This window comes from Nycticebus coucang, chromosome 9 (genome assembly GCF_027406575.1).
Source record: "Nycticebus coucang isolate mNycCou1 chromosome 9, mNycCou1.pri, whole genome shotgun sequence".
NCBI lineage: Eukaryota > Metazoa > Chordata > Mammalia > Primates > Lorisidae > Nycticebus > Nycticebus coucang.
In genome coordinates, this window is record NC_069788.1 from 27,063,667 (window position 1) to 27,124,614 (window position 60,948).

Sequence of the window (60,948 nt, forward strand, 5' to 3'; positions counted from 1 at the left end):
ATCAGGAACTCAATAGAGGTTTTTTGGTTTTTTTTTATATTTATTTATTTATTTTTTGTTTGTTTGTTTTTTTGTAGAGACAGAGTCTCACTTTATGGCCCTCGGTAGAGTGCCGTGGCCTCACACAGCTCACAGCAACCTCCAACTCCTGGGCTTAAGCGATCCTCTTGCCTCAGCCTCCCGAGTAGCTGGGACTACAGGCGCCCGCCACAACGCCCGGCTATTTTTTGGTTGCAGTTTGGCTGGGGCCGGGTTTGAACCCGCCACCCTCGGTATATGGGGCCGGCGCCTTACCGACTGAGCCACAGGCGCTGCCCAGAACTCAATAGAGTTTTACTTAAAATCCCTGGGGATATGGTTTTGAACATCAGTGTCTAATCATGGAGCAGGAACTTCTTAGTGGCCTTTGAGTCTGAGAGCACTAGCTGAGTATGGCTAAGTGGGAGAGGGAAGGAAGGGACTCAGTTTATCTTCTTATTTACTAGTCAAAAACTTCATTTATATGTTTAGGTCAACAGCCTTCTATATACATACATGATCCCTCAGTAGAGTTCAGTGATTAATAAATATTAGAATTGATATGCTAAGATGGTAGTGACCCTGGTACAGCCATCTAAATAGCTAAAGAACGGAGTCTTGCTAAAGTTTAGGCTATTAATCTAACTTGGGGGTTGAGTTTACTGTTAAGTATCTGTCCATAACATAAGCATGCCCCTTGGTTATATAAAAGTACCAACAAATGGAAGTGTGATACACATAAACATGCTTCACTTTCTATTCTACTAACAAACACGTTGCATCTGCAAAAGGATTCATTTTGTTTCACTCAGGATAGAGCATTTCATATTTACTTTCCTTCTTTCCTTCTTTCCTTCCTTCCCTCCCTCCGTTCCTTCCTTCTTTTGTAAATCCCCTTGAGTCTATCATAGTTAGAAATTACAGCAGTATTTCTCATGAGGAAAGAAATGTGATTTGCACAAGCAGTTTAAAATATCATCTCCATAATGCAATTTTTTTTTTTTTTGAGACAGAGCCTCAAGCTGTTGCCCTGGGTAGAGTGCTATGGCATCACAGCTCACAGCAACCTCCAACTCCTGGGCTTAAGTGATACTCTTGCCTCAGCCTCCCAAGTAGGTGGGACTACAGGTGCCCACCACAATGCCCAACTATTTTTTGGTTGTAGTTGTCATTGTTGTTTGGTAGGCCTGGCTAGATTTGAACCCACCAGCTCTGGTGTATGTGGCTGACGCCTTAGCCGCTTGAGCTACAGGCACCGAGCCTACATAATGCAATTTAATCAAAGAAGTAAGACAACCTTGAGAGAGTAAGGAGAGGGATATTGTTGAAGATTAAGCGAGGAAGTCTTAAAGGGTGCTGTAGGTTAAACAAAGGTTGAGAAAAACTATTTACTTATTTATTTATTTTTGAGACAGTCTTGCTTTGTCACCCTTGGTAAAGTGCCCTGGTGTCATACTTCACAGCAACCTCAAACTCTTGGGCTCAAGTGATCCACTTGCCTCAGCCTCCCGAGTAGCTGAGACTACAGGTGTCCGCCACAACTCCAGGCTAGTTTTTCTATTTTTTTGTAGAGATGAGGTATCGCTCTTGCTCAGGCTGGTCTTTAACTCCTGAGCTCAAGTGATCTGTGCCTCAGCCTCTCAGAGTGCTGAGATTATAGGTGCAAGGTGAGAAACACTATTTTAAAGTAGCAGTTCTCAAACAGGTAATTTTACACCCCACCTGGACATTTGTCTGGAGATATTTTTGGCCGTCACAACTGAGAGTAGGGAGGACTGCTACTGGCACCTAATGAGTAGCATTCTAAACATTCCAAACACTGCGCAAGGTAGCCCTCCACAGCAATTGTCAGGTCCAAAATGTCAATAGTGGGGCCAGGCACAGTGGCTCATGCCTGTAATCCCAGCACTTTGTGAGGCCGAGACAGGCGGATCTCTTGAGCTCAGAAGTTCCAGATCAGCTTGAGCTAGAGTGAGACCCCCATCTCTAAAAATAGCCCGGGCATTGTGGCAAGCACTTGTAGTCCCACCTACTTGGGAGGCTGAGGCAAGAGAATAACTTGAGCCCAACAGTCTGAGGTTGCTGTGAGCTATGACGCTATAGCACTCTACCAGGAGCAACAAAGAGAGACTGTCTAAAAAAACAAACAAACAAAAAAGTCAACAAGGATGAAAACCCAGTTTCAGGGCAGCACCTGTGGCTCAAAGGGGTAGGGCACCGACCCATATGCTGGAGGTCGTGAGTTCAAACCCAGCCCTGGCCAAAAAAACTTCAAAAAAAAAAAGAAACCCAGCTTCAGAGGAATTGAAAGTAAGCATATTAGTTGATGATACTTGAAGATAGACAATGCACACAGGATTTGCTGAGGAGACCAAAATTAATCTCTGTGGTAATTTGGATTTAAAAACAAATACTTCGAGATAGTCAGACGTGAGTTTCCCTCCTGTAACTTCAACCACTTATTAGCTGATTCATGAAGGTGTGTCTGTGGAAACAGCTCCAAGTCAGCTCTCCTCCTGCCCCAACACAGGTTTATGGAGTAAAAGACCTTAACCACTGGTTACAGGTGACAGTGATCCCTACTAAGGCCTTCACAGCCTGGATCTTGCAATGAGAATGCAATCCCAGGCAATGACCAGGTGCTTCTAATTCCTGATGGTCACACTTTATTTCAACAAGATTGCTAATGGCTTCTAAGTGTTGTTTTTTATTAATATGTTAGCCCTTGCAAAAACGTTAATGAAATACATTTTTCTGGCAAGTGAGTGTTGTTTTTTTAATCTCTTTAATGGTCACTGTTAATAAAAGTATTATTTTTTAGCCTCAGAAAACAGTTTCCTGGCCTAAGCTGCTGAAGTGGATAAAGAATCTTTGAGAGCAAAATTCATAAGCACTTCTGAGAGGAGTTGAATAGACCAAAACCTTGGGTGGCTTGACCTTATCATGGAACCTGATGATTTTGATTCTGAAGACAAAGACATGTTAAACTGGGATATTAATGATATGAAACTGCCACAGGTATGTACTCACTGTAAGAATCTGGCAGGGGCCGATGGGTTACACCTGTAATCCTAGCACTTCGGGAGCCAAACTGGAAAGATGGCTTGAGGCAGGAAGTTTAAGACCTGTCTGTGCAATATAGCAAGACTCTATTTCTACAAAAATAGAAAAATCAGACAGGCATGATGGCATGTACCTATAGTCCCAGCTACTTGGGAGGTTGAGGCAGGAAGACCACTTGAGATCCCAGAAGTTCAAGGTTACAATGAACTATGATCTTGCCACTGTATTTCAGCCTGGGTAACGGTGAGACCTAATTTTAAAAAAATACTTTCGGGCAGTGCCTGTGGCTCAGTCGGTAAGGCGCCGGCCCCATATACCGAGAGTGGTGGGTTCAAACCCGGCCCCGGCTGAACTGCAACCAAAAAAAATAACCGGGTGTTGGGGCAGGCGCCTGTAGTCCCAGCTACTCAGGAGGCTGAGGCAAGAGAATCGTTAAGCCCAGGAGTTGGAGGTTGCTGTGAGCTGTGTGAGGCCACGGCACTCTACCCAGGGCCATAAAGTGACACTCTGTCTCTACAAAAAAAAAATAAAATAAAAAAATAAAAAAATACTTTCAGCATTTGGCTATAAAGACTTGACTATTAATGTGTTAAGACCTACAAAGACCTTAGTAAGAGTCCCAGCTGGGTAAACTCCTTTTCTAGAGGTTTAGCTGGACATCTGACAAAGGAATTTTAAGAGATGATAAGACCTACAATTTGAGCTGTTCTTCACTTACCAGATTCCCCCAGCTATAGACTGAGTCAAAGAAAGTGCTATTTCCCTTTACTTTCAAAGATGGCTTGGCTCAGATAAAGTTCAGGATAATTTATCTGCTCGTAATTGACTCCTCATTATGCACAAGTTGCTTTATAACCATATTTGCTATCATAATGATTCTAACCCAAATCTGTGTCTAACTGGGATCCAAATGATAGTGACTTTGGTGGTATACTCTAGTACACTCTTCTAGAACTTTTATAAATTTCATACACATACTGGGTTGCTTTTCAAATATAAAGTAACTTTCTTTTCATGTTTTCTTTGCCTTCTTTGGCAATTGACTCGTTAATTCTTAATTTGATTGAAAGCATTAGTTGTTTAAAACTGATTTTTTGTGTGTGTGGATCATTCCTGATTCCCTTATCTTCCATTCTTGGCATTTAAGATGTTTTTACTAGAAGTTGTTTGAAAAATAACTAGGAAGGCTTAGGCTAGACACCAGCCAGTACCAAGTAATAAAAAAGTCAGTCTTCTTGATTCTGGGGAACAAGGAATTTGGATTATCCTATGCATGGGAGAAAGAATGGAGATCCACTGCCTTGATTTGTAAATATTTCAGATTTTTACTCAAAGGAAGAGTTTCTTTTTTTTTTTTTTTGGGCTGGGGCTGGGTTTGAACCCGCCACCTCTGGCATATGGGGCTGGCGCCCTACTCCTTTGAGCCACAGAGCCACAGGTGCCGCCCCGGAAAAGTTTCTTTTATTTCTCTTCATGCTTCTCCTTAAATTCACCTACATCCTCTGTCAGTAGGTCTTGGGAGAACTAGAAGCCAAAAAAATGGGCCTCGCTTCCCATGTAGTAATCCACAGCTGAATCATGCAAATATCCATTTTAGGAATTTGTGTTTCTAGTTGCTCTGAACTGGTATTGCAATTATTGTAAATGCCTTGAAGGAACTTTAACTGTTAATTAGTCTTGGATCAGGTACCTATATTTCTGCCTATTCCTAATTTCATTATTACAGCTCCTAGATAGAAACTAGACAGATACAAAATCAAGAGTTTAAAGACGGGTGGAGTGGCTCACACCTATAATCCTAGCACTCTGAGAGGCAGGAGGATCCCTTAAGGTCAAGAGTTTGAGACCAGCCTAAGCGAGAGTGAGACCCCATCTCTACTAAAAATAGAAAAATTAACCAGGTATTGTGATTGGGTGCCTGTAGTCTCAGCTACTCAGGAGGCTGAGGCAGGAGAATCACTTGAGTCCAGGAAACAGTTTGAGGTCGCTGTGAGCTAGGCTGATGCCAGGGCACTCTAGCCTGGAGCAACTGAGTGATATTCTGCCTCAAAAAAAAAAAAAAAAAAAAAAAAAGGAGTTGAAGTGAGCAGATACATGGAAGACTTTGCAATGTCACATTCTAGAACAGAGGTTTCCATAGAGTCTGAGAACTCCCTGAAATGGTGGGTGACACTGTATCTGTCTTAACATGCATTTTTCTGGGAGACAGGATCCATATCAGATCCATAAACAGGAGAGGAAGAACTACTTCCCTGTAGGAGAAACGAGGCTCATAAAAGTTCACGTTCCAACATGAATTTCCAAAAATGAAAGTATTTGCAGCTACCCAAGACATAAAACTGAGAAATTTACAAAAATATACCTTCGGTTTGGGAAACATATTATTTATAGTTCATAGATAAAGAACCAAGATTGTTTATAGAAATAGCTAAATGCCATTCCATTTATTAACTATACCAGGGAAAATGATTAAAAATGCAAATATCCCCGTTGATTCTGGAATCATATCAAAACCAGATGAGGTAAAAAATAAAAGGACTTGGAGTTCCAAACATATTAGATTTTATATTTCACGAGCACATCTGGAGACAGGGGTACACTATGAAAAGCTCAGGACTTGGAGACAAGAGGCCTGGATTTAAATTCTAGTTCTACTTCTTTATATTTACAGAGCCTTGGGGGCATCGTTTACCTTTTCTGAAACTTTTTTCCTCTTCTGAAAATGAGGGGAATGCACCAAATGATCTCCCATGTACCTCTTAGTTCTAATAGTCTAGGACTCCAGAAATGTCAGCCTCATGGCTGGCACGTACTAAACGATAAACGATGACCATGGAATTCCTTAACCAATATGGCTCCATTGCTCACGATCCGTGTGACTCTGGACAAATTGATTTTCGTAAGTCTCAGCTACCTCCTCTTGAGAAATAAAAACAGTAATTCCTCGCATACTCGGCCTCCGCCTCTAAGCTGTTTAGAGCAGAGCTCCCTCAGCGTGTTCCCAGAGTTCAATTTTAATAGATATTGTAAAGAAAGACAAGACTAGGTTCAACCAAGTTAAACGGATTTCTTCGCTGCAGAGTTGGGGACTTTCTCACCAGCCTGTGCTTTGGTGGCTCTCCTAAGAGGAAGTTGTGTTAGGCAGTGTTGTTCCAACTTATTTTTGACCTCTTTTTTCCTGGGGCCTCTTGGGGGACGGATATTCCTCAGATCACCTATTTGGGCATAAAGAAATACTGTTTAAAATGAAATGGCTTGTTATTATGGTAATTTTTCCCAACTTCATTCTCTGTCCCACCTACAGAAATAGTCTGTAGTTTATTTCTTATAATTTTATATTCTTACCAGAATTATTACTTCTGTAATATGTAGGCAAATTCCTTTTCCATTCAAACTCTCACATCCTTCAAGTTTCAAGATGGTTACCCAAATGCCAATTATATCTTCTGGTCTGAGAAACTCCACATCCCTTTAAATACCTCAGCCATACCAAGATTGATGGGTTAATTTTTTTACTTAATTCATTTTTTTTTTTTTGAGACAGAGTCTCAAGTTGTCACCTTGGGTAGAGTGCCGTAGCGTCACAGCTCACAGCAACCTCCAACTCTTGGGCTTAAGTGATTGTCTTGCCTCAGCCTCCCAAGCAGCTGGGACTACCGACACCTGCCACAACACCTGGCTATTTTTTGTTACAGTTGTCATTGTTGTTTTAGCTGGCTCAGGCTGGGTTCAAACCTGCCAGCCTCAGTATATGTGGCCGGCGCCGTACCCACTGAGCTACGGGCACCACCTTAATTTAAATTCATATTTTAGAAACAGGGTCTTGTTCTGTCACCTGAGCTGGAGTACAGTGGTGTGAGCAGCCTAGAACTCCTGGCCTCGTGAAATCCTCCTGCCTCAGCCTCCTGAGTAGCTGGTACTATAGGCATATGTCATCATGCCCAGCTCATTTTATTTTATTTTATTTTATTTTTATTTTTGTAGAGACAGAGTCTCACTTTATGGCCCTCGGGTAGAGTGCTGTGGCATCACACAGCTCACAGCAACCTCCAGCTCCTGGGCTTAAGCGATTCTCCTGCCTCAGCCTCCCGGGTAGCTGGGACTACAGGCGCCCGCCACAACGCCCAGCTATTTTTTGGTTGCAGTTCAGCCGGGGCCGGGTTTGAACCCGCCACCCTCGGTATATGGGGCCAGCGCCTTACCGACTGAGCCCCAGGCGCCGCCCGCCCAGCTCATTTTAAATGTTTTAGTAGAGATGGGGTCTTTCTGTATTGTCCAGGCTATTCTTGAATTCCTAGCCTCAAGTGATCCTCCTGCCTTGGCCTCCCAAAGTGCTAGGATTACAGATGTGAGCCCTGCACCTGGCCTTAGAGGTTAATTTTTTTTTTTTTTTCTTAGAGCCAGAGTCTCACTTTGTTGCCCTGGGTAGAGTGCCATGGCATCACAGCTCATAGCAACCTCTAACTCTTGGGCTTAGGCAATTCTCTTGCCTTAGCCTCCTGAGTAGCTGAGACTACAGGCGCCCGCCACAACGTCCGGCTATTTTTTTGTTGCAGTTTGGCCGGGGCCAGCTTTGAACCCGCCACCCTCGGTATATGGGGCCGGCGCCCTACCCACTGATCCACAGGCGCTGCCCTAGAGGTTAATTTTTGACAACAGTGAGCAGTGATGTCCTTGCTGCAACATCAGATTTTTTTTTTTTTTTTTTTTTGAGACAGAGCCTCAAGCTGTCACCCTGAGCAGAGTGCCATGGCATCACAGCTCACGGCAACCTCCAACTCCTGGGTTCAAGCGATTCTCCTTCCTCTGCCTCCCAAGTAGCTGGGACTACAGGCACCCCCCACAGCGCCGGGCTATTTTTGTTTGCAGTCGTCATTGTTGTTTGGCGGGCCCGGGCTGGATTCAAACCCGCCAGCTCAGGTGTATGTGGCTGGTGCCTTAGCCGCTTGAGCCACAGGTGCCGAGCCAACATCAGATATTTTTGAATAGCTGAAACATACCAGACACTGTAGCAGGCTCAAGGGATACCAGGGCCACTGAGCTGTGTGAATGTCCATGCAAATGCTCATGATCTGAGCAAGGGAGACAAGATCACTGCCCAAATGGAGAATCAATGCTATGTACAAAAATGCTAGAAGGGCTTGAAAGAGGGAGAGTATAACTCAGCCTGACTCTGGCCTGGGGAGCAAGGTAGTGACTCTGGCAAATGGCTTGGATGATCAAGGCCCTTGTAGGGCACCAGCATTGGGAGAGTCTTAGTTATGTATGCTTGAGGAAGTCGTGCACAGACATCCAGCAAGGATAGCTAGGGCACTATTGGCTGGCTGGCTGTTCGGAAACAGGCTATGCTAAGAAGAGTCGGTTATTTTATAGGTAGGAGGAAGCCATAGGGCTATTGAGTTGGAAAACATCATGATCAGATTCTAGGGCTTAGAAAGACCTTTCAATTTTCCACGCCCTCAGTAAATCTTTCTTCCCTGTGTTTGTTTTATGCACATTTCTTCCTTCTTTTAGTTGCCTATGTCTCTACAGATCTTCAAATTCCACTTGTTTCTGGACACTCCTCTACTTCCATTCCATTTCTCTCTAACACAATCCCTAGCGAGTCAGCCCAGAACTGCTGGCACTTGACTTATTCAAAATCATCACTGATAAAAGTCTGTTTGCTCCAGGCCAGCGTGATATGCCGGTTGTACTCTTCCTTCCTATTCCTCTTAAATTACATTTGCACTTGGAAAGTTCAAATATAATTACTTTAGGGTTGTTGGGTCCATGCAGCTAATGTCTAGTGCTTATTTAGTCTTACCTTCATTAAAAATGTGAATCGCATGGTCCCAGATAGTGTCACACTCCCATTTATACTGATGGTAATTCTTAACAAGAAAGCCTGGAATCTCTAAGAAATTTCTTTTCTTTGGTTGAAATTGGGAAATAAATTCAAGTTGTTTTTTTTTTTTTTTCTTCCTAAATAGCACTCTTTCACTAGAGAGCGATAGTACCCCTTTCACTGCATTTTAATACCGGCCAGTTTCTCTGAGTACAAGTTGTTCCAGTAGCAGGACAGCTGGCAAACACCCTGAATCATTTTGTTCTAAGCACTGAGCAGTCTTCAGATTAAGCCCACAGTCAAAGCCACACAAAGCCATTCACTTACACCATTGCAAGTTTAGGCACTTTTTTTTTTTTTGTAGAGAAAAAACATTGTCTAAAATAGAATAGTAGAGCTGATCTCAAGGGGGCCATAGGTCTGATTTGTTCATTCCTGGATTGTGATTTTAACAACATTTCCTTCGTCTCCGCAGAGGATGAGCCCAAAATTATGAACAAATGTGAATAATTGAGCTCTTCCTGTGAATTCATGTGGCCACATGTAATCAGAATGTGCCATTGGTAATAATCATGTGTCTTGGTGCTAGGGAGCTAAGAGGTCAACCAGATTCTAGAATTCTTGTCAATTATTATCTGACTGCATGATCCAGTCACATTGTCGTTGGTTTGATGGGGACTTCCATGACTTTGCCCTCTTTGCTTAGCATTCTTCTTGACCTTATTTGAACTTTCTGGGAATAGGTCTGTTTGTGTGGGATCTGAGGGTCCTGGGGTCTCCACTACTGGGGCCCGAATTATTCTGCTGCTCTGTGTTTCTGGTGTGGTGGGAATAGAACCATTAATCCCATCTATGGTAGCAGAGGCTCGCTACTGTGTGCTGCCCAGACAGTCCTTTGCTTGGCTATTGGAGTAAGAAAAGGAAGAGAAGGGAAATAGAAGAGGAAGGGAGGTGACAGAGTTTGAAAGCTGGGCTAGGCCAGGTGCAGTGGCTCATGCCTTTAATCCGAGCCCTCTGGAAGGCCAAGGCAGGTGGATTGCTTGAACTCACAAGTTTGAGACCAGCCTGAGCAAAGGCGAGACCTCGTCTCTACTAAAAATAGAAAAACTGAGGCAAGAAGATTGATTGAACTCAAGAGTTGGAGGTTGCTGTGAGCTATGACGCCACAGAACTCTACCCAGGGTGACAGCTGGAGACTTTGTCTCAAAAAAAAAAAAAAAATACAGAAAGCTGGACTAGCTTGGCTTGGCTTAGTGTGTTCAAAGCACAAATGGAACTTTGTCCTGAGTCTTGCTTCCTTGTTTAAGGCAGAAAATAGCAGGATTAGTCTGTGGAATAATTCTTGAGCAAACACAAAAACATCTTCTTGAATTGAATTTCTTTCTTTGATAATACTTGGCATTTGATTTCCTCTTGGCCCAGAAGACAGAAGTTCCTAAAAACTTGTATGTAAATCAAAATAAATGCTTGTGTATGTTTTTTCTGTTCTCCATAAATAACATCTAAATAACTAATTTTTTGTTACTTATATCCAGTTTGCTTAAAGGTGTATCTGTTACCCCTGCTCTAGTTGGAAACATTTATTTATAAGGAATTAATAAGCTATTTATATAATTAAAGAGAACCTGGAAGATAATTGCTTTATATGAGAACAGACTACATTTAAAATAAAAGTCAATTTCATAGGTTTGACACCTGTAGCTCAAGCAGCTAAGGCGCCAGCCACATACATCAGAGCTGGCGGGTTTGAATCCAGCCCGGGCCCGCCAAACAACAATAACAACTACAACCTAAAAATAGCCGGGGATTGTGGTGGGTGCCTGCAGTCCCAGTTACTTGGGAGACTGAGGCAAGGATTGCTTAAGCCCAGGAGTTGGAGGTTGCTGTGAGCTGTGACACCACAGCACTCTACCCAGGGTGACAGCTTGAGGCTGTCTCAAAAAAAAACCCAAAAAATCAATTTTATAAAATAATAACATGATAATATAGACATTTTTTGATACCTTATTTCACATATTTATTTATTAATTGTATATACTTAATCCTTCAGGTACACTTAAAAATTTCAAGTAGCTAGGCTGGGCGTGGTGGTTCACACCTGTAATCCTAGCCCTCTGGGAGGCCAAGGTGGGTGTATTGCTTGAGCTCAGGAGTTCGAGATCAACCTTAGCAACAGCAAAACCCCATCTCTACTAAAAATAGAAAAACTAGCTAGGCACTGTGGCAGGTGGCACCTGTAGTCCCAGCTACTCCTGAGGCTGAGGCAAGAGGATCGCTTGAACCTAAGAGTTTGAGGTACTGTGATCTGTACTGACGCCATGGCACTCTACTCGGAATGAAACTCTATCTCAAAAAAAAAAAGCTTCAAGTAATTAATTATAATTAAAGGATGATGATGACTGTGCTAGGATTGCTTAGTTACAAAGATTTTAGTGAGTTAAATCTCGTAGTATAAATGTGTACACAGAAGCATCAGAAATATCAATTAACTCCCCAATGATGTTACCCATAAGATTACAAAATATAAATTAGATTTACATGTAAGAAACCTTAGGAATATTCCCTTTCAATTATAAACTTCTTAACCAAGAGGAAAAACAAAGAGTTACTCATGAAAAGTTAGAAATTAAGATAAACAAAGGCTCTAAAAAGAAGAAAATATTCAATGGGGATTCATTCATCAAGATGAAGAAATGATAATACTTTCTTTTAAAATTTACCTCTCTGAGGCCTTAAACTTAAAAGGCTTTCAGAAATCACTGTCATCCATTTGATATGTGGTTCCCTTATATCATTGGAATCTGGGATCTGAAATTACACTAATTTCAATGTAAAAAGACATCAAAGATCGCACTAAAACTTCCAGGCAAAAAGACTGGGCATGAAATAATAACCCAGAGACTGGTGGGCCCCTGCAGTCCCAGGTACTTGGGAGGCTGAGGCAAAGGGATCACTTGTGCCCAAGAGTTTGAGGTTGCTGTGAGCTATGCTGCCATGGCACTCTACCAAGGGCAACAGAGTGAGACACTGTCTAAAAAATTGAAAAAAAAAAAAAAAAGAACCCACAGACTAGCTTGACATAAATACGTTTACCTGTAGTAATTTTTTTGGCCCATACACTGTTAAAATTATCACTGTATTATTATTATTATTTTTTTTTTTTTTTGGCCGGGGCTAGGTTTGAACCTGCCACCTCCGGCATATGGGACCGGCACCCTACTCCCTGAGCCACAGGCGCCGCCCTATCACTGTATTATTAACAGAACTAGAAAACTAGTGTAGCAATGCAAGGGCTATCAAAAAAGCCTTGGAAATGGTCAGGCGTGGTGGCTTACTCCTGTAACTCCAGCACTCTGGAAGGCCAAGGAGGAAGAATCACTTGAGTTCAGCCTGACCAAGAGTTAGAACTCGTCTATACTAAAAATAGAAAAATTAGCTGGGCATTGTGGTGGGCGCCTGTAGTCCCAGCTACTAGGGAAGCTGAGGCAGAAGGATGACTTGAACCCAAGAGTATGAGGTTGCTGTGCGCTAGGCTGATGCCAAGGACTCTGTCTTAAAAAAAGGAAAAAACAAGCTTAGAAAATTAGCCAGGGTGGGGCGGCGCCTGTGGCTCAGTAGGTAAGGTGCTGGCTCCATATACCGAGGGTGGCGGGTTCAAACCCAGCCCCGGCCAAACTGCAACCAAAAAATAGCCGGGCGTTGTGGTGGGCGCCTGTAGTCCCAGCTACTCGGGAGGCTGAGGCAAGAGAATCGCTTAAGCCCAGGAGTTGGAGGTTGCTGTGAGCTGTGTGAGGCCACGGCACTCTACTGAGGGCCATAAAGTGAAACTCTGTCTCTACAAAAAAAAAAAAGAAAAAGAAAATTAGCCAGGGTGGTGGTGCATGCCAGTAGTCCTAGCTCCTAGAACTGTGCTGTTTACTGGGCCTGTGAAAAGCCATTGCACTCCAACTTGGGCATCAGAGCATAACCCTGTCTCTGAAAAAAAAAAAAAAGAGCTTAGGAGGATGGTTGAGATCGTTTCTTCCTCTCAAAGCAGCGTCTTTGCTTTACTAGGAACATCTGAGACGCTCTCATGAATATATTCCTGTCCTCCTGGTTCACGGAATTTCTGGCACTGACCAGATTGAAGGGGCCATTCACCTTTGCAACATAAAAATTCCAACTTTTCTCTAAATCCACCTTGCCCTTTGTCTCTACTATCCTGACACCTGTGCTTTGTATTGCAATAATTCAAATTCACCAGTACTTTTTTATAGCCCAAGTAATTAGAGGGAAATATGCAGTTTAATGTTTTATTTATTTATTTATTTTTATTTTTTTATTTTTTTGCAGTTTTTGGCCGGGGATGGGTTTGAACCCTCCACCTCTGGCATATGGGGCTGGCGCCCTACTCCTTTGAGCCACAGGCGCCGCTCCAGTTTAATGTTTTAATCTGCATTTTTATTATTTCAAATTACAGTAGACCTTCCATAGTTGAACATTTCCCTACACTGACTACCTCCTTAAGTTGACCTAATTTTCATAGATCAGACACACACCACATGTATGCAGCTGTATAGTAGGCCCAGTTCCTTATGTTAACCAGTTTGTTATAGTCCCTTGGGTGGTCAATTTACAGAAGCTGTACATATAACATGCTTTGTTATGCTTTTTTTTAAGAGACTCACTTAGAGTCTCACTTTTATCGCCCTCAATAGAGTGCAATGGCATCACAGCTCACAGCAACCTCCAACTCCTGGGCTTAGGTGATTCTCTTGCTCAGCCTCCCGAGTAGCTGGGACTACAGGCACCTGCCACAATGCTGAGCTATTTTTTGTTGCAGTTTGGCTGGGGCTGGGTTCGAACCTGCCACCCTCAGTATATGGGGCCAGTGCTCTACTCACTGAGCCACAGGCGCTGCCCTTTATTATGCTTTCTATGGGATTTCTGTGACAGAAAACAGAGCATAGTTTGGGGCTTTGGGTCAGAAGAAAGAAGAAACCCAGGCATGGTGATAGGTGCCTATAATTGCAGCTACTCAGATCTCTTGAGCAGGAGTTCCAGGCCAGCATGGGCAACATCGAGAGACCTTGTCTGTTTTTAAAAAAGGAAGAGGTGAGAAGGTGGGTGCAGAGAGCAGGAGGGGTGAAGGCATTGGAATCTTATCCAGCCCAGAATTACCAGGGAATCAGGGAAGTAAGGGAAAAACTGGGGAAAAGCAGATGGTCCAATCAGCATCATGGCCTGATGCTGCCTCCTTCCAGGAAACTCTAGTGTAGCTGCCTAATGGACCAAGAGGGATGTGTCCAAGTGCCACCCCACTGGATTTTCTCCCATCCACCTTCCCATGTTACAGTTGTTATAACACAGCACTTGAAGGGTCGAAGGCAGCCATTGTCATTGCTCTGAGAGGAAGGGTCATGGTACAACAGATATACCAAGTAAACTTGTGTTCTTAGTTATTTTTGAAATCTTTATTTATTTAACTCTTTTGGGGGGACAGAGTCTTACTTTGTTGCCTTGGGCAGAGGGCTGTGATATCATAGCTTACAGCAACCTCGAACTCTGAGCAATTCTCTTCCCTTAGCCTCCCAAGTAGCTGGGACGATAGATATGTGCCACTACACCTGGCTATTTTTTCTATATTTAGTAGAGACAGGATCTTGCTCTTGCTAAGGCTGGTCTCTAACTCCTGAGCTCAATGAATGGATCCACCCACCCTGGTCTCCCGGAGTGCGAAGATTACAGGTGTGAGCCACTACACCCAGCCCCAATTAAACTTTTGCTTTATGGGGGCATGGATGCTTGTCTTACATTCCTCTTGGCAGGGTTTAAAGTGGCTGAGTGTGTGTGGCTCCAGATCTTGTAGCACCATAGCTACCATGAAGGTGGAGCCAGGCTCTGTTTGAGGTGCTTTGTGTATATTATTTTGTCCAATCCTCAAAACAGTCCTGTGAGGTAATTCTGTTACCTCCATTTTACAGAGCAGGAGACAGAGGCAATTTAAAGGAAAGGATCCTCTTAGAACTCATACCCAGTCAATATGTCCCCACAGTCCACACTCATGGCCAGGAGTCTCAAACCTTTTGTGAAGAGCCAGGTAGTAAATATTTTAGGCTCCATGAAACATACGGTCTTTGCCACTACTATTCAACTGTGCTGTGGTGGTATAAAAGCATCCATAGACAACACTTAAATGAATGACCATAGATAGCGATGTTTCGATAAAACTTTATTTACAAAAACAGGCAGGGGGCTGGATTTGGCCCACTGTCCCTAGTTTGCAGACCATAGCTCTTAACCACTGAAGTGTCTTCCTCACATGTACATAAAACCTCTCATTTGTATTTCCTCAGACTGTCCCACTCCCTGTGACATTCCATTCAAACAAATGTCATGACGTGGGACTGAAGTTTACAATGCATCTGTTCTTCACAGCACTTTCGTGAGGCAGGCTTTATCAATGTCCCCATTTTAGAGAGAACAAAAATGAGACTTCAGAGACAGTCACTTGCCCAGAGTCTCATGTTACAAAGTTCTTTGACACATTCTAAACTTGAAGTCTAATTCAATGCCTATCCATTCCGACACTGATGTTTACTTCTTTCCTTCTAAAATTTGTCCGTCTTTTTTCATACTCTATGCTGTGCTTTCTTTTTGGGAAAACAAAGGAGAGGCACCTTAATCCCTCCTTCTGGATCTTCTAGAGTTTTCTATTTTAAGCTTCTAGAATCTTCTAGGTGAAAAATTTTCTCATACCATGCCAGCCATCTGTGATGGGCACAGCCTAAGCCTGACCACTTAGATTGCCTGATTATCTCGTTCTAGGAACCAGGCAGGGCCTGTCACATGTTGTCTCTGTGCACTAGTGTGAGGCCCAGGAACCACAGCATCCGGGACTAACAGTTACAGCTCACAGCACACTAGGGGCTGTGCTAGAAATGCTACATATATTATCACATTTAATCTTCAGAACAGCTCTTGAAGTAGTCAAGTCTCACCTCTATTTTATAGATACAGAAATAGCACAGAAATTGAAATAACTTACGCTATGAGAATTGAGGGTGCCGCATTACTGACCTATTATTAGTAGTAGTAGTATTGAGACAGAGCCTCTGTTGCCCTGGGTAGAGTGCTGTGGTGTGGTCATAACTCACAGCAACCTCCAACTCCTGGGTTCAAGTGATTCTCTTGCCTCAGCCTCCAGAGTAGCTGGGATTACAGGTGCCCACAATAACGCCCAGCTATTTTTAGAGATGGAGTCTAGCTCTTGCTCAGTCTGGTCTTGGATTCCTGAATTCAGGTGATCCACCCACCTAGGCCTTCCAGAGTGCTAGGATCATAGGTTTAAGTCACCATGTCCAGCCTATCATTATTTTATCACAGTCAAAAATACAACATAAAATTTACCATCTTAATTGTGTTTTTTTTTTTGTTTTTGAGACAGAGTCTCACTACATCGTCCTCCGTAGATTGCTGTGGCGTCATAGCTCACAGCAACCTCAAATTTTTGGGCTTAAGCGATTCTATTGCCTCAGCTTCCCAAGTAGCTGGGACTACAGATGCCCAGCTATTTGTTGTTTTGTTGTTGTGGTGGTGGTGGTGGTTGTTTAGCAGGCCCAGGCTGGGTTCAAACCTACCAGCCCGGGTGCATGTGTCTGATGCCCTAACCACTGAGCAATGGGTGTGAGTCCATCTTAACCATTTTTTTTTTTTTTGAGACAGAATCTCACTATGTCACCCTCGGTAGAGTGCTGTAGCATCACAGCTCACAGCAACCTCAAATTCTTAGACTTAAGCTATTCTCCTGCCTCAGCCTCCCAAGTAGCTGGGACTACAGGTGCCCCCCATGATGCCTGGCTATTTTTTGTTGCAGTTGTCATTGTTGTTTAGCTGGCCCCGGGCTAGGTTTGAACCCACCAGCCTCGGTGTATGTAGCTGACCCCGTAACCAATGCACTACAGGTGCCGAGCCCATCTTACCCTTTATTCAGTCTGCAGCACAGTGGTGGTGACTATATGCACACTGTTGAGCAACAGATCTCCAGAACCTTTTCATTTCACAAACTAACATTTTGTCCTTTGAACAAATTGCCATTGTCTTTTACCTTTTAAAGAAGGGTTTACTGAGACGTTTATTGCCCTGGGGAAATAGCGCAGTCTTGGACAAGAACCCAGAAGCCTCCTCACAATAAGCTCTTCCTTCCTCCTCTGCCACATTTGCGGCATATGAACATGGGGGTGGAGAAGAAGGAAGGTCCCCGAGAAGGAAATGTCCCTCGGACCTCTCTGAACCAGGGCTCGCCACTGTTTCCATTGCTATCTCTGGTGACTCTGCGTGAATCCACAGGATTCCCAGGAAAGTGACTGCAGTGTGGCACAAGCCATCATATCACCATTACATCACGATGTTTTCCATGGTTATTGTATAAGAGCATAGAGTTAGTTCATCTTCAGAAATTCTGACTGAGAAATAGTCGTTACTTTCATCCCAGAGGGCTGGAGAAAACCTCGACTGGTAGAACTCGGAGAGGCTAGGACTAACTTTGGTCCACTGACCAAAGGCCTGGTAGACACAGCAGGGACTTTGCCACTGCGGTGCTGGGCTTGCAGACCCCTCCGGCAGAATTAAATTTGGGTAGGTCTCTGCCAAAGGTCTCTCGCCCGTCTCTTGAGTTGCCATAACACCATATTCGCCCGCTGACTCCCCCGCGATTGCCAGCTGGGTTTCTGGCTTCAACTGTAACAGTGTTCTCTGTGTTTTGGTCAGAACGTGAAAAAGACCGACGTGTTCCAGGAGTGGCCTGATTCCTACGCGAAGCACGTGTACAGCTCGGAGGACAAGAACGCGCAGCGCCACCTGAGCAGCTGGGCCATGCGCAACACCAACAATCACAACTCCCGCATCCTCAAGAAGTCCTGCTTGGGCGTGGTGGTGTGCGGCCTCGACTGCGCCACGCAGGAGGGGCGCAAGATCTACCTGAGACCCGCCATCTGCGACAAAGCCCGGCAGAAGCAGCAGCGTGAGTGGGGGAGGGGAGCGGTGACACTGGCAAGGAAGCTGGTATCCATTGGAGGCCCCTGCCCTGGTGGGCCACGACATCCCAGCACATCCCAAGGGCTCAACTCTCACCCCCAAGTGTAGTGGAGACCAAGGCTGTTCTGACATTGGAAACCAGCCAACCAGATGCTCTGTGTCCCAGGATCTGCCCCACAGGCCTGCCTTGCTTGGACCACCACTATCAAGGCTGCTCCTGGCCGGCACGGTGGCTCACGCATGTAATCCTACCATTTTGGGAGGCTGAGATTGGTGGATTGCTTAGCTCAAGTTTGAGACCAACCTGAGCAAGCGGAAGACCCTATCTCTACTAAAGATAGAGAACTGAGGAGAGTTTGAGGTTGCTGTGAACTATGATGATGCCATGGCACACTACCCAGGGTAACAGAGTGAGACTCTGTCTCAAAAAAAAAAAAAAAAAAAATTTTTTTTAATAAAGTCCAATAAAATAAGACCCAATAAATTTCAAAAAGAAAAAAGCTTCTGGGCGGCGCCTGTGGCTCAAAGGGGTAGGGCGCAGGCCCCATATGCTGGAGGTGGCGGGTTCAAACCCAGCCCCAGCCAAAAACTGCAAAAACAAACAAACAAAAAAAAGCTTCTTCCTTGGGCTAAGGCCCTTGATTCAAGGCCCCTACTGAAAAGAAGATATTAAGGAATAATATTAATTCATCAGTCACTCATATTTAAGGGAACTTATTTTATCAGACTTGTCACCTGGACTCTTGGGAAATGGGTTGTTAAGTGGTGTCCATGCGTGTGTTCATCTGGAATGGCCACCGTGAGACTAAAGGGGAGGTGAGACTTGGTTCTGTCCATAAAGGTTTACAGAAACAAACGAACAACAACAACAAAAAAAAACCTGCTCTAGGGCAGGACCTGATACCAGTCATTTACACCTTAGTGAAAATTTCAAAGCTGTGTTCTCTTCCATGTGGCTTTGCCCCTTGATCCTTAGTTCTAATGTGAAATGAAAGAATTTTTTTTTTTTTTACTCTCTATACAGAATTTCAAGTATCAGTAAATAAGTAGGGAGAGGCTTCTGCTCAGATCTCTTCCCTGACCTGTGAAATGTCCCATTTCACAGGCTACTACTTACTCTCTCCATGTGTGAGACTGATCTGGGCATTATGGTGGTCAGGCCTCCCAGAGTCAGAGATAACCCCAGTGGATGGAAGTCCCTAAAATTGCCCAGGCTTATTTTCTGCCATTCCAGAGTTAGGGCTGAAATTCTCAGGGTTGGTTTGGTGCTTTGTAGCTCAAGCAGCTAAGGCGCCAGCCACATACACTGGAGCTGGCAGGTTCGAATCCAGTCCAGGCCTGCCAAACAACAATGACAGCTACAACCAAAAAAAAAAAAAAAAAAGCCAGGTGTTGTGACAGGTGCCTGTAATCCCAGCTACTTGGGAGGCTGAGGCAAGAGAATTGCTTAAGCCCAGGAGTTGGAGGTTGCTGTGAGCTGTGATGCCATGGCACTCTACCCAGGGTGGCAGCTTAAGGCTCTGTCTCAAAAAAAAAAAAAAAGAAAGAAAGAAATTGTCAGAGTTGTACTGACTCCAGAGTGAACCAGCATGGCTCAGTCACAGAGGGTCATTTTCCTTTGTTCTCTTGCAGGGAAACGCTGTCCTAACTGTGATGGACCCCTGAAGCTAATTCCTTGCCGAGGCCATGGGGGTTTCCCAGTCACCAACTTTTGGAGGCACGATGGACACTTTATATTTTTCCAGGTTGGATTTGAGTTATGTGATTGTGTTTCTCTCTCTCTTTTTTCTTTCTTCTTTCTCTCTCTTTCTTCTCTCTCTCCTTTTGTTCTTTTTTCCTCCTTCTTTCTCTCTTTTGTTCTCTTTTTCTGTCTTTTCATTTCTCTTTTTTTCTTTTCTTTTATTTTTTGAGACCAGAGTCTTACTCTGTCACTCTGTGTAGAGTGCTGTGGCATCATCACAGCTGACAACAACCTCAAACACCTAGGCTCAAGGGATTTTCATGCCTCCGCCTCCCAAGTAGCTGGGAACACAGGTGCACTCCATTGTACCTGGCTAACATTTCTGTTTTTAGTGGAAATGGGGTCTTGCTCTTGCTCAGCCTGGTCTCAGATTCCTGAGCTCAAGCAGTCCTCCAGCCTGGGCCTCCCAGAGTGCTGGGATTATAGGCATGAGCCACTGCACCCTGCCCTGTTTCTCCTTAAGATGACATACGTTTACAGTTTCCTTACAGAGGTGTTTCATCAGAGGCTAGAGGTACATGGGTGAATTAGATCGGACACCAACCTTGCGAGCCCACACTCTGGGAGAGGAAATGCCTGTACCCCCCTGTCATGTGGGGTTTGAATGTGTGGAGGGGACCGGCTCATTCTGTCTCCCATGCCTCCTGCTCCTCAGGAGAAATAACAGTTAATCTGATTACACGCCACTGAGCCAGGAGTTTGAATACCAGCTCTAAAAACCTGGACCAGTTACTTCATTCTCCTAAGCCCCAGTTTTCTATAAAATGTGTAAGAATTACCCTGTTTCCCCAAAAACAAGACAGTGTCTTATTTTAAGGTGTGCTCCCAAAGATGCGCTAGGTCTTATTTTCAGGTGACATCTTATCTTTCCTGTAAGTAGGTCTTATTTTCGGAGGATGTCTTATTTTCAGGAAAACAGGGTACTAATGAGGCAGTGGTATAAACAGTGTTGAAAGACGGACGCTGTCTCAGACTTCCTGCGTTTGAATCAGTGGAGGGCTGGAAAACCAGCTCTCCAGAAAGAAACTTCCTGATTTGTAGCATTTGCCAATTTCTGTGATCGATTCCCTTCCCACCATGGCTGATTCCAAGCTACCTGCCCTTTTTGACAATCAGCTCACAAAATTCCTGAATGCTTAACAATTGGTTTCAGCATTGTTGGCGCCAGGTAGGGGAATCCAGACCCTTCCCTCTTAGGGAGGTAATCCAGGTGTTGTTTTCCATGCCTCAGCTTCCTGTTCTGTAAACTGGATGTGACAATAATGGTATGTTTCATGGGTTGTGCTGAAGATGAAATGAGATCGGGCACCCAGGGTGCTTATCGGTTCCTGCTCAGACCCAGGAAGCATTGAGCAGGTGTTACTTACCACTGTGAACACGGTGTTGCTGGCTGGGTGAGAGGCTCCACAGAGCCGGGAGCTTCTTCCAAGGTTCACCCAGTCTCACTGTCATAGGCCTCTCCTGCACCCCAGTCCTATGGCCGGACACCGAGTGAAAACTGACACACTGTAAAGTGCAATCTAGTCATTTATTATATCACTTCTTTTTTATTCCCGTGTCTCCTTTAAGTCAAAGGGGGAACACGATCACCCAAAACCAGAAACCAAGCTGGAATCCGAGGCAAGAAGAGCTATGAAGAAAGCACATGCGGCATCATCCTCCGTCGCCCCAAACCTGAAAGAGAGCCCGAAGAAAAAGGTACTTTTCATCTTTTATGTTCAAAACATACAGCAGCTTGCCACCTCTATGGTGGAGGGGGTAGCTTTCTCTGGTCTGCTGACAAATGAAAGCCACGGATCACAGACTATATCCACCAACAAAACTGCATCTGAAGTTTGTTTTTTGAGATGGAGTCTCACCTCTGTCGCCCTAGTTAGCGTGCTGTGGTGTCATCATAGCTCCAGCAACCTCAAACTCTTGGGGTCAAGAAATCCTCCTGCTTCAGCTTCCTGAGTATCTGGGATTACAGGCACCTGCCACCATGCCCAGCTAGTTTTTCTATTTTTAGTAGAGATGGGATCTCTCTCTTTCTCAGGCTGTTCTCGAACTCTCGAGCTCATGCAATCCTCCCGCCCAGCCTTCCAGAGTGCTAGGATCACAGGTGTGAGCAACTGTGCCCAGCCTGTCTAAGGCGTTACTCTTAATCTCTACCATCCTATGTCATGCTCTCACCAATAAATTCCATGCACTTGTAGAATCATCCTCCTTGTAACAGTTAAAAAGAGAAGCTTGAATTAGTACTTAAATTGTATTTGGCATTCTATGTTTCAGGTCTAAGAGAACCAAAATTAACTGAAATATAAGCCTCATGCTTTTTTTTCCCCTTAAAATTTTCTATATATCCCCCAGATTGTTTTCTTAGCACACTCAATCAAGATGAAATAAGCAAGCAGTTTCTGAAAATGATGACCATCCCAGGGTGGTGGTGGTCGAGTGGAGGCTACTCCCTGTAGATAAACAGGGATGTGAAGCCCATTGCTTTGTGGGTAGCATATCAAAGGTTTGTGGGTTTGTAGGGTTAACAGTGGTAGTAATCCCTATACTTTTCCACTGTTTAAAGAGCTACATTTCTTTTTAGGAGAACAGAGATGGAGCTGGTCCATCCCTGGAGGCTCTAAATGTATCTTACAAAAATAAAAAATAAATGTGTAGACCAGGCACAGTGGCTTCTACCTGCAATCCCAGCTATTTGAGAGGCTGAGGCAGGAGGATTTCTTGAGCCAGGAATTCAAGTCTTCAGTGAGCTATGTTGACACCACTATACTCCAGCCTCGGTGACAGAGCAAGACCTCATCTCAAAAAAATAAAATAAAATAAAAATTGTAATTTGAGTCTGTTGTAGGGAAATGTGAGCCCCCAAACCCAAATGGCTGTTCCTCATCCTTTTTCCCAGCCATGAGACAAATCCAAGGGGATTTCCCTCCCATCCACTCTACCTGGTTACTGCCCTTTCTCTCCACCTTTTAAAATTGTCCTCTTATTAGCTGATAGTTTAATGTAAATAATAACAGAATTTAGGCCTGTAGCTCAAGCGGCTAAGGCACCAGCCACATACACCAGAGCTGGCGGGTTCGAATCCAGCCTGGGCCTGCCAAACAACAATGACAACTACAACTGAAAAATAGTCAGGTGTCGTGGTGGGCGCCTGTAGTCCCAGCTACTTGGGAGGCTGAGGTAAGAGAATTGCTTAAGCCCAGGAGTTGGAGGTTGCTGTGAGCTGTGACGCCATGGCACTCTACCCAGGGTGACAGCTTGAGGCTCTGTCTCAGAGGAAAAAAGAACATAATTTAATTCTCAACCAGATCCTTTCCTATGATTAGAGAACAATATGTTCTTGTAACAATAAACTTACCACTACATGCTCTGGAGATCCCATCCATGGTTCAATAAAATTCTTTTTTTTTTTTGGAGACAGTTTCACTTCATCGCCTCTGGTGAGTGCTGTAGCGTCACACCTCACAGCAACCTCAAACTCTTGGGCTCAAGCAATTCACTTGCTTCAGCCTCCCAAGTAGCTGGGACTACAGGTGCCCGCCACAACACCTGGCTATTTTTTAGAGACAGGGGTCTTGCTCTAGCTCAAGTTGGTCTCAAACTTGTGAGCTCAAGCAATCCACCCACCTCAGCCTCCCAAAACAAAATTCTTGGGAGTCCAAAGAAAAGTCTTTTGAGGAGAAAACAAACAAACAATAATCCTGGTCTCTTCAGACTCCAACCAGAAAGTCAAAAAGGAAATAATGAGAGAGCCCTGAGCGTTGTATTGAGGATGATATAAATCTCTGAAGCAGTAGTTTGATTTTCCTAAACTAGCTCCTTACTTCTAAGTTTCTTGAAAAGGTAGTCAAGCCTAGTGAGATGTGTGTTTTGAATGTGAAACATCTTAAACACGTTCATATCTCCATAGCATGAGGGAAAATCTCTTATTGGTCAGTAAGCTTTAAGATGGAAATAGAGGCTGCTTTTGCCTCTTGTGTTATCTGCAGTAAAGCTGCTCTGTGTTTGCACTTCTTTGCACTTCAAGCATGTAAGGAATGAGGAAGATCTGCAGGGACTTGTACAGAATAACTCACGGGTGCCTAGGGTGGTGGTGTGATTTGCTTAACTTATTAACGCGGATATTTCGTTTCCCTTTCTAGTCTCTTCCAGGTGAGACACAAAGCCAGAGCAGTTTACCTTTAACTTGGTCTTTCCAGGAAGGCAGCCAATTGCCTGGTAGTTATAGTGGACATTTAATAGCTAACGCCCCCCAGCCGAAGTCACGGAATGATTGCTTATCCTTCTCCAAGAGTTATGGCTTGGGGGGAACCACCGACATGGCTGACCACACTTCCAGGTTGGACCCCACTAAGCTCTATGAGAAATGCAAATTGGCTGATGGTAGGGCCTACAGCGGAGACCTGCTTCAGCCCTCTGCCTCCAGAGCCTACTCGGAGTACAACCATCTGCAGACATGGAATAAAAATGCTGCTCTGGGGAAAAATTCTCTTACTGAAAACTGCTATCCCAATTATTCTTTTCCTCTGACCAGCTGGCCTTGCAACTTCGCTCCTTCCCAGAACTCTCCAGAACCGTTTTTCCAGCAGATTCCATTGGAACCACCTACAGCCAAAACTGGCTGTCACCCACTATGGCCTAATCCAGGGGGTAATTTTTATGATGAGAAGGTGCACATGGATTTTAACAGCTACATCCAATCCCCTCCGTACCACACACCTCAAGAAGACCCCTTTCTCCTCACCTGCACCTCTCAAACCCACCAGCAGTATTCACTGCCCAGCAAGAGCAGCAAGTGGGATTTTGAGGAAGACATGTCGTGCATGGGTTTGGATCACGGCAACAGCGAAATGCTCCTAAATCTCTGTCCCTTAAGGTGACTCAAATCTATCACAACTCCCCCACTAAGGAAAAAAAAAAAAAAGCTGTTTGGGGAAATGACTGGAAGAATTTCCTTGGAAACTGTTTTCTTTCTTTTTTAAAAATTTATATCATTTTATTTTTGTGTACATATTTGCTTCAAATCAGTGACTTTCTAGGCCAGGTTCAGGTAATTGAAGGACTGAAGGACCCTCCTAAGGAGTTTATATTGTCTAGATCTGAGGTATACTGCAAACACATTCTGGAGTAAAATGGGAAGGGGAACATCTTTATAAAGACAGGCTTAGAAATTCTAATCTAATAAGTCGTTTCTTTTCTCTTATAGCAGTGTTGATTCATACCTGGCTGCTAGGCTGCCATTGACAGGTATAGCCAAGAAAACAGGGTATAGACCACCCAAAACAAGACCAGCCAGTTCACCCTGGGTTATGGTACAGGTCTCACAATTCAAATCACCTGTATTCAAAGGTTAACGCCCCCCCCCCCCAAAAAAAAACTTTTTAAGCTTCGTGTGCTATCAAAATGATATCACTACCCTTGGGAAGCCAGTGGCAGTATGAGCCTGTGTCACATTCAAGATGTGTCAAAAAAAAACTGTTTGCTATTAGGCCACAGAGCAGCATTAAAATAATATATGTTGATCCATGTTCAAGTAAATTCCTCTCTGATTCTGGAAGCTGGGTAATTTTTCTGGTTATGATATTGAAAATTGTTGCGTTTTCCTTGGTAGTGTCATCTGTTTTATGGTTTTCCATCTTGAGCTGTCTGCTTTCCTTCTCCCAGGAGCCTCCCTCCATCTTTCTCAGCCACGCAGAGCTCACCGCAACCTTTGTTCAGCTGGTCTGGGCTTAACCATCTTTGTGGGGTTTTTGTTTGTTTGGGCTTTTTTGTTGTTTGCTTGTTTGAGACAGAGTCTCACCTTGTCCCCCTGGGTGGAATGCCGTGACATTTTAGCTCAACTTAGCTGTGAGCTAACCTCAGACTCTTGGGCTCAAGTGATCCTCTTGCCTCAGCCTCCTAAGTGATTCTCTAGCTGGGACTACAGGCACCTGCTACAACGCCTGGCTATTTTTAGAGATGGGGTCTCACTCTTGCTCAGGATGATCTCAAACTCCTGAGCTCAGGCATCCGCCAGCCTCGGCCTCCCAGAGTGCTAGGATTACAGGTGTAAGCCATAACACCGGGCCCTGCAGCCACCTTTTATAAACAATTTCCAAAACATAGCAACAGGTAATGGGAATCACAATAAGCAGGAGGCAAGACTTCTTTCTGTAAGCTTTTCGGCTTCTCCACCCCTCCAAGGCTTCCCTCCTTGGCAAAGAATGGAAACCTGTCCCACCTGTGCTGTCAAAGGCCTTCTGCTTCTCCGGCACACTGTTTGGGGCCCTCAGCACCTCGGCTCCATGATCTTGTTGATACATGACACGCAGAGCAGAGATGTGAACAGTCCACCTTCCTGGGGCCTGACCGTAAAGAGCAAGAGAGAGGGTTGAAGATGGCATAGCTGGTGTAGAAAGCTGAGTATTTAAAATACTGAACCCTTCATCTAGTCATGGAATTAGTTTATAAAATACGTATGTGGGGTTTTTGTTTGGTTTTTTTTTTCTGTTTTTTGTTTGTTTGTGACAGCTCTGTTGCCCAGACTCGAATTCAGAGGCATCATCACAGCTCACTGAAGCTGTGAACTCTTGAGCTCAGGTGATCCTCCTTTTCTCAACCTCCCGAGTAGCTGGGACTACAAGCACACACCACCATTTTTCATTTTTAGTGAAAATTTAGCCTAAATTTTCTCATTTTCAGTAGAGACAGGGGTCTCACTATATTGCCCAGGCTAGTCTCCAACTCCTGGCCTCAGGTGATCTTCCCAGATGAACCACCTCTCCCAGCCAAAATGTGTTTTCTAGATAATTTCTAAGACTTGTCAAGATAAGGGACATGACCTAACTTCATCTCATAAAGACAAAGAACAGCAAAATTAAAAGGTCGCATGAAAAGAAATTCCAGTGACAGCACATGGTACCCTTGTCTGTCCTTCCTTCTGCCTCATGATGTCCCCTTGCATGAGGACTTGGACTTTGTACTGTTTTTTTTTTTTTTAACTAAAGAAAAAAATCTAATATATTACAAAATATCTGTACATAGACAAGGTACACCCAATAGGGGGCAAAAACAAGAGAGAGAAAGGAACACAGTGTCAGGAACCTAAATCAGGGAGAATGAGGTGGCAACTGACACTTTTCTGATGCATTCTCTCTCAGAACCTGCTGGGAACAATTTTAGCACTGTAACTATATATACATATTATATATACACACACTCATACAAGTGGTTGGGTGATACCTATGCATAAGCTAACATAAACCCTACTTACAAATTTATGCTAACTGCCCTGCTATAAAAGTATAGATCTGAAATAAGTTTTCAAATCCTTATCGTTCCTATGGACAGTTGAAGAAAAAAACTAAGGAAACTGGGTCAAGCACATTTGTTTTCAAAAAACAGAAAATGATCACGGTCAAACCAGTTGTGCCTCCCATTCATGAACAGAATCTGATTTCTCATCTGTTCAAAATAATGTATTTAATAGACTTAATATCTCCCAAGGTACAATAATTAAAGCCAAAACCACTTTTGAATGGAATTAATTGGGTTTGTAATTGTCAAAGAGTCAAAAGCTGAAATTCTACCAAACCTTTACTTCCATCACATTAATAGATAACATGGCTGAAAAATTAACAAATACCTTTTCTTCCTCCACACAGATTCCAGGATATTTAAATGAGATTTCCTCTGCTTTTAGAAATAGTCAAAATTACCAAACTTTTCTTTCGTTTTAAAGGTTAGATCCCCAAATGGGGGTGGGGGTGAGATGGGATCACACATACACACACTCACATTCACCCCCTTCCCTAGTGGGTTGAGGGAATGGAGGCTTGAGTAAATTATTTAGGACATTTGGCATAATTAAAAATAAGAGGTGGGAAAGGGGAGAGAAAAACATTATTGATGACTCCTGATAAAGTACAATGAAAATATATAGAAAATTTTTTTCATATTTGATGGGAAACCAAATTTTTTCACTGAACAGATACTTCTAAAAGTATCCCAGGCTTAGGCTCTTTAATCAGAAACGGGAGTAGGGCCCAATACCTCAAATTCAAATATTCTAAAATACTAAGGCCCATGTCTGAGGACTAAGAAGTCAACAGATGGAAGGTTCAGATGAACTTTAATTTATAAATAGCGTGTCAGTGAGTCAAGCAAATATAATTGGATACACTGATATAAAAAGCCATCAATGCCAAAATGGCTAGAAGTTTCTCTTTCTCTCAATGTTTGGCCCCTGAGGGCAAGGCCAGACCAAAAAACAGAATAAAGAAGTACACACACCAATATCTACCTATTTCAGTAACAGGGGAAAATAGTCTTCAAGTATCTGGAGAGGGTTCTTCTTTCATTTCTTTAATTTTTTTCTATTAACGCACCTTTCTCTTTTAAGATTTTATTTTTTTTTAATATAAGAACTTGGCATTGAAATTGAAACTTGAGTTTTGAAAACTATACTCCACAATGCTGAAGCACGTTTGACTTCTTTGAAAAGGGGGCTACCCTTTCACAAAGGTCTAAGTCTGTGTAAATAAATTATACGACATGTACCTGTTTTTTAAACACTCTATATGCTGGTTCTCAGAAATGGAAGCCACAATGAGAAGCATCCCAAGTTATCCCATCCATTGGCCTTTCCTTTTTCCATTTCCTGTTTATGATAAGATAATGTTCTTGCTAGGAAGCCACAATTTAACCCCTTTTACCAAAACCAAAACCGATTTCTTTGCAGGAAAATCCCTCAAAGAATTGGCAGGATATACGTGCTGGGATGTGTATATGTCAATACTGTTCATTCTTACAGTATGCTGTTTTAAAGTTTTTGTTTTGTTTTTTTTTAAAGGTATCAGGTATCATTATCTTCAGAAGAATACCCACCCTAAACTAGGTTACATTTCCATGTATTTTCAGGATGTATGTTTTTTTCTCTTTGACAATATCACAATGCTTTGTTTGAAAGGCTTTTTGACATAAAAATATATGTGTAAACAATATGCTAAATGCTCCTATTAGCCCTCTAGGTATGGAGGCATTATCTCTAACCATAGATGTTCTAGGCTTTCATATTTAGAAGTCAACTTCCCCATCAGAAAATGGTTTAAAAAAAACCAAAACATTTTAGAATTGAAGAGTTACAGAGAACAATGTAGGAGTTTGAATTTCCTTTCCTTTATTTAAAAAAATAAAAAAGAATTACCCCAATTTCTTGGGCATCTCATTTTTTTTTTTTTCCAAACAAATGCCTCAAGGGGGTGCAGGATGGGGACAGAAATGGAGAAGGAGAGGGAGAGGGGTGGAGAGGGGAAGAGGGAGAGCAGAGAGAGGGATGGAGAGGGCAGAGAGAGGGAAGGAGAAAAAATGGAAGCGATTGGACAAAGCCTACCTACTAGCCCAAGAATGCCACTTTCTACAACCTGCTTCATGGGCACATCTTTTGTCAAAGTGGAGCAAACTTTATGGATGAGTAATTTATTTGGAAAAAAGGTATGTTCAAGATGCTCAATGGGGAAAAAATGTGTTCACGGAAGAGCAAAACGTGAGATGGTGGAGAGGAAGGAAACATTTATTTAAATCAGCCAGGCCGCTCTGTTTCCCTTATAGCAAAAGCCGAAGAGCAGCTCGAATTCTGTGAACACTATTCTCTTTAAAAGAAAAAAGAAACAACCCCCACCTAAATTAAAATTCAAAAGAAAGAAACCACACAGAACCCTCCACAAAACTTTAAAAAACAAAAAGAGCCTCTCCTGAGCCATCTCAAAACTGAAACTGTTTTCTCTCTTCTGCTCAAGAAGTGCAGGCAATGAGCTAACAAAACATTTACCTTTCAATTTAATGATCTCCGTAGTCTCTACTTATTTCTACTAGGTAGAGCTGAAGTAAATGTTCTGGCTTTAGCCCATCCAGGGAGAACTGGATGTGCAGTTCATCATTATTTTCTAAGTCGCCTTCTAGTAGCAAGTGATCAAGGAATATAACGGACAGCTTTGCAGTAGCCAAGTGCAGATGATTACGTCGCTCTGGCAAGTGATTTCATTAAAAGTTCAGAGGACTGGATGGAAGGATGGATAGGGAAGGAAGCTTTCAGGACACTGAAGTCTCCGGGTTAGTAAGGAACTCCTCTCCCTCTTCCCCCTCTTGGTGGGACTCTTGTAGGCCCTCGATAGAGTTTTCCATAAGCAGAAGACTGAGCTGGGGCCCCCCAATGAAGGCCTGCTCCTGAGCTGCTGGCCCCAGCTCCCCATAGTTTTGCAATTGGGTCTCTGCATGTACCACAGAGTTGCTGCTTCCCTCAGCCTTCAGGAATGGTTGCCCGACCACCACGTGTAATGCTAAGGGGTCCCTGGCAAAATGGAGGTCCTGGTCCCCTGGAAACTGCACTGACCCTGTGCCCTGGTAACTGTTGGACTCCCCAAGGTGGCTCACAGATCCTGAGAAGGTCCTGTTCTTCACCAGGGTCTGGACCAAGGATTCTGTCAAGGCTGGACCAGAACTGCTTTCATCAGTGTCAGTGGCAATGAACCCTGTTTCAGGCCCATCAGTGTTTCTGTAAGTCCTGCTTGGATGGGGTCGGGTGGAGTACTCCATTGGTCTCAAAGCCTGGTGTTCATGTGGCAGGTGGCCAGGAGGCTCTGCTTCAGGCTGGGATAAAAGTTGCAGCAAGGCGGCTGTCACAGCTGGGTTCAACTCCTCTGGGCCGCTGGAAAGATAGCCTTCAACCAGAGTGGGTGGAGGTCCAGGGGGCTCAGGGGGCCTCTTCTCTGCTGCCTCCTCCTGTGGCATTGTGGGAGTTCTTTCAGGCCCCTGTGGCCCACTGTTCTTGTCACTGTTGTTTTCCTCCAGGCTGCCTGCTGGCTCTTGGGGTTTCATCAGCTTACTCAAGAGAACTGCCAACATATTCTGCACATCAGCTGGTGTGCTAGAAGCTTCAGGGGTTGTCTGTCCTGCTGAAGGCAGGGCCACTGGGGCAGGGGGTGCTTCTTTTAAAGACTCCTCTGGGGCTACGGGCTCTGAGTCCTGCTGCTGGGAAGCAGCTTCCGTCAGGGCACTAATGGATTGGTTCAGGGCTTCCAGCTGCTGCTGCCTCTCTGGATTGGAGTGGATATTAAGCAGCTGTGCCATTTGAAGGATGCTCAAGTCAGTTTGGCTCTGTAGCAGGTTCAATAACACTGCCAATTCACTTTGATTCAGCTGTTGTGTGATGTCACCAAGGCCTAATGCATCCATCTTGCTGGGAGCAGGCTCCACCTTGCTGGGAGCAGGTTGAGGTGGTGCTAGGCTGCTGTTCTTCACAGGCTTAGCACTTATCCCTGAGGTAGTTTCTTTCCCAGAGGCTTTGGATGGAGGTGGCTCTTCCACCACAACACCACTTTGTCACTGACGGCTTCGTTTCTTACTCCATAATTCATGGCAATCTTGCCAGTGAGGGAGATCTGGGGGAGCCATTTCGCTGAGATCGACATCTTTTTTTTTTTTTTTTTGTAGAGACAGAGTTTCACTTTATTGCCCTCGGTAGAGTGCTGTGGCGTCACACAGCTCACAGCAACCTCCAACTCCTGGGCTTAGGCAATTCTCCTGCCTCAGCCTCCCGAGTAGCTGGGACTACAGGCGCCCGCCACAATGCCCGGCTATTTTTTTGTTGCAGTTTGACCGGGGCTGGGTTTGAACCCGCCACCCTCGGTATATGGGGCCAGCGCCCTGCTCACTGAGCCATAGGCGCCGCCCAGAGGTCGACATCTTTAAGGAAGTCACTCTGTAGGGTCTGTTCAGCTGTGCAACGTTTACTAGGATCCAGTGTCAGCATGTGGTCCAATAAATCAAGTGCTGCTGAAGCAATGAAAGAAAATTCTTCTCATAGACGCCTTCTGTATTGCTTCTTCGGCTTCATGGTGTTTAAGTAGGGCAGCTTTATAACATCAGGCCACACAGCTGGACAAGGGCTACCACAAAGTTGGCTGATCAGTTCTAGCTGAGCCAGTTCCAGATTAGCTTGAAAAATAGACTTCTTTGTGAACAGTTCCCCAAGGATGCATCCGCAGCTCCAAACATCTATGGCTGGTGTATAACGCTTTTCCCCCAGCAGTAGTTCCAGAGGTCGGTACCATAGAGTAATGACTTTGTTTGTATAAGGACGATTCTCTTCAGAGTTACAGAGCCGAGCAAGTCCAAAATCTGCTAGTTTGATTTGCCCACTGTTATTCAGCAAAATGTTAGAACACTAATACCCCGATGCAGGAAATTCTTTTTGTGACAATAATCCAATCCTTCCATTAGCTGTTTCATGAATGACTTGATATGGTCCTCAGAAAAGTGCACCAAACCAGATTCAAGCAGTCCCATTAAGTCATGGTCCATATACTCAAACACAAGGTAAAAAGCACCTTTGTCTTTCTTGAAGTCTAGTGCATCTTGTTTATCTGTGACAATTTCCTTCATGTTAACAAAACTTTGATGGATTAACTGACAAAGAATTTTTATCTCACGAATGGCTGTGATTGGGAACCCCTCTTTCTCATTGTCTAGTCTCACCTTCTTCAGAGCCACTAGTTCTCCTGTATCTTTGTCCTTGGCTTTATATACTTGGCCATAGGTTCCCTCTCCAATAATCCCATTGATGTCAAACTTGTCAACACAGCGTTTTCCCCAGTCACTTTCTGTTTGTCTTCTTTCTGCATAATGAGGACAACAAATTCTATCCATGTCATCATCTCCAGGTACTAAGGGAGGGAGGGGCAGAGAAGGCAATGTGGAAGTCTTCAGGTATGGAATAGCAGCTGTTACAGATACTTGAGTCTTCACAGAAACCTGTACAGGGGGCTGAGAATTTGCCTGAGAGGATAGAGCAGATGTCCTTGGGTGAGTAGAAGGAGGCAAAGTTGAAGTCCTGGAAGCAGGAACCTGACTAAATGCTACTTGGGAAGGAGGCAGAGGTGGCTGCTGTGAAACTGCTGGTAGTGGAGGCAAAGATGGCAAAGGGGGTGTCTTAGGTGGAGGCATAGTAGTTGGTAAAGTGGGTGGGGGAGTAGCAATTGTGGGGAAAGGTGGCAGGGTCTCCTTTTCCGATGTCTCTCTCTCCTTTGGAGTAACAATCTTCTCTTTCAGTGCTATAGGTTTAGAGTTTCTTTTCCCTGTGCTTTCAAATCTTTTAGAACAGGATGCTTATCAGAGTTCTCATCCAACTTTACTTTCCTTATACCTAACGAATTTTTGACCTCTGTGTTTAGATGTGTTACATTCACCAGTTCAGTATCTGGGGCAGATTTTTCCAATTTTACACTTCTGGGTAACTTCTTAGACTCCACGCTTGAATCCTTAGCCTCTACCAAACTGTTCTCTTTTTAAGGCAAAAATATAGACGAACCTGTGGATTCTTTTCCATACATTTTTGCTGCAGCAACAGCTGCTGCTCTTTCCTTCTTTTTCCTACTGAGTTCAGCTCCCAGGCTGGAATTTAGAGGAAGCCTAACTGGTGAGATACTGGAATGACGACTGCGTGACTCAGATCTCTTTTTTTTCCTATGAGAAGATGAGTGTCTTGAATACTAGGACTTCTACTTCTAGACTTCATGGATTTCCTACTGGGGAGTGGACTCTCTGACTCAGAGACCTCTTGCTCATGAAAGGGCTACTGGACCGCCTTCGACCATAGGGACTAGGTGATCTCCCACTGTAAGAGCCACTTCATTCATAGCTGGATGACCGTCTCCTGCTATAAGGACTCACAGATCTCTGTCTTCTGCTGTAGGGACTGGGTGACCGGGTGCTGGACTGGTAGGCTGAAGGCTCCTTGTAAGGTGGGCTAATTGACTGCCTTCTTGAGGTACTTCCAGGACTTTTCTTGTAAGAATCCTAATTGCTAGAGGTATGAGATCTTGGGGGACTAAGGTCATAATCTTGGCCATAAGAAGCTCCTGAAGGGCTATCATCTTGTTTGGAGCTGTCAGACCACTTCCTGTGGGGACTCCTGGACCTCCGTTTTGGGCTGTCCGCTGTTTTGTAACTTTTGGGTGTTTCCCTTTTACGATGACTTTTATTCCGGTCTTTGTGCCCAGACTTCAATTCACATTCTAGCGGGTCTTCTCCTTACAGAGTTTGGATGACCTCGATTCCTTGCTGCTGTTTTTGGATATCTGTGCCTTTCCATAATCATCATTCTCCTCATTTGAACGTTTTGAACTTCCTGATGTCCAGTCCTTTATCGATCCCAACTTGCTGGAGACTTCCTGGTTTTTTTCTTTTTCGGTCTGTTTAGTTTTTAGTAATTCCCGGGAACGTCTGTGCCAGTGGTGACGATATCTGTGCAGACGGTCGCTCGGATCAGTTCCACGACGTTCATCATTCTCCCTTCTGTCTAGTTTGAAGGCCATGTCATCAGAGAAGGTGTCGAGAGAGACCTTCAGAGATGTCAGAGAGCTGACATCATACTCCACCAAAGGTTTGATAATTGTACCCAAGGATGCTGCTTCGGGGGTCACCAATCCCATGTCTTTGGAGTGCTTGGACTTATGCTGCCTGTGCTTCGACACCTGGCGGTGACGCTCTCTGCTGTTGGCGCTGCCGCCTCCCGATGACGGCGGTAAAGTTCTAGAAGCTCCCCCACTCCCGTCCTTCTTGCCCCCATGTCTCTCTGAATTGGGCATTCCCTTTCCCCTGTCCTGAAGAAGGGGAAAAAGTGACCCCCACCCTCCGCCCAACCCCAATTCCACGCCCACCAAAGCGACCCTAGAAGGGGGTGGGGAGGGAAGGGACGACAGCCCAAGCTCCTTCTCCCTCCCGGATCCTCCGCACCCTCCTACGTGAGGGGGAGGTTAAAGGAGCGAGGGAAGGAATTAGAGTTCCTCCGTAGTGGAGTTGCGAGACAACACGTAGCTGCTCAAGTCTGTTTCTCTTTCTCTCCGCGCCGAGCCAACCCTCAGGCCCAGGGACCAGAGAGGTCGAGGAAGTAGGAAGCCCTGTGAGGACCGCGCAGGCCCTTCCCCTACCAGGTAGACCAGCTCGGGCGGCTTCCTGTTCCGGTCCCGTGGCCTAGGTGCCTCGCGCCTTCTTTGTCCCTGGCTCCTGAGGGAGCCCCTTTTCTTGCCTCCACCTCGCCTCAATACCTCACACACACTCGCTCCCTCACACAGACTCACAATCCTGTACTGTTTATTCTTTAGGGTGCCTAACTCAGTGACAGGCTCACGATATGTAGAAATGTTCACTTAGAAAGATAAATCCTTGTGCAATCCACAGGGCCTCGGTCCCCAGCCACACCTGAATGTTTCTTCCTCTTTGCTAAAGTGCTTTACAATAATTCTGAGCCTAGATATAAAATCTGGAGAGAACCATGCAATAAACAAGTACTTCCAAAAATGAATGATCTCTTTTTATTAATTTGAATAGTAACAAATGCGTGTGATACAGAATTCAAAAGTTAAAAAAAGTCCTGGGCGGCGCTTGTGGCTCAAAGGGGTAGGGTGCCGGCCCCATATGCCAGAGGTGGTGGGTTCAAACTCAGCCCTGGCCAAAAAAAAAAAAAAAAAAAGTCCTATTCCTCGTCTCCCTGTGGCACTGACTAGTTTCTTGTGTATCTTCCAGAGAGTAGAGACATTCTTTGCATATGTATGTATATATTGTTGTATGTAGTTGATATGAAATATATTGTATAAAATTATTACATATGCTTATTTTTTTTTGAGACAGAGCATCAAGCTGTCACCCTGAGTAGAATGCTGTGGCATCACAGCTCACAGCAACCTCCAACTCCTGGGCTTAAGCAATTCTCTTGCCTCAGCCTCCCTTGTTGCTGGGACTATAGGAGCCCACCACAACACCCAGCTATTTTTTTTTTGTTGTTCATTTAGCAGGGTTGGGCCGGGTTTGAACCCACCAGCCCTGGTGCATGTGGCTGATGCCCTAACTGCTGAGCTATGGGTGCTGAGCCCCATTTCCTTATTTTTAGTATAGATAGGATCTCATTGTTGCTCAGGCTGGTCTTGAACTCCTGACCTCATACTATCCTGCCGTAGCCTCTAAGAGTGTTATGATTATAGGTATGAGCCACTGTGCTTGGCTTCAGATTCATTTCTAACATAGATTTGGTCATATTTTTATTTTTTTTATTTCACTATAAGTTTTGTCATTTTAAGGCACAATTGAACATCAGGGCCTAATAAACATGTAGGATCACAGCTGCCCCATTTTTAATGGTGCATTATACATTACATGACTATTGTAATTAAATAGTCCCCTACTGGTAAACATTTAGATTGGTTTGAATTTATTTAAGTGCAGCATTTATCAACGCATAGGGTACTTACAGAAGAGTGCCCATAGCAGGTAGCTCAATAAATTATCCTAACACACCAGTCTAGCCACCACCTACTTAGTATACATTCTTAACTGGTAAACATTTCGATTGGTTTGATTTTATTTAAGTGTAGCATTTATCGAAGCATAACGCACATATGGAAGAGTGCCCATGGCAGGTAGCTCAATTATCCTAACACACCAGTCTAACCACCTACTTAGTGTACATTCTTAGAATTTAGACTTCTACACCACACCGTCCATGAGACGCATCATGTTGTTGTGTGTAGCTGTCATTGTTTATTTTCATTGCTGTGCTAAATTTCTTTATTTTCACCCCAAAATGGACTGAAAGACCTAAAGAGACAGTGGCTGTCTAGAGAGAACTGAAGTTTCTATGAGTCTAAGACTTTCTGGTGTTGCAAACATTTTACCTCCACTAGACTAGACTGTTATTCCAAACATTTTTTGGCTTTAAAAAACTATAATCTTATATTTATCAAAGCAAGAACATGTATGTAGCTTAAAGGTCAGGCTGAGGTGGGAGGATCACTGGAGCCCAGGAGTTTGAGGCTGTAATTACATATGATTGCACCACTGCACTCTAGCCTGGGTGACAGAATGGGATACTGTTTCAATAAATTGGTAAATTTTTTTTTTTTTTCCGAGACAGAGTCTCTGTTGCCTGAGCTAAAGTGCCTGGGTGTCATCATAGCTCGCTGCAACCTCAAAGTCCTGAACTCAAGCAATCCTTCTGCTTCAGCCTCCCCCAAGTAGCTGAGACAGGCACACCCAACTGCACCCAGCTAATTTTTGTATTTTTTTTTTTTTTTGTAGATATGAGGTCTTGCTATGTTGCTCAGGCTGGTCTTGGACTTTTGGCTTCAAGTCATCTCCCTACCTCATCCTCCAAAAGTGCTAGAAGTACAGGCATGAGCCCCCGCACTGGCCAAGTTCAATAAATGTCGACCTCTGTACAAGTGGTCATTGTACACAACGAGATCTCACCAAACTCAAGATAAAAGCTCATGTGGTAGCTCATGCTTGTAATCCCACTATTTCAGGACACTAAGGCCGAAGGATTGCTTGAGGCAAAGAGTTTGAAACCAGCCTGGGCAACATAGACACTCTCTGTTAAAAAAAAAAAAAAAGTATATAAATGTGTATATATATATATATATATGTACATATACACACACATATATATGTATATAGATTATGGCTGTTCCCCTGAAAAGCTCTGTTATGCCCTTTGCTATCCATCCTCTCCTGGCAACTCCTGGAGCCTTTTATCTCTACTCAGTGTGCTCTCTAACCCTGCTGCCCCTCATCTTTGGACCTTTTCTCCTCAATTGGGTTCCATGTCTTTCTCATTCCTGGCATATTGCTTCGCTTTGATAGAGCGCACACCCACGAGTTCCCTAAGAAAACAGGCATGGGAGATACATTTCGCAGCCCTTGTATATGTGAAAATGTTTTAAAGCTATACTTGTTTTTTTCTTTTACTTGTCTGAGAGTATAGCTGAGACTAGAAGTCTAGCTTGAAAGTGATTTTCATTGAAAAACTTGAAGTTATAGCCAGGCGTTGTGGCGGGCGCCTGTAGTCCCAGCTACTCGGGAGGCTGAGGCAAGAGAATCGCTTAAGCCCAGGAGTTGGAGGTTGCTGTGAGCTGTGTGAGGCCACGGCACTCTACCGAGGACCATAAAGTGAGACTCTGTCTCTACAAAAAAAAAAAAAAAAAAGAAAAACTTGAAGTTAGCTGGGTGCACTGGTTCACACCTGTAATCCTGGCACTCTGGGAGGAGGAGGCAGGTGGATCGCTGGAGCTCATGAGTTTGAGACCAGCCTGAGCAACAGTGAGACACTGTCTGTACTAAAAAAAAAAAAAGAAAAACTGAGGCAAGGTAATTGCTTGAGCCCAAGAGTTTGAGGTTGCTGTGAGTTATGAGGCCATGGCACTCTGCCAAGGGTGACAGCTTGAGATTCTGTCTCCAAAAAAAAAAAAAAAGAAAGAAAGAAAAGAAAAGAAAAACTTGACGTTAGTGCTCTATTATCCTCTAGCCTCCAGGGTTGCTGTTGAGAAGCCCGGATTTCATTTTGATTTCCGGTCCTTTGAATGTGGCCTACTCTGTCTTTCTAGGAGTTTTTAGATAATTTTATTACTTCTGATGATCTGATATAAGACGATAATGAGTTTGGGTATGGCTCTTTTCATTTTTTATTCATTGTAGAAGGCCTTTCTTGAGACTTTTTTTTTTTTTTTTTGAGACAGAGTCTCAATTTGTCACCCTGAGTAGAGTACTGTGGCATCATAGCTCACAGCAACCTCCAATTCCTGGGGTCAAGTGATCCTTTTGCCTCAGTTTTTCAGTTTCATTTGTTTTTGGGGGTTTTTTTTTTTGAGACAGAGCCTCAGGCTATCACCTTGGGTAGAGTGCTGTGGCATCACAGCTCACAGCAACCTCCAACTCCTGGGCTCAAGTGATTCTCCTGCCTCCGTCTCCCAAGTAGCTGGGACTACAGGCACCCACCACAGCGCCTGGCTATTTTTTTTGGTTGCAGCCGTCATTGTTGTTTAGTGGGCGGGAGCTGGATTCGAACCTGCCAGCTCAGGTGTATGTGCCTGGCGCCTTAGCTGCTTGAGCCACAGGCGCAGAGCCAGTTTTTCAGTTTTTAGTAGAGACAGGGTCTCACTTTGCTCAGGCTGGTCTTGAATTCATGAGCTCACTCTATCCACCCACCTTGGTCTCCCAGACTGCTAGGATTACAGGCATGAGCCATGGTGCCTGGCCTCCTTTCTTGAGACTTTTAATATAATCACTAACATATTTTAGTTTGGGGATATGTTCTTATGTTTTGTACAAGTAATTTCCTTTTTATTTTTTTCTTTCTGGTTGTATTTTTGGGACTTCTTTTAGTTGAGTGTTATTTTCAACAGAATTTCACTGAGCACCTACTAATGTACTAATCTGGGAACTGTGCTTGTGTGGGGCTCTGCCAGGCCCTCATCCAAATGTACCCCAGGAAAACAAACATTAAAAATGATTCTAGGCGGGCGGCGCCTGTGGCTCAGTGAGTAGGGTGCCGGCCCCATATGCCGAGGGTGACGGGTTCAAGCCCAGCCCCGGCCAAACTGCAACAACAACAAAAAAATAGCCGGGCGTTGTGGCGGGCGCCTGTAGTCCCAGCTACTCGGGAGGCTGAGGCAAGAGAATCGCGTAAGCCCAAGAGTTAGAGGTTGCTGTGAGCCGTGTGACGCCACGGCACTCTACCCGAGGGCAGTACAGTGAGACTCTGTCTCTACAAAACAACAACAACAAACAAACAGAAAAGCTTTAAAGTGGCTGCCTCTTGAGGAATCTTGGGGGAGGGCCAGTACTTTTGGCATAAACCTTATTCCTGTACTCTTATATATTTTTTTTACCATGTATATGTTTTTGATTGAAAAATTAAAAATTGGCCATGTGCAGTGGTTCATGCCTGTAATCCTAGCACTCTGGGACCGCTTGAGATCAGGAGTTCGAGACCATCCTGAGCAAGAGCGAGACCCCATCTCTACTAAAAATAGAAAAAAAAATTGAGACAAGGCTCAGAAAACTGAAATTGCTTGAGCCCAAGAGTTTGCGGTTGCTGTGAGCTATGATGGCACAGCACTCTACTCAGGGTGACAGCTTGAGGCTCTGTCTCAAAAAAAAAAAAATCACTAAACTGAGTTCTGTCCATGTAAATTTTTCACACATACTTTTCAATGGCCTCTGTTATTTTTTTTATTATTTTTTTTTTTTTGTAGAGACAGAGTCTCACTGTACCGCCCTCGGGTAGAGTGCCGTGGCGTCACACGGCTCACAGCAACCTCTAACTCTCGGGCTTACACGATTCTCTTGCCTCAGCCTCCCAAGCAGCTGGGACTACAGGCGCCCACCACAACACCCAGCTATTTTTTGTTGCAGTTTGGCCGGGGCTGGGTTTGAACCCGCCACCCTCGGTATATGGGGCCGGCGCCCTACTCACTGAGCTACAGGCGCCGCCCATGGCCTCTGTTATTAATCACATGATTAACAACATTTGTGTTTATTATATGACCACTAATAGCTGTGCTTCTCCTTTTCATTTTTCTTCCTACTGCTGACATATTTGCCAATTGTGAAGGGCGCTAAATGGCCCTGTTTTTAAGAGCATGCTCTCCCATTCACTCGTGGGTAAGATTTAATCAGGAAATGGGTAGATGGAGAGGTCTGGGTTCGGAGAGGCAAGTGAGAGAATATCCCTGACTGGTCAGTGCAGCAGGATGGGGGCCAGGGCAGGTGGCTGAGTGGTTGCCAGCCTGTAAGTGACTCTGACTCCAGACAGCATGGAAACAGCCATTGCTTTCATTTATCAACCTGCCCTGGCCCTGAAATCTACCAGGAAGAGTCAAAGCTACGTTGGACATCAGGGCTGGGCTGACAGGTGGAGATGCTGCCGGGGTGCCCAGCTGGGTCCTTCCAAGCTCCCTGGATGAGAGAGAGAGGGAGACCATTCAAAATGGGGTGAGGGGAGTCCTGGGGAAGGAGAATTTATGTGATGATGGATAAAAGGAGAAGATGAATTTAAAAACCAGAACCAGGAGGCGCCTTTGCCTCAGTGGTAGAGGGCTGGCCACGTACACTGAGGCTGGAGGGTTCTAACCTGGCCTGGGCCAGTTAAAACAACAATGACAACTGCAACAAAAAAAATAGTCAGGTGTTGTGGCAGGTGCCTGTAGTCCCAGCTATTTGGGAGGCTGAGGCAAGAGAATCGCTTAAGCCCAAGAGTTGGAGGTTGCTGTGAGCTGTGACGCCACAGCACTCTACTGAGGGTGCCATAGTGAGACTCTTTCTCAAATAAACAATAAATAAATAAATAAATAAAATGTCTTAAAAAAGAAAGAAAAAAAAAACAGAACCAGTTCTTAAAATTTCATTCTGATGTTCAAAACAGAAGTAATAATGTCCAGTTTCTGACTAGACTCTCTCCCTCAAAATTGGAGCATTGTCCTGTGAGAAGAGGAGAAGGTGTCTGGTCCTGGGTGATTTTTATAGTTTATTTACTCATCCCAGAAATATGTACATAGAGGCCACTTCTACAGCAGTCCTCTCTTGACCAGGACAGTGGACACATGCCACATCAGGTTCTTTTCCTAATTGTCTTTTGCCCAGCTAAGAAAAAATTATGTTGGATATCTGAGTAAGTATCTTCTGCTAAGCTTTGGGATTGTTGATCTATCACAGAGAACTTGTGTTCCCTTTGGTATAAAATAAAATACAATAATTGGACAGTAACTGGATATAAGGTCGTTTTTGCTAATTCAGGGTGAGACTTTAATTTTGCTCATTCACGGTGAGTTCTTGTTCCTTCGTGTTCCTTTTGGGGGGACTTCATGCCAGCAGTTTTCTCCTTGTGAATGTAGCAGGAACAGAATTGCCATCCTCTTTTCTCTATGCAGAGTAAATAGCTGTGTCTGGTTCCCTGCCATCGGGGCTCTTCACATGCCCTTGACAGACCCTGTAAGGACTGTATTTTCCCAGATCCTTGGACACATTCTTATTCTCACAGGTCATAAGGGAGCTGGAGAACACTCCTTTGGACAGCTAATGTCCATGAGCTGCTGAAACTCCATTCCGAGAGACTGAAAGTTTTCTACCAAGATCAGAAAAGAAGGTTAAATACTGACAGTTTTGAATGAGAGCTTAGAGTGTGCCGGATATTGTGCCAAATGCTTTACAGAATTTATTTCGTCTTCCAAAGGATGATGTAGAAAGTTTTCCTCATTTCACAACCAAGGAAACTGAACTCTGAGATGTTGTGCCCAAGAATACATAAGAGAACAGCATGAAGTCATGATTAGTTAAGAGTATGATCCTTCAAACCAGGCTTTGAACCATCAAATCATTACTTAGTACGCTGTGTGTGCGTGTGTATGGTTAGGTGGGTTCCCGGTTGTCTTCCTTTTCAGGGTCAGTGAAAAATTTTAAGACAGTCTTTGCCTGACAGGGAAACTGCAGGGGTGTTGCTACTGCAAGTAATTGTGTTACTCACACAGTTTATCTTTGGCATCTTATGTCAGATCCCTTTCAAAATCTTTTCAGGGTACTTAACCTTATACATAACCACAGAAATGCAAGATAAAACTAACCGAGATTCTGTTTTCACCTATTAGATTACATTTGTATTCTGCATTTAGTAAGTTTCGCCTGTACCCATTCTAAGATGCACCGTAGGTGTGGCCCCACCCATTACCCTCCCTCCACCCTATCCTCCCCCCTCCCTTCCCCTTCCTTGGCCCTTTCCTCATAGTCTTGTGCTATAGTTGGGTTATAGCCTTCATATGAAAGCCATAAATTAGTTTCATAGTAGGGCTGAGTACATTGGATGCTTTTTCTTCCATTCTTGAGATACTTTACTAAGAAGAATATGTTCCAGCTCAATCCATGTAAACATGAAAGAGGTAAAGTCTCCATCTTTGTTTAAGGCTGCATAATATTCCATGGTGTACATGTACCACAATTTGCTAGTCCATTCTTGGGTTGATGGGCACTTGGGCTTCTTCCATGACTTAGCGATTATGAATTGGGCTGCAGGGCGGCGCCTATGGCTCAGTGAGTAGGGCGCCGGCCCCATATGCCGAGGGTGGTGGGTTCAAACCCAGCCCCGGCCAAACTGCAACAAAAAAAAAAATAGTCAGGCATTGTGGTGGGCGCCTGTAGTCCCAGCTGCTCGGGAGGCTGAGGCAAGAGAATCGCGTAAGCCCAAGAGTTAGAAGTTGCTGTGAGCCGTGTGACGCCACGGCACTCTACCCGAGGGCGGTACAGTGAGACTCTGTCTCTACAAAAAAAAAAAAAAATAAATGAATTGGGCTGCAATAAACATTCTGGTACAGATGTCTTTGTTATATTGTGATTTTTGGTCTTCTGGGTATAAACCTAGTAAAGGAATTATAGGATTGAATGGCAGGTCTATATTTAGGTCTCTAAGTATTCTCCAAACATCCTTCCAGAAGGAACGTATTAGTGTGCATTCCCACTAGCAGTGTAGAAGTGTGCCCTTTCCTCCACATCCACGCCAACATCTCTGGTTTTGGGATTCTGTTATGTGGGCTACTCTTACTGGGGTTAGGTGATATCTCAAAGTAGTTTTGATTTGCATTTCTCTGAGGATTAAGGATGGTGAGCTTTTTTTCATGTGTCTGTAGATCGTGTGTCTGTCTTCTTTAGAGAAGTTTCTCTTCAAGTCCCTTGCCCACCCTGAGATGGGATCACGTGTTCTTTTCTTGCTAATACATTTGAGTTCTCTGTGGATTCTGGTTATTAGACCTTTATCAGAGGTATAACCTGCAAATATTTTCTCCCATTCTGAGGGCTGTCTGCTTGCTTTACTTACTATGTTCTTGGCTGTGCAGAAGCTTTTTAGTTTGATCAGGTCCCAGTTGTGTATTTTTGATACTGCTTCAATTGCCTGGGGAGTCTTCCTCATAAAATATTCACCCAGGTCGATTCCTTCAAGAGCTTTCTCTGCACTTTCTTCAAGTATTTTTATAGTTTCATGCCTTAAGTTTAAATCTTTTATCCAGTGAGAGTCTATCTTAGTTAATAGTGAAAGGTGTGGGTCCAGTTTCAATCTTCTACAGGTTGCCAGCCAGTTCACCCAGCACCATTTGTTAAATAGGCAATCTTTTCCCCACTGAATGTTTTTAATTGGCTCGTCAAAGATCAAATAACGGTAAGTAGCTGGATCCATCTCTTGGTTCTCTATTCTGTTCCAAACATCTACTTCTCTGTTTTTGTGCCAGTACCATGCTGTTTTGATCACTATCGATTTATAGTACAGTCTCAGGTCTGGTAGTGGGATTCCTCCTGCTGTGTTTTTATTGCTGAGTAATGTTTTGGCTGTTCTAGGTTTTTTCTGATTCCATATAAAACGAAGTACTATTTTATCAAGATCTTTAAAATATGACAATGGAGCTTTAATAGGAATTGCATTAAAATTATATATTGCTTTGAGTAGTATAGACATTTTAACAATGTTGATTCTTCCCAGCCACGAGCATGGTATGTTTTTCCATTTGTTAACATCTTCAGCTATTTCTTTTCTTAACGTTTCATAGTTCTCTTTGTAGAGATCTTTCACGTCCTTTGTTAGGTATACTCCCAAATATTTCATCTTCTTTGGCACTACTGTGAAATGAATAGAGTTCTTGACTTTTTTTCGGCTTGATTATTGTTGGTATATATAAAGGCTACAGATTTATGGGTGTTGATTTTGTAGCCTGAGACATTGCTGTATTCCTTGATCACTTCTAAAAGTTTTGTAGTAGAGTCCCTAGTGTTTTCCAGATATACGAGCATATCATCTGCAAAGAGTGAAAGTTTGATCTCTTCTGACCCTATGTGGATACCCTTGATCGCCTGTTCTTCCCTAATTGCAATGGCTAAAACTTCCATTACAATGTTAAAGAGCAATGGGGACAATGGGCAACCTTGCCTGGTTCCTGATCTAAGTGGAAATGATTTCAATTTAACTCCATTCAATATGATACTGGCTGTGGGTTTGCTGTAGATGGTCTCTATTAGTTTAAGAAATTTCTTCTATACCAATTTTCTTAAGTGTTCTGATCATGAAGGGATGCTGAATATTATCAAAAGCTTTTTCTGCATCAATTGAAAGAATCACATGGTCCTTATTTTTTAGTTTGTTTATGTGAAAATCCCCATAAAAACTATTATTAAATCAGTAGCTCCTTTTACATAGCACCATACATTAAGACATCCAGACCATTTCAGTTTTCAAGCCCTCCCAACCCAGATGGGCTCCCGCCGGAGATCCAATCCTGAGTGCCAGCCCTCTCCCATGTGTCTCCTGGAACTCTAAGGGCTGTCAGAAGCCAGGTCTGCCATAGGCTCAGGTATCAGGTATCATCTGTTACTTTACCAGTTTGGGAATTTACCCGCTATATGGCTGCCTAATTTCTTTCTGCTTCTTGAGCAGAAATCGTAGCCACTGTTCTTAAACAGACATGATAGGAGCCCTGAGCTGAGGTGTGCAGCTCTTGGCACCTTTGGCTGCTGCTGGGCTGATCCGCTCAATGCCTTCTCTGTTCACTCTAGGCTGCCTCTGCCAGTCTGCTGTCCACACCTCTGCCATCCTTCATTGGCCTAGAGGTACCCACCAGTGATAAAGTCAAATGGAGGGACCCACCCAAATAGAACCGACCTGCCCAGGAAGAAATGAATGCATAGGATGTCCTACCCAGGAAAGAGGGAGTGCCCTTCTGACCCCCTGCCCTTCTGACCCTTTAAATTTCCATCTACTTTAACCGACTAGCTGATTTCCTTCTTGAACTCATCTTACCCACACCCAGGTGGAAATAAAGGCCAACATCGCCCACTCAGAACCTGGAGTCCGTTTCCTTTCATTCATGTTTCAGAATAATCTTTTTTTTTTTTTCAGTCTTTAACCTCTTACCAGCAGCACAGGGACACTAGCCTGCCCTGACCTCTGAGACCATTAGGGTATGGAACATCGGCCCTTGATGTCTGCTCCTAGTCACTGGTCAGTGCTCAGCGATGTCTCCTAGCCCTGTCCTCCTCACACATGGCTTTCCCAGGGAAGTCCCACTGCAGCCGCCAGCTCTGGGCTGGCTGGAAGGCTGGGTCAGTAGTAGGAGTGGGGGTGTGTGTGCTGCCCTCAGGATTTCCTTGCTTCCCCAGTCTTGGTGCTGAGTCTATGCTCCTTAGCCATCATGGAGATCCATCCTCTAGGAGCCCTCCTCAAGCCTGTCCATCATGTTTGCACACACCTGTGTCCCAGCCATGGAAGGGTTCAAGTCCACTTGCCTAGAGCTTCTGACAACTGTACAGGCTCCCTGCCTCCAGAAGCAGAAGGAAGAGGGGGAGGAGACTTCAGAACAAACTGCTAAGTGACCAACCACACCTGCCCTCCAAGCAGGTGGGCCTAAGGCAGACCTGGGTCACATCTGTCACATAGTGTGCAGGGATTCAGGGACTGTACGGAACTAAACACTCACACCATCCAATGACATTTTTTGAGGCTCCACCATTGAGGCCCAGCAAAGCCTTCTTTGCAATACTTGGAAATAGGAATTTTTAAATTCCAATAAATACTTGTTTTGCTTATCCCTTGTCTTTCTGTTTCCACCAGGCCTTTTTAATTACAGCGGTCGTGATTCTCCTGCTGGATTGTTTTTTGTTTTTTTTTTTCTTGGTTCTGTGGGAGCAAAAGCCACCAGAGCTTAGGTTAAGACAAGGTTCTCTGGGTGAGGTGAAAAATTCTGGGTCTGAATGTGGAAACGTGCTTTGGACAAGCAGAGGTCAAAGGCTGACTTTAAATGATAGCTTCCTTAGAAATGCTTTGCATTGCTGAGAAACCATCAAAGCCTGGGCATTGTTTGTGCCTGTAAGTAATCAAGTAATTGTAATGTAAGCAAAAACTCTTTGAACCTCCAGGCTGCTGGTTTCTTGGGGCTGAGCTACATTGTCACAACTTTGATGAGATAAGGACCTGGCAGCTTGCTTTGGGCTATTGACCCTGAAGATGCTGCCAAGAAACCTGTGAACCGCTGGCCCCAGGACTGAGCTCTCCAGCCTCACCTGACAAAAGAAAGCATGTGTAGGGAAGCAGCCAGGTGGTAACAAGACAGGTGTGGGTAAGAGGCGTGTGCAGGAGGCCTGAGGATTGAGAATCCACCTGGAAAATGTCATTCACTGATGACTCGGGAGCGTTGTATAAACATCACGGAGAAGCAGAAAGGCCATAGGACTAAGGGCCAGTAGATTTTGTAGGAGAAGGAAAATAAATTTTCTCTCTATCCTCTTAAATTCTGCAAGCAGGGGGTGGAGGGGGGAGGGTTGGAAATTAAACTGACAAGTGACAGGTTAACAGGAGGAAAGGTTTATTTCATATGCATGTGGGGAACCTCATATACATGAAAGGAAAACCCCAAAGAGGTGGTTAGATCTGGAGGCTAATATATTTAATACCATTTTAACAAAGGGCAAGAAATTTGCAGGGAAGTGACGAGATAAAGGAAAAAAGTTTTGAGCTTCTAGAAAGTGTAAATTGTGGGAAGATAAATTTGGGGGGAAGCTAATGGAACATTTAAGGTTCGTTGTAGATTCTTCTTGGTGCCATCTCTGGCCTGAAAAGGATCAGGTCATCTGCAGGGACTGAGTCATTCTACTCTTTTTGGTACATGAGAAGGAACGGGGACACCATCACACACACCCAAAGAGTGTGCCTTGTTTTTAAGCAAATAGGGAGAACGTAGAGATTTTTTGCAGTTTACTCTTTTGCAGTTGCCTTCAGCTCAAAACAATCCTTATGCCAAAGTGGCATATTCTGACCCTTTCAGTTTCGTACAGTAGAACCTCTCTGTAAGCTGACCACCCAAGGGACTGTAACAAACTGATCAACACCGGAGGAGGTCAACATAAGGAACTAGGCCTACCTGTGTTGATATGTCTGGTCTGTGAAAATGAGGTCAACTTGAGGAGGTGGTCAATGTAGGGAGGTGGTCAGCTATGGAGGTTCTACTGTATAACTTATTAACAATCTCTTTCCAGCTAGGTTGGAAGCAATTGGAGGATGGGCACTGTGACTCTCTTGCTCACTGTTGTAACTCCAGAACCTATCACAGTGTCTGGCCAATTTATTTGCCTGCAAATTAATAAATGAATGGTTTTGAGCTGCTTTGAGCCTCAGTTTCTTTATCTGTAAAATGAAATAATGATCTTGTCATGACACCTCAATAAATCCTACATTAACCTATTCTTCAGTAGAGGTTCTTGGACATGAGAATGAAACAGGACAAGCTCCCCCCCTTTTTGGAGACAGAGTCTCACTCTGTTGCCCAGGCTATCGAGCGAGGGATCCTCCTGCCTCAGCCTCCTGGGTAGCTGGGACCTGAGGCACGTGCCACCTCTCACCTAATTTTTTCTATTTTTAGTAGAGACAGGGTCTTGCTCTTGATCAGGCTGGTCTCAAACTCCTGATCTCAAACAATCCTCCCACCTCAGCCTGCCAGAGTGCTGGGATTACATGTGTTCTGGCCCCAGGATAAACTCTTGTTTTGGAAAACTAGTATAAATGAAGCATGTCTTGTCTTGACTTAAATGATAGCTCTTTCTCATGTCAGTGTTCCTAGGGAGCATGGCAAATGTGGGAGACAGACCATATATATGCCTCCTGGAAATATGAAGGATTGTTGAGCTGAAGACAAGACAGCTCTCTGCCTTCCCTCTGTTTGCCTGAAAGCAAGACAGAGATTTACAAAGAAGAAAGGTCTTGGGCCCCAGTGGCAACCTGCCTGCAGACAGTATATAAATTCTCCTTTACTGGAGACAATCCTTTATCAGCTCAGAGTTGGTGCCAGAGGAATCCGTAAGCAGACTTTATTGACGTCTTCCCAAGTATTTACCTAATCATAGCTCCCCATCTTTGGAAACCTGGAACTTGTTTGCTTTGTCTTGTCACTTCTCTACAACATTTCATTCTTCGTTAGATCTACTATATAAGCCACGTTCCTTCCTACATTGACCACCTCCTCAAGTTGACCTCATTTTCACAGACCAGACATATCAACACGGTTGGCCTAGTTCCTTATGTTGACCTCCTCCACGTGTTGACCAGTTTGTTACAGTCCCTTGGGTGGTCAGCTTGCAGAGAGGTTCTACTGTATGAAACTGAAAGGGTCAGAATATGCCACTTTGGCATAAGGATTGTTTTGAGCTGAAGGCAACTGCAAAAGAGAGGACTGCAAAAAAATCTATGTTCTCCCTATTTGCTTAAAAACAAGGCACTCACCTTCACTGAGGTTTCCCCAAAGTGATGCCATACTGCATGCATTAATAAACATGCTTGGGCAGCACCTGTGGCTCAAAGGAGTAGGGCGCCAGCCCCATGTGCCGGAGGTGGTGGGTTCAAACCCAGCCCTGGCCAAAAACTGCAAAAAACTAAAATAAAATAAACATGCTTTTCTCTTGTTAGTCTGTCTTTTGTTACAGAAATCCACCCCAACTGCAAACTTCTGAGGGTGAAGGAAAATTATTTTTTCTCCCCTTCATGGGCCTTGACGGAAGCAAAGTACCAGTGAGCATTTTCTCATCTTGTTCGCACCTGTGACAAATGTTTTCCCAGGAGTTTGAAATGTGTGAACGTGCACACAGACAATACTGCTCATCTTCTCTTTGCTAAGGAAGGCTGGAGCAGGAAATGTCAAACCCCAAATGCTGCATTCACAGAGGCAGGAAGAAGACAAATTAGAAGCCCATTTCTGCACTGCCGTGAAATGGAGTTTTTCAAAACTGTGGGCTTAAGATATCTCATTGTGCTTTTGTAAGAAGATGTCAGATGATAGTAGCAAATCTCTGAGCTGGTGGGAAAAAAACACTAAAAACCAGAGCTGGAGTTGGATGTCCTACCCATTTCGTCTCTGAAAGTCAAAGCTTTTGAGAAGCCTGGACATTCATTCATCTGACACTAGAGTTCACCCTGCTTTGCCCTGGGGATGCTTCTCAGGCTCACAGCCTCCTCCTCTAGTCTAGATGGCTCTAAGGCCCTCTGTAAGATAGTAAGAGCAATGCTCGTTTGGAGTAGCTTAATCCAACCGCAGCAACCTCAAGACGTCTTCCGGATGAAGTTGGCATTCCTCCACCTGGTAGCAGAGCTGGCACCTCGATCCACCCCCACAGGGTGGTGAAGATATGCTTTATTCATTCAGCTGTCCTGGCCTGAGACGGCCAAGTGACCAGGATACAGCTAGAGATGTTGGTCATGCCCAAGGAGAGAGTAGAGCCCTGGGAAGGGCTGCATTTGCCCGCATCAGGCCTCCAAATTCAATTTTCACCCAATGGGTTAATTAGCCTCAGCCTTCCCATTTAGTATCTTAAAGCCAAAGCTTTGGGGTGGCGCCTGTGGCTCAGTTGGTAGGCGCCGATCCCATATACCGAGGGTGGTGGGTTCAAACCCAGCTCCAGCCAAATTGCAACAAAAAATTAGCCAGGCGTTGTGGCTGGCGTCTGTAGTCCCAGCTACTTGGAAGGCTGAGGCAAGAGAATCGCCTAAGCCCAGGAGTTGGAGGTTGCTGTGAGCTGTGTGAGGCCACGGCACTCTACCATGGGCCAGAGACTTTGTCTCTACAAAAAAAAAAAAAAAAAGCCAAAGTTTTGGAGAAGCCTGGACATTCGTCTGACACCTGTAAAGGCTCTAGTACCCTGCAGCTTAGGGACAGGGCCTCTGCAGACAAGTTGCTTAAAATTTAGTGGGAATGGCTCGGTGCCTGTAGCTCAAGCGGCTAAGGCGCCAGCCACACACACCAGAGTTGGTGGGTTTGAATCTAGCCCGGGCCTGCCAAACAACAATGACAACTACAACCAAAAAATAGCTGGGGCTCGGCGCCTGTGGCTCAAGCGGCTAAGGCACCAGCCACGAGCCACATACACCTGAGCTGGTGGGTTCAAATCCAGCCCGGGCCTGCCAAACAACAATGACGGCTTCAACCAAAAAAAAACAGCTGGCCATTGTGGCAGGCGCCTGTAGTCCCAGCTACTTGGGAGGCCGAGGCAGGAGAATCACTTGAGCCTAGGAGTTGGAGGTTGCTGTGAGCTGTGATGCTACAGCACTCTACCCAGGGCAATAGCTTGAGGCTCTGTCTCAAAAAAAAAAGAAAAATGACCGTTGCAACCAAAAAAAAAAAAAATAGCCGGGCATTGTGGCGGGTGCCTGTAATCCCAGCTACTTGGGAGGCGGAGGCCAGAGAATCGCTTGAGCCCAGGAGTTGGAGGTTGCGGTGAGCTGTGATGCCATGGCACTCTACCTAGGGCAACAGCTTGAGGCTCTGTCTCCAAAAAAAAAAAAAAAATTTAGTGGGAGAGAAGTGACAGCCAAGTCAGCTACTTGCAGATTTTCTCCAAAGCCTCCAATCTGTGGCACAGGCTTGGATGTAGTACAAAGTAAACAGGTGAAGACAATGCTTTGAGAGTGTCCTGGAGGCCCAGGCAGAGTAGATTGCTTGCAATTATTTAATTACGCACTGGCCGAGATTCGATCAAGAAAGCCTCCAGGAGGAACAGCAGAACTTTCCAGGTAAAGCTGGAGGGGGAAAGGAGGGAGAAAGGAGGAGGAAGGGCATTCAGGATGTCAGCAGAGCAGAGGGGAAGGGGCAGGCAGGGGCTCAGGTATCCTGGGAACCAGACTACTCTTGGCCAGCTGAGGACCCGAGGACCAACAGCAGATTCTGGAAAGGTAGGTCAGTGTCAAATCCCTCCAGGCCCACAGGTCGGAAATTGGCTGATTCCATTCATCCCACAGATGGCTTTTCTTTGGGATATATAGCGGTTTTTGCTTTTGTTTTTGTTTTAAATTTGAGTCAGCTTAAAGAAATATGGACATTTCACATACAACTCAGATTTCCAGGTTCTCTTTAAAAGTGGGAAGATTGGGTCCATGGAGACCAGCTGCAGATGCTGGGCAGTTGCTCCCCTTTTGGGTGAGAAGCCTGGTTCTGCTTGCCACCGTCCCCACGCCTGGCCCACCTGACTCACTTGTGGCACCCACCTGGCTTCCATAGGTATTTGGGTTCATAACCCCTGCCAAAGTGAACAGGGCCATAGAAGGCCTAGAAGGTGACGACTCGGGTATAACCGAGCAAGACTGTGCCTCAATCAGGCGAATGTGGGCCGCGCATCTGGGCGTTTTGATTGGGTGGGGGTGGGGTAGAGGCAGGAGCGCCTGATAGGAAACCAGACGTGGGGTGATGCCCAGACCTGAGCGGTGGCCATGAGTTAAAACAAAGAGGTGGCCTTCTATGCAGAAGACAGGGCTGCTGCCCAGTGCTGTGATTTGAGGCGCAGTACAGGCTCCGTCCCAGATTCATTCTCAACAAGAACCAAGCCGACACTGAACAAAAATATGACCTTAACTCTAGGGAGTGCTTAATACTTTTGCCAGGTGGTTTCACATTGCTGCTCGCACATGATCCCCCCACCACACCGAGAGTCTGGCATTGTAACCGTCCTTGCCCATCCTGCAGCCAGTCTGTGACTCAGAGATGGGCAGTGCTTTGCCTGCAACCATTCCCCCCCAGGCACCCTTGGGCAGAGTGTACCCCTCTGCGTGGCACAGGGCATCTTTCTCTGTGCTCTTTAAAAGTGCAGTGGAAGGCGGAGGCAATGGATTGCTTGAGCTCAGGAGTCTGAGGCCAGTCTAAGCAAGAGTGAGATTCCGGCTCGGAAAAAAATAATAATAAAATGAAAAAATAGCTAGAGGTTGTGGTGGGCGCTTGAAGTCCCAGCTATTCTACAGGCTGAGGCAAGAGGATCGCTTGAGCCCAAGAGTTTGAGGCTGAGGTTACTGTGAGCTATCACACTGTAGTGCTCTACTTAGGGTGACAAAATGAGACTCTGTCTCAAATATAAACAATAAATAAAATGAAAAAAGAAATTGGGTGGCTCCTCTGGTTCAAAGTAGTAGGACACTGGCCCCATATGCTGGGGGTGGCGGGTTCAAATCCAGCCCTGGCCAAAAACTGTAAAACATAAAAAAAGTAAAAATAAAGGCATAGATAGGCCTAGGTAGGAGAAAGCGCTTCAGTTCCCAGGGATAGCAGGAGCATTATTGGCTTATGTTTGTCAGCAAGAGGGGCACGGAGCGGATGTCAGCAGCCCCCTTTCAACTTGCAAACGCCCTGCAGCCAGCCTAGCTGATTGTGACCACTCGCTGGGACAGTTCCTAAACATTCCAGTGCTTTAGTTTCCTCACCTGTAAGAAAAGGTGCCCACACCTACTTCACAGGGAGGCTGTGGGGCTTCAGTGACTGAATGTGTGTAACACACTTGGCACATGGAAAGTGCTGTGTTAGCTTGTTATTATCCACAGTTGTCATTAGCCAGGATGGAGCCCTGGGTATCTTATGACGGGGAGGGAAGGTGGGGGTGCAGAGGGGCCAGGGAGGTGTGTGGACATGGAGGGAGAATTGGCACAACCCACCCCGCATGGTGTTTTCTATCAGGAAAAGACCCCACCTCAAGCCACATGGGCTGTTATCATGGAAAGTGAAGGGGTGAAATGGGGTGGACCCTGCTTTAGACCCTCCTGCCAGGGCTCAGGCCCAGGGCTGAGTATTTCTGGGCCAGCCAGAGGAAAGGGATCGGGGGTGCATGGAAATGGCAAAGCTGAAATGTCTCCAGGTGCCGGAAGGAAGCTGACAGTGTGAAGCTGGCTGTCATAATCACGGAAGCCAAACTGCTAGTATTGTGCTGAGGCTAATACCCAACTAATGACACTGTTTCCTAAAATCTCTGAGCTCCTAACTTGCTTTGGGATCCCTAGAAATGAGGTGGTGGAGCTGCATGAGGTGGACACACGCTGGGGAGTCATAGCTGTGGCAGGCGGGATGATGATCCCTCAGAGATGTCCACATCCTGATCCTCAGAACCTGTGACAGCACCTCAAGCAGCAGAAGGAATTTTCCAAATATCATAAAGTTAAATCCAGGCTAGCTAGCATCTCTGTCCCTCAGGTGGAGATGCTAGATAGCCTGGATTGTCCAGGTGGGCCCCACCGCCTTATAGTGGGCCTTACTGTTGCCGGTGTCTGAGGAAGAACCCCCCTCTGCTCACTGAAAGGCAGCCACCCCTCCGTTCAGCCCTCAGAGTCCTCAGGTCTTATGGTGGATTGCTCTGCACACAGGTGGTCCAACCTCAGCTCAGGCATTTATGGGAGGCAGTAACCTGGCAACTGAGAGGAGGTGGTTTTAATCCTGAAGAGTCACTAACTGCAAAGGGGTAGTCTCTGTAAAATACTTCCTTGCCTTCTTGGTGAGTGCTTCTATCAGCTGTCCTGAAGTACCTGCACCATTCTGACAACCATATCTTCTCAGGACTGAGCAGAGAATTCCGAGGACTATTGCAACTATCAGGAAATAGATCATTTCTGACTTTAGAACAGCCTCTGATTCACCCTTCTCCCTCTGTAGTCCCATATCACCTGCGCCCGTCGAGGTACCACCTACCACTGTGTGGTCAGTTGGCACTGCCTGCCTGCAGAAACTTGGTCTAGCAGAGGGCTGGAGCCCAAGGTTCAGATTTAAAGGCACTGTTGGCAAGACCTCGCCGTGTGTCTGTGACAAGTAGGTTTGACATAATTGCTTCATTTCTAGATTGCAGGGAATTTTACTCAATTGATATGGTGTAGTCTCTGACAAATGAGGAAACAAGGTTTTGAAAGATAATGTTTCTTAAACCACGAAAGACAGTGGTCCTAGTCAGTCAGTGAAACGCCTTTCCATCTGCTGGGACACTTCAGAGAAGACTAATTGTCACCAAATTATTTCCAGTCCACCTGTGCGTGTAACCACAGCTATATAGTCATAATGCATTAAAAATACACCGTGCTCACAAATACTCAATTTCCATCGCCTCACTTCTTATCATGTGGTGACCCCCCTTTTCCCCCACCCCAAACCCTGCCAGTACTGGGGTGAAAACCTGTCAAAGGGACACTAAGTACGTCTTCCCAACATAGCAGTGTCCTATAGCACACATGGACAGGGACAACCACGGGACCCACTGGTCAATGATGGACACTAGGCCAGCAACTGGCAAATGCGAGCAGTGCTTATTTCTTTTTTTTTTTTTTTTTTTTTGAAAAGTTAAAAATTCCTTAATTTTTTATTCCTGGTACCACTACCACAATTTACAGGGCAATATACCTGATGTAATGAAAAGAAAAAGAAAGACAAAGCTACAACAGATAAAAGACCTCAGGAATGTACATCTAATTGACACTACATTGCATTAATCAATAGCTGCACTTTTTGCAAACTGTGGCTATGACAGTCCTGAACAAGAAGGGTTTCCTGTTTAAGCTGCAGTAACTTTTCTGACTATGGATCATCGTTCCTTCTGTGGCAGATTTTTACAGTTCCTCTAATGCATTTGGGACGACTGTCTCAAAGTAACCTGCAGCTTTCCTGACAACTCCTCGCTCTCTCTCCTGCTAAGAACTGTAGCCCTTTTATGTTGTTTTTAGAACCTTCTGCTACCATATCCACCACTTCCACCACCAGATCCATAACCACCACCATATGGACTACCCGAGCTTCTTCCACCAAAACTGCCCCCTTTCATGGGTCCATAATTTGATTGCTGTTGTCCACTATAATTTCCAAAATCATTATAGTTCCCACCACCACCATAGTTACCTCCAAAATTTCCTCCTTCATTGTAACCATCATATCCTCCTCCACCACCATATCCGCCACCTTGGTTTCCATATCCTGGTCCACCACCACCATAGCCCCCTCTACTACTGTAACCAGGACCACCGCCATAGTTCCCACCGTCACCTCCAAATCCATTGTATCCACCATCACCTCCTCCATAACTACCTCTGCTGCCACCACCTCCACCACCATATCCTCCTCTTCCACCAAAGTTTCCACCACGGCCAAAATTACCTCCACCACCTCCAAAGTTTCCTCCCCGACCCATAAAGTTGCCAGATCCACCTCCACGACCTCTTTGCGATCCAGCAGACTGCATCTCTTGTTTAGAAAGGGCCTTTTTCACTTCACAATTATGCCCATTAATAGTGTGGTATTTCTGAACAACAATTTTATCAACAGTATCATGATCATCAAAAGTTACAAAAGCAAATCCTCTCTTTTTTCCACTCTGCCTGTCTTCCATAACTTCTATGGTTTCAATCTTGCCATACTTTTCAAAGTAGTCTCTCAAATTATATTCTTCTGTATCTTCTTTAATACCACCAACAAAAATTTTCTTCACTGTGAGATGGGCACCAGGCTTTACAGAATCCTCTCTAGAAACAGCTCTCTTTGGTTCCACAACACGCCCATCAACCTTGTGTGGTCGAGCACACATTGCTGCATCCACCTCTTCCACACAAGAGTAAGTCACAAAACCAAAGCCCCTGGAACGTTTTGTTTGGGGATCTCTCATTACCACACAATCTGTGAGTGTGCCCCATTTCTCAAAATGTTCTCTTAAACTATCATCTGTAGTTTCAAAGCTCAGACCACCAATAAACAGTTTTCTCAACTGCTCTGGTTCCTTTGGATCATGGCCCTCCATTTTGAGACCGGACTCGCCTCTTCCAACTCGAGTTCAATATCAGCAGTGCTTATTTCTGGTGGTAGGTTTAGGAATTCCTAATTTCTTTTCTCTTTTCTTCTCATTTCTTTTTCTCTGCCTTCCCCTTTCTTCCCTCCCCTCCCTCTCCCTCCCCTCCCTCTCTTTCCCTGCCCAGGACAGTGGCACGAGCATAGCTCACTGTAGCTTTGAACTCCTGGGCTCAAGTGACCCTGCTGCCTCAGCCTCCTGTGTAGCTGAGACTACAAGTGCATGCCACTAGGTCCAGCTAACTTTTTACAATTTTTTTGGCTTGTTTGTTTTTAGAGACAGAGTCTAACTTGATTGCCCTCGGTAGAGTGCCCTGGCGTCACAGCTCACAGCAACCTCCGACTTGGTGCTTAGGTGATTCTCTTGTCTCAGCCTCCCGAGCAACTGGGACTACAGGCACCTGCCACAATGCCCAGCTATTTTTTTGAACTCGCCACCCTTGGTGTATGGGGCCGGCGCCCTACCCACTGAGCCAAAAACACCACCCTACAATTTTTTTTTTTTTGAAGAGATGAGGTCTCACTGTGTTGCCCAGCCTTGTCTTAAACTCCTGGTTTGAAGTGATCCTCCCATCTCAGCCTCCCAATACGCTAGGATTACAGGTGTAAGCCCCTGAGCCCAAACTCTAACTTCTTTCTTTTTTAAAAATTTTAAATTAATATGAGGGTACAAGTTTTTAGGTTACATTGTTCTCACTTCCAAGGTAAAGTTCATGTTGTAGTTGAGTCTTCACCCAGGGGGCGTACTGCGTACCCTCACTTTGCACATTAGGTGATTCTTGCCAAGAAGAAAAGGAAGAAAAGGCAAGGGAACCTTAGCGTCTCAGAAGGATTAGGGGGAGAGCTGTACCCCATCTCCTTCACAATGGATTACCGTCTAGTACAGGCAACGTGCTGGCCACATGGGCAGCTGTCCTCAGATAAATCTGCTTAATTGTGGTCTCCCCAGGAGCAAAAGAAAAGCATGTTCCAAAATGTGTGCTTTCTTAAATCAAACCCTCTTGATCTTGACTTTTTTCCTGACTTCTTCAAGTTCTTTGGGATTGTTTTTCCTGACTCAGAAGATCTGCTTGAAGACTACTATTTCTATTTCAAAAACTGCCATTTCTCCTTGAGGACAGGCCTGGTTAGGAGCAGGGATTTGCTATTTATAGTTTCCATGGCCCTTATAAAGGCCATCTGTTGTACTTCTCAGTGAGGAAGAACCAGGCTACACTTTTTCTTCCTCATATACAGTCTTCAGAATACACGGTATCCCAAAAGTCATCATATACAGGGAAATTGTAGCTAAATGTACCATTATTTACAGAATATTTATTACAGAATTTTATAAAATATTTACAAAATATCCTCTACGCGTTGGCCTCTTCATAAAATTTTGTAATGAGTATTTTGTAAATGAACATTTAGCTACAATTTATCCTTTTTGTTATTACCATGACTTTTGGGACATCCTGCAGGTCTATTGAGATGTCACATGGCAATTAGAGCAAGGCCATTGGAATTTTGGAAGGGGTACTCCATTGAAGGACATTTAAGGCTTTCTTGCTCTCGAACATTTTGGCTGTTTATCAGCTGGTGCCTCTTAAACTCCTGTTTCCAAGGGCCAGGCTGGGCAGTTACTTTAACTTATCTTGCATTCTTTTCTGCTTCTCTTCTCCTCCTGCTCTTTGACTCAGGCTCTGTGGATTGACTTAGGGCTTCTCTGTACTGTACTCTGAATTTTCTTTTTCATTTTTTTTTTTTTTTGTAGAGACAGAGTCTCACTTTATCGTCCTCCATAGGGTGCCGTGGCGTCACAGCTCACAGCAACCTCCAACTCCTGGGCTTAGGTGATTCTCTTGCCTCAGCCTCCCGGGTAGCTGGGACTACAGGTGCCCGCCACAGTGTCCGGCTATTTTTTTTGTTGTTGTTTGTTGTTGCAGTTTGGCCGGGGCCAGGTTTGAACCCGCCACCCTTGGTATATGGGGCCGGCGCCCTACTCACTGAGCCACAGGTGCTGCCCTGTACTCCGAATTTTCACTGGACTCTTCCAGGCAATCGTTCAGGCCCTTCTGGTGACCCCTGCTGGTAGAGTTAGGAAACCAGTGAAATTTGCCTGACCTGCTATCAAGGATTTCCCATGGTCTTCCCTACCTTTCCTTTTGCACACATACCAGCCTTTGGAGCATCACTGCCGTTCATTTATTTCTCCTAATCTACCCAAAGCCTGAGTACTGCTCCAGACTTCCAAAATCATGCCTGTATGAAGGGCAGTCTCACACTGGTGGTGGGAGCAGAGGGTAATTCTACCGGGAGCAGACGTGGATAATCAGTCAGTCATGGCAGCTTCCCTGCTGAGTTCAGACTCAGCATCACAATCTCTTTCTGCAGCACTTCAGGTGACTACTATCAACTCATCAAGCCCACTCATAGATCCAAAGGAAGTTAAAACTTACTTACCATAGTACAGGGTGTCCATACATGGGTAAAATGGGAAATCGTAGTTAAATGTACTTTTATTTATTATTATTATTATTTTTTTTTTTTTGAGGCAGAGTCTCACTATGTCGCCCTCACGGTAAAGTGCTATACAGTCACAGCTCATAGCAACCTCAAACTCTTGGGCTTAAGTGAGTCTCTTGCCTCAGCCTTTCAAGTAGCTGGGACTACAGGCTCCTGCCACAATGCCCAACTATTTTGTTTTTGTTGTCATTGTTGTTTAGCAGCTCCAGGCCAGTTTGAACCCACTAGCCCCAGTGCATGTGGCAGGCACCCTAATCATTTAGCTACAGGTCCTGAGCCCAAATGTACTTTTATTTACAAAATAATCATTACAAAATTTTACAAAATATTCTTTACATGTTGGCTGCTTCTTTCTTTTTTTTTTTTTTGTAGAGACAGAGTCTCACTTTATGGCCCTCGGTAGAGTGCCGTGGCCTCACACAGCTCACAGCAACCTCCAACTCCTGGGCTTAAGCGATTCTCTTGCCTCAGCCTCCCGAGTAGCTGGGACTACAGGCGCCCGCCACAACGCCCGGCTATTTTTTGGTTGCAGTTTGGCCGGGGCTGGGTTTGAACCCACCACCCTCGGTATATGGGGCCGGCGCCCTACCGACTGAGCCACAGGCGCCGCCCGGCTGCTTCTTTCTACACACACATACAGTTTTCTCTCCAACTCATAATGAACATGTTCCAAAATATCTGTTTTCCTATGTATGGAGACTTTTGGGACACCCTATATAAGGAAATCTTGTCTAAACTACCAAGTTGAAATGGTTTACAAGAATAGTCTTAGGGTTTTGCTTTGTTTTTTTAGGTTTATGATGTCAGAGTTGCTTCCAGTCTCCACTGATCTGGAGGATGACTGTAATAATAGATTCCATACACAGAGGGCCTGTTATGTGCCCGGCCTGACACCCGTAGGATGCTATTGCCACAGCAACCCAGCAGGTAGTTATCATCATCCTAGTTGATGAATGAGGCTCAGGTGGTAAGTGACTTTGGCTGAGACAATAAATGCTGATAAGGGTGGGTGTTCAATCCAGGGTAATCTGACCCCAAGGTTCTTTTTTTTTTTTTTATTAAATCATAGCTGTGTACATCCAAGTTCTTTTTACTGTTTCAAGCTACCTCCTTCCTTCTGCCAATTTCTGAGTTACAGAATGGCCTTGCTCCTTAATTTCTGGGTAGAATGTAATCCTAGCTTTCCTATTCAGGTTCCTGGGGACTTAAAGGAATTGCTTAAAGGAATTTGAAGCATCTATAGCCAAATGGGCCTTGATGTATAGTAGCCTCAGTGTTTGGAACTTTCCCTTTCTCTGGATGGAGCTAGTGTCTACTACAGTAAGCTTGAACTGGGGGCACCCAGACAAAGAACTCCTACAACACAAGTTGGCAGAGAAGGGCACAGAGGCCTCACCACTGCTCCGGTTCCCTGGGAATCAGCTCACATTTACTGAGCATCTACTAGGGTCGGGCTCTGTGCTGGGGGCTCTGAGCAACGTGTCCTTTGATCCAATTTGCGGCCTTTGCACCACGTCACATGGCTAGCTTTTCATACTCCAGTGCTCATGATAAATCTCCAGACGATCCTGCAAGGAACACGTCAGAACAGGAATCCTGGTTTTCAGGCATACACTTTAAGGACACACAAATCGTAAGCAAAAGAAAGATGTCTCTTGGTGACTGTCCACATCACCTTGGTCTAGGCCTGGGAGAAATTAGCCAGTCATTAAAAAGAAAACCAGCCTGGTAATCCAACACAGATATGAGAAAAGTAGAAAATGATGTAGGGGTTCATACTATTTTCAAGCTGTTGGTGATTCCTGGCACCGAAGCCTTGGTTAGCCAAATGCGGAAGTTGGTGAACACACTGAGAGCCTCTGGAACCCACTGCAGCGCAACAGATATGGGACTTCCTACAAAGTGCTTTCCCAGTAAAACTATGGAAATTAGAGGCATCTAATGGCAGTCACTCTGCTCTTCATACACCAGGAAACACCATAGACAGGCTCTTCTGTCAAGAGAAAGTAAAATAGGCAGAACGAAGTACCTTCCTCCCAAGTTCCAGCTGAAGAAGAGCTGAAGGCGGGGCATTGGCCATTTCTTGTGTATAGAGTAACCATTCAGGCAAGTTTGCCCAGGAGAGGCGTGGTTCATGCTCACCGTCCCAGTGTAATTACAAAAAACACCACTCTTTCCACAAAAGTGTCCTGTTTTTGACAATAGACTGTAGGATCACCTTGCTTGTACTGTGGCTTTCAACTTCTTTTTTGTACCAAATACAAAAAATCGGGTTGAATCTATCTCCAGGATTTGAGAAAAAGTCTGCACAGAAAGGCTCTTTTGTTCAGAAAGCGAGG

General features: G+C 44.7%; 2 protein-coding genes and 1 pseudogene across 2 annotated transcripts; 1 reads left to right on the forward strand and 2 right to left on the reverse strand.

The window, feature by feature from the left end:
* The first annotated feature begins 2,839 nt into the window (after positions 1 to 2,839).
* Positions 2,840 to 24,646, forward strand: GCM1 (glial cells missing transcription factor 1). The gene is made up of 5 exons (XM_053600906.1): positions 2,840 to 3,036; positions 17,657 to 17,909; positions 19,556 to 19,668; positions 21,234 to 21,362; positions 23,801 to 24,646. Exons 1-5 carry the CDS (start codon positions 2,962 to 2,964, stop codon positions 24,536 to 24,538), a joined length of 1,308 nt encoding a protein of 435 aa, XP_053456881.1. The 5' UTR covers positions 2,840 to 2,961; the 3' UTR covers positions 24,539 to 24,646.
* Positions 24,647 to 29,748: 5,102 nt separating this feature from the next.
* Positions 29,749 to 34,282, reverse strand: LOC128593130 (cyclin-dependent kinase 12-like; annotated as a pseudogene).
* Positions 34,283 to 54,595: 20,313 nt separating this feature from the next.
* LOC128593134 (heterogeneous nuclear ribonucleoprotein A3-like) lies at positions 54,596 to 56,091 on the reverse strand. The gene has a single exon (XM_053600907.1). It carries the CDS (start codon positions 56,055 to 56,057, stop codon positions 54,990 to 54,992), a length of 1,068 nt encoding a protein of 355 aa, XP_053456882.1. The 5' UTR covers positions 56,058 to 56,091; the 3' UTR covers positions 54,596 to 54,989.
* Positions 56,092 to 60,948: the final 4,857 nt, after the last annotated feature.

What these genes read in the sequence shown, in the direction of transcription:
- GCM1 (XM_053600906.1), top strand. Translation starts at nt 2,962, where the DNA reads ATGGAACCTGATGATTTTGATTCTGAAGACAAAGACATGTTAAACTGG. An exon ending in AGCCCGGCAGAAGCAGCAGC is followed by an intron (nt 17,910 to 19,555) that starts GTGAGTGGGGGA and finishes GTTCTCTTGCAG; the next exon opens with GGAAACGCTGTCCTAACTGT. An exon ending in GACACTTTATATTTTTCCAG is followed by an intron (nt 19,669 to 21,233) that starts GTTGGATTTGAG and finishes GTCTCCTTTAAG; the next exon opens with TCAAAGGGGGAACACGATCA.
- LOC128593134 (XM_053600907.1), bottom strand. Translation starts at nt 56,057, where the DNA reads ATGGAGGGCCATGATCCAAAGGAACCAGAGCAGTTGAGAAAACTGTTT.